Source organism: Megascapheus bottae, chromosome 23, assembly GCF_031878675.1.
Source record: "Megascapheus bottae isolate mThoBot1 chromosome 23, mThoBot2.hap1, whole genome shotgun sequence".
Lineage (NCBI taxonomy): Eukaryota > Metazoa > Chordata > Mammalia > Rodentia > Geomyidae > Megascapheus > Megascapheus bottae.
This window is the reverse complement of record NC_143531.1, coordinates 12,773,847-12,845,935: the sequence shown is the minus strand read 5'-3', so window position 1 is coordinate 12,845,935 and position 72,089 is coordinate 12,773,847.

The following is a 72,089-nucleotide window of genomic DNA, read 5'->3' as shown; positions in this document are numbered from 1 at the left end:
AATCCCTGACTTGATAAAATGCTTCTACTGAAGATTCTCCTAGCTCCATTTACCTCCTTTGCAATGACTTCTTCCCAAAATACATTGTTATCATTTTATTAAGAGAATTTAAAGTTCTGTGCGTAGAGATTACTGGGAACTTACTTCCACAGACAGGCAATATATGTTTATTCAATCTATGGGTGGTAGTTTAGGTTAATAATTATTATAACTAGCAATGTATCACCTCGTTTTCTTCTAATGCTGAAGTTAAAGTCAAATGAAGAATGGTTGAAAGTTGCTTATTGTCACAGGAAATGAGTTTTCTTCACATCTAGCTAAAATTAGCTATACATTTCCTTTATTTTTGTCATTATCCTAATATCTAACATTGTGTATTTGGAAACAATTCTAGTATTCTTGTGCATCTCTGTATTTTGTGGAGATTTAAAAAATGAATTCTATACATAACTTTTCCTCAAGAAACAAAATTTTGAAGAAACAAGTGATATAGAAAACTTAGGAGATTGGATGGGCGATGGTGGCTCATGCCTGTAATCCTAGCTTTTCAGGAGACTGAGATCTGAGGATCAGAGTTCTAAGCCAGCCCTAGCAGGGAAGTCTGCGAGACTTTTGTCTCCAATAAACTACCAAAAATAAAAGCCAGAAGTGGAGCTGTGGCTCAAGTGGCAGTGCTTGTCTTGAACAAGAAAGTTGAGGGACAGCTCTAGCCCCTGAGTTCAAGGCCCAGACAGGCACACACACACACACACACACACACACACACACACACACACACTATAGAACTGAAAGTGTACTAATACTTGAGTGCAAGAGCCTATTACTTTAGCTCCTTGATATTATGATAGCAATTTTAAAGCAAATTTACTGTATACTAGAAGTAAAATTGAATATAAGCTTTTCTTAAAATTTATTCCCCCTTTACAGCCCAGAACACCATCCATCTTCTCTTCTTTTTTACATTCTCTCAATCTTCAGATAAAAATTGATTGTCTTCATAGATTGTTGTTAGCCTACCACCTTCCATTAATAAGTGAATGATATATCCTTTCAGATGTGTTTGCCAATCTGAATTTTATGGCGATACTTGCTCTCTTCCCTTTTGTAATTCACTTTGTATGTTTTCAGGATAAATGCTGGAGGGGCTCCAATTTGGAAGTAGTAAATTATCGAGTGAAATCATAAGAGCAATTTATAAAAGAGATAGTTGGAAATTAAAATATGAAAACCGCTTAAGGTAATATATGTGAGGGAACTCTAGCTGCTGTCATGAGACCCTGCCGAACAGATGGAACCGGCTCTCTGGCTTCTGCGTGGGTACCTGCTGTTTAATTACACTCTAATTAATTAAAGCAAAGACTCCTGGGTGGTTTGCCTAGTAGCAAGCAGGAGGGCAGTCAGAAAGAGGCACTCCAAATTAAGAAGAATAAGCCCAGGAAAGTGGTTACGACTCACACATTGTAGACACAACAGCCTAGCATACACCCAAAAAAGTCAGAGCACGTAGGACATTCTATGTGAAACAAGTGAGTTGGAAAGAAGGAATTATCAGGCCAGTGTTGAGTAATTCTGAATCCTCTAAAGAAGCTGATGCTACCTCATGTTTTTGTGTTTCGCTATTGAAGATGAGAAGCATCATGTCTCGGAAAAACTCATAAATTAAAAACAATAGAAAAATAGCATACAATGAAATGTTCATTTACTTTAAAAACATTACCAGAATCTGTCCAGGTAACTAACTGTTCACTTTCTGTGTCTCAGAATTTTGTCGACTGCTTTTTTTTTTTCCTTGAACTATTTCTTTGTGTTGTGTTAATGGAATTCCAAAGCAAAAGTGCATCAGTCTAGAGGAGCTCAGATCGACAACTATGTGAATAAATAAATATGTTGGGGAAGCAGTGACAATAAATGAGTAGAGAGAAAAACAATTGGAGAAGTTTACTTTTCCCTTTCTTCCAGGAAGAAAAGTCCATTAGGAGATGTATTTTTAGGACATATGATAGCATTGTAATTTTAACCTAAACATAATATTAAAAATAAATTATACTATAGTCACATAAATTATAATGGAAATAGAAGTAATAACTAATTATCTATACATTCTAACTGGATGTTTACTCTCTGCCCCCCCCAACTCCCAAGCCCATGAGACTTTATATCCTAGTGAGATATATGTAGGTGTCTGAGATTGAGCAGACACCTAGATTTTTAAATAGATGACAGGTCTAAAACCCACTAAAACTGCCAATCATGGTTTCCAAAGCTATGATGTGCTGGACCAGACTTGTGGTGCTTCTTAGAACAAGGTTCCCAAGGGAAGAGCAATTCGAATTTCTTGCGGTCTTTGTGTGGTTTTATCCACATTAAGACACTTGTCATCTATTTGATGAATTAGGGGACAGGAGTGTGGTCTAGTGGTAGAGTGCTTGCCTGGCATGCATGATGCCCTGGGTTTGATTCCTTGGTACTACATACACAGCAAAAGCCAGAAGTGGTGCTATAGCTCAAGTGATAGAGTGCTAGCCTTGAGAAAGCTCAAGCCCAGGCCCTGAGTTCAAGCCCCAGGTCTGGCAAAAAAAAAAAAAAAGAATACAGTATCTCACTTTGTTATCTGATATATTGAATTTATTTGTATTTGGTTATTTGAAATATGATAGGGAAGGGGAGAAAACCAAGACGGGGGGGGTGGGCGGGGGGGAGGGTGATGGGTACCAAGACATGTGAAAGGGTATCAATGTATGTGAATTAATGCACCTTCTCTCTGGCAAATATCATGTAACCCTTTCATTAATTACAATAAAAATTATTAAAAAAGAAAGAAAAGGATTTATTTGAGCTGAAGTATTTAAAAGAAATTCTTTAAAAATATATATACCTTTTGCAATTTCAAATTTTTATAACTGATAAACTTGATTTCTGGGAAACTTGTATAATCATAATAATAATAAGAAATAATTTTACAAAGTCAAGGATTCTACATCTGAGATGAGTATAAGAGTGCTATGATTTTGTAGGGAGATGATTGTAGGGGAGAGAGAGACAGATGGAAGGTGGAAGAGCAGGAGGAGAGGAGAGGGGAGGGGAAGAGGGAGGAGAGGGAAGAGACCTAGAGAAAGGAAAGGGAAAGGAGAGAAGACACCTACAAAAATGAAACAAGGAAGAGGAAATTATCTTTAGATTTTTGTAAATTTTGTTCTTACTGTCTTTTTTCTTATGATCTATATTAACTAAGGTCAAAGTATCTTGAATACCTTTCATTATTGGCTCAGCATGGGAAGCTCCATTGTGGTTTGAAGTGTTATATGATTTTTAAGCATAAACTGAGAACTTCTTTCCTCTGGAGTCTAGCTTCAATGAATTTTTCATTTCCTTTTTCTTTAGACCTCTATCAAGATCTTTGCCATATGAACATTGCAGAGCTTCTACTGGTTAATTTTTTTTTTACTTCCCAATCCCATTCTCACAGTGCATCCTCAAAATATAGTCAAGTATTTTAGTTTTGATCAATTTTCTTCTGCTTTCTAATAGTGAGGAAAATGGAGTTTATTTTTTGGAAACCAGATAAATTTACATGGAAGTGGGTGGACCTTGGTGCAGATTAAACATTAAAAAAATACATCCTAATGATGGTGCAAACAATGTGTTTGCTATTCTTTCTTTCTTTCTTTCTTTCTTTCTTTCTTTCTTTCTTTCTTTCTTTCTTTCTTTCTTTTTTGTTGTTGCCAGTCCTGGGGCTTGAACTTGGGGCCTGGGCACTGTCCTTGGACACTTTTGCTCAAGGCTAGTGCTCTGCCACTCAAGCTACAGCACCACTTCTGTTTTTTTCTGAGTATGTGGTACTAGGGACTCGAACCTAGGGCTTTGTGCATGCTAGGTGAGCACTCTACCACTAGGCTATGCTCCTCTTTCCTCTGCCCCTTCTACTCTCAATGGATCATTTCCTTACCTTTGTACGTTCACTTACGAGAAACGTCTTACCATTCCTCCACTGTTGCTCACATGGATCCTCTTCTTCCTTTTCCTCTTTCTCTTCTTTCTCGCTTCCTCTTCTTCCTCTTTCTCTTCCTCCTTTTTCTTTTTCTTTTGCCAGTCTGGGGCTTGAGCTCAGGGCCTGAGCACTTTCTTGGACTTTCTCAAGGCTAGAGCTCTACCACTTGAGCCTCAGCATCAGTTCTGGCTTTTTTCTATGTATGTGGTATGGAGGAATTGAACCGGGTCTTCATGCATGCTAGGCAAGCCCTCTACCACTAGGCCAAACTCCCAGCCCTTTCTTTTCTTTTTAAACCAGGGCCTTGCACAGGCTAAGTAAGCACTGTCTTCAGGTGGCTCATGTTCACTTAATGGGCAAATAGCACATTTCTTCTTTAAGGTTTGTTCTATGCTGATATGATTGGGGGCATTAAAATTTATAATTCACAACTTATAGAATGCAACTTGGTGAATCTGGTCATTAAAACTAGAGATGAGAACAAATAGAATAACAATGGTGTGTTTTTTCCTTTCTGAATCCATGTTTTTGTTTGACTGTGTGGAAATACTACATTTAATAGGTTACATGTACTAAATTTTATTGAGTATAAATCCATAGATTGTAAGATGCACCAGTATGTTGATACTAATTTCTAATATGTACGTTATAATTATTAGAACTTGTAATTTTACCTTAATAAAAGTCTTGGAGGATAAAATTTTTTTTGTGAGGAATAGCCCTAGATGTACATTAAAAGCAATTACAAACAATTACCTTGCCTAAGGTATTCATTCTAGAAGAATGAGTTTTATTGCTTTTTAAACTGAATTGCTTTTGGTTTTGTTGCTGGGTTTTTTGTTGTTGTTGCTGCAGTTATTTGAAAACAGGGATTGAATTCGAAGTTGCCGCATACTTGACAGTCATTCTACCCCTATAAAATTTTCTGGCCCTATGTAAATGAGTCATTTTCTTTTTTTTAATATACTTTTTCTTGTAATTAATAGAAGGGTTACATCATATTCGCCAGATAGAAGGTGCATTACTTCACATACATTGATACCCTTTCTCATGTCTTGGTCCCCATTACCCTCCCCCCAACCCCACCCCTCATCTTGTTATCCCCCCCTCCCTATCCAATTTCAAATAACCAAATACAAATATATCCAATATATCAGATAACAAAGTGAGATACTGTAACAATATGAGATAACCAAGGGACAGCAAAGGAGATGAGAGATAACATAGTACCTTAAGAACAACAATCATTCATTATATGGCTTTTGTTTCTATATCCTGGAGGTCCTTTCATTTAGCGTCATACTGTATGGCCTTATGTATCAAGGTTTTGCTCTATTGCAAATCTCTGCTAGGAGAGCCCAAGGTTTCTACTGATTATGACAAATGAGGGAAACCACTGAGCCTATGTTCCTAAATGAGTCATTTTCTAAGGAGATGCTTGCTTTTTATGGTGGAGCCAGTCTGGGATGTGGTCCTCCTCCTGTGTTTGAGGTGATAAGCACAGACCACTGCATCCAGCCATTGTCCATTGATGGAGAAGGAGTCTTGGAAACTTTAATAGCAGGCTTGGCTTTCTAATCAGGATCCTCTTATCACTACCTCTTCCAAGTAAAAGGACTGGCTTGGGGCCCTGAGTCTCCATTTTTATTTTGTATCACAGGTTTTGGAGTCCCAGGTTGACTTCTCTCATCTCTGCAACAACATCTCTCCCTCGGGTTGTGCCTGTGCTGGTTGTTAGGAAGGCACACATACAGAGCAGTTAGCCCAGGGTCTGGATCCTAACGCTCAACAGTATCAGATCAGTTTTGATCTTGTTCCAAATTTCTTTCCAGCCAGTAATCAGATAAATGACTGAAGAGCGATGAAGATGCTTTCTGAAGTGAGCATTTATGTTTCTCCTGTTTCCCACCTGCTTCTCTGGATTATAAACCGGTTTGGGACAGGGACAAAAACAAAGGCCAGACCAAATCATTCCCCCTCCTACTTTTTCCCTCACTGATTAACTGGGAGCCACATTTTAGCATATTGAAGGTAATTCCTATTACGCAGCCATCGATAGATCATGAACAATGCCTGCAGCAGAAGGCAAAGTCTACATTCTAATGCAGACTAGAAGGGTTTAAGCAGCAGCAAACCATTTGGGGAGAATCTCTGCATGCCTTTCCAGAGCAGAGGATCTGAGGATAGCCATCTTGTCTTCTGATGCAGTCATGTGCCATGAAGGTGCAAAGGCCGTGTTTAACCCAGCTCCCTCTGACCAAGGGTAATGGGTAATGCATTAACTTTACACATTCAGGGTTCCCTGGACTACAGGAGGCTGGCATGGATGGCCTCTCAATAGATTTTTCCTATATTTAGGTTATTAGAATTTTTCAGCAAAATTGGTTCCATCTCTCCTTCCAATTTTCTCTTTAATACTCACATTTTTTTCTTTAGTGAGTCACTTTATTTTCTTGTCCTCTGAATGATTCAAACAATGAAAATGGGAAGATGGTACTTTAAAAAAAATTAGCACAAGGGCCAGGAGTATGGCCTAATGATAGAGTGCTAGCCTAGCATGAAGCCCTAGGTTCGAGTCCTTGGTACCATATATACAGAAAAAGGCAGAAGTGGTGCTGTGGCTCAAGTGTTAGAGCTCTGGTGTTAACCTTGAGAAAGCCCTGGGCAGTGCTCAGGCCCCGGACTGGCAAAAAATATTAGTATGAATTTTAGCAGGGTGACTCTGGATAATGTATGTGCATTTCAAAAGACCTATGAGCAAGAATTTTGAAATTTTTTCAGCACAAAAACATGATAAATGTTTGAGGAGATAAATATGCTCACCAAGATCTGAATATTATGCGATGTACACAAGGACTAAAATATCACACAGCTCCTTATAATTATTGGCAATTTTATATCTGTTTAAACAAATGAATGGATTAGACAAATTAATGCGCATTGAAAGAACTCATCTCTTTGCATCTTATTTTCAGCCACTCCATGTTTCTCATTTGTTGCCTTTAAAAACATAAATGGCTACATAAATAAAAAATCTTTTCCTCTGCTAAGACAGTTACATATTTTACCAGGAAAATTTTCTTGGAAAGATAAGAATATAACAAGACAAAAGATACATAATATTTATTTTAGTCCCATACCCTAATGTTCTAAAATTAGGGCACAATAATTTCTTTTAAGCCTTAGGCCACAAAAGTCATCTTTTCTGACAAGTATAGTACATCCACTTGTTACAGATGATATATCTAAAAATATGTATTTCTTATAATGCATGGTGGTGTACAGAAATAAGTAAGGTGCTTTGAAGGGTTATTGGTAGCAATCAGGTGAATCGATGTTAAAATATCAAAGTAGCAACTCAATATTTTCCAGAGTATTGGTGTAAAGTTCTTAGGAAATCTTAGATGGTGTTAGAGATGTAGAATTCTTTTTGCCCTTTATTATATCTATTGTGATATAAAATTCACCCCACTGAACTCTCTCACTTTTGAAGTGTTAACATCAGGCTTTTCCCATTGAGGATAAGAAAAATTTTTAAAAAAATTCACCCCTGCCTGCCTTTGGGGTTTGCAATCTAGTATAAACTTGCACAACACAAATATGATTTCAATTTATATTAATGTATGATTTTCTAATTTAAAATTATGACTTATTTTTAGGTTAGTGATAAGTTAATAGTAGTACTGTGCACTTAGATTTCTTTATAAAGGTAATAGGATTAGAAAAGAAATGGCAGAGAAGAAGGGGTGGGACGCAAAGATATGGAGAGGATGAATTTGATTGAAGTATATTTTGTGTATGTATTGAAATGACACAGAAGCCACTTTATACAACTAATACATGTTATTGAAAACTTCTTAACAGAGGGAAACAGAAGAATATGAAATAGTAATATTAAGAATAATAAATATTAAAACCAATCAGATATATTCTTAAGTCTATGAGTAAAATAAATCAGTGTTAGACAGGATTTAACTTGCAAAAATAAGGTAACCATAATTACTTCTACCTCCAAATAAATTCAAATTCATCTACCTTTAAGGGAAATATTCTGCTGAGTTGTAGAGATGTGTAGAATTGGTAGATAAAATTGGAATATTAAAAATTATGGAATTTATGTAGAGTATGCCAATGAAGTTGACAAATTTTTCATTCTTAGCTTTGTGTTTTTTACACTTTTGGTTCTAGTATATTCCTCAGTACTGTTTTTTGATTTGTGTTGATCTTTTTGGTTTTGTGTATCATTCCTCATTTTATATTTATATGATAAACTTTGCTCAGTAGTTTCTTTAAAACACTAATTATATTAAGAGGGTTTTGTTGTTTTTTATCTTGTTTATATTTTTATCTGTCATGGAGCTTGAACTCAGGGCTTAGGGACCATTCCTGAGCACTTTTGCTCAAAGCTAGTACTCTACCACCTTAAGCCACAGCACCACTTCTGGTTTTTGAGTGATTAATTGGCGAAAAGAGCCTCATGGGGATTTTTGTGCCTATGCTGGCTTCGAACCACAATTCTCAGATCTCAACCTCCCGAGTAGCTAGGATTACAGGCATGAGTTACTGGCACCCAGTTAGTATATCCAGAGATATCATGAAACAAAGTATTTTGGGTATATCAATATAGTTTGAAAGATTGTATATACTTTATTACTTGAGTTCATGAAATTATAATTTTATTTATTAACATATATGGTTCATTATTTTTCTGTTGCAAATTACTCCATTCATATTTTACCCTATTGATTTTAGCATCATAGATAAAAATTATCTCATTTGTATTTATAGTGTGTGTGTGTGTGTGTGTGTGTGTGTGTGTGTGTGGCTTAAACTCAGTGCTTGGATGATGTCCTCTAGCATGTTTGCTGGAGGCTAATGTTATATCACTTGAGCCACAGTTCTATTTCTTGCATTTGGTGGTTAGTTAGACAAAAGAATGTCACAAGGCTTTCTTGCATAGGATGGCTTTGAACCATGACCCTCTGATTTCAACCTCCTGAGTAGGTAGAATTGTAGATGTGAGCCATTGGTTCCCAGATTATGGTGCCATTTTAATCTAAGGATTTCACTGTATTTGCTAGCTACATTTAATTTAAAATTGTTTCTTAGAAATTGTCAGTTAGGTTTTAATAGCATTTCTGTAGAAATAATACATCTGCATATATAATTATACCTATATACATATTTTTCAGACTTTTAGAATGATAATTTGTTGCCCCAACAAAATACTGACACTAGTCAGAGTATTTCTTATTACAGTGAGCCCTACAAGTTTTGCATATTTGGTATGGTTCAAATCCTTTATAGTTGTTTTCTTTACAATGCTTAAATTATTCCATCTGATCTCAATGGAAACTGATTCTAGTTGATATTTTGACAGAACCACATTAATTCTTGAAGATTCCTTTTTTTTCTTGAGGAATAGAATATTCCAGGTTCACATTGTATATTTACTGCCACCAAAGACCTAGAACCAAATATTTCTCTGAATATTCTGGATCTTTATATAGGAATATTTTTTAGAGACTAAACTATAAACACTAGAACTCTCAATCATTACACATGCTTGAAAATAATTATGGAAGTACATGCTTTTCAAGAGAAAGTATTCATCATCTCAAAATGAAATTTTACTTTTCCCCCCCAAAGTAATAGAAAATAAGTAGCAACTAAGAAATTTAATATGGAACATTTCCTATTTTGATAAAAGTGGAGTCTAGTACCTGAGGGTCATGCATTTATTTTTAATTAATTGTGAATTGCTGCTTAGTTTTCTATGATTTAATTTAATTTTTGGCAAAAATAAATTAGGTCTCTGTCACACAAGCCGTTACATAGCTATTAAATAATTAGTCTGTGTGTTTTTTTAAAACTACGTAACTTTTATTTTGACTTTTCCCCCAGTAGAAAATGGTATGTAAAATTATAGGTTGAAACAGTTTTAAGTTCTGTTGATGATTGTGATGATGATTATGATGTATAATGGTTAATCTGGTCTGCCCTATTTTAAATAGTCATTGACAAGATTTTTTTCCACCTTAAAATTATGGGAAGAAATGTACATTTAGAAGAAACTGTGCTTTTTAAATTTCAATCATTTTCTAGGCAAGCAAGGAATTGACTTGGAGACTGGACAGCAGCAATGAGACATACTTCCCACTTAGCCACAAAATTTTAGCAGCAAAACCTGCCACTCTACAGTGTACTGTGTTGTTAATCTATGATGTTCTCGAGGTTTGCTATACTAAATACATCTTCAGCTAAGGCTACTTTTATTCTGCATTGTATTCATTGTGCACATCTGTGCTGGGTTTGAGCATCTTCACTCAATTTCTTTTGTGTCTAGCCACAGCCCTAAATGAAGTATTACTATGTGATATGATATGTACTATCATCTAGAAGCCAAGGTCAAAAGTCTGATATATTCCACACAAGACCAAAGTCTTTACTGTACTAAACCCTGCGAAAAATAGAAACTAGGTTCATTCTTGTGAGCATTTCAAAGAGTCCATGAAAGTCTACACTCCTGTCACTGTGACTGGCTGGCTTTAGAAGAGTCCTCAATGGGATATGTCTACTACAAATCAAGCCAATTCTGATAATGAAATTTACTGATCTTTAATTGCTGTCATTCCAGCAATTAAATCAGGAAAGAGTCCAAATATCCTTCAAAGTAACATGTCCTGAAGACAAAATATTTCTGTATTTTAAATATTCCATGAAAGTTACCCAAGCCAAAAATAACAAGACATATAAAAACTCAGGACAATATGATCACAATTTAAAACAAATAAATAAAACATGTGGTAGGAACAGAACCACAGGGTATTCAGATAATAAATGCAGATAAAGACTAAAATAAATACACTGTGTCTACATAGTGAGATACAAAATAACACTAAGAATTTTTACAGAGACTAGAGGCTATGGAAAATAACTGATGAAAAATTTAAAATTATACACATCTGAGTGTGTATGATTAGAAAAAGTAACACTGAGCTTGAAAAACTTAGTGGAGGGCCGGGAGTTTGGCTTAGTGGTAGAGTGCCTGCAGCCTAGCATGCACGAAGACCTTGGTTTGATTCCTTGGTAACACATATACATAGAAAAAGCCAGAAATGGTGCTGAGGCTCAAGTGGTAGCGCTCTAGCCTTGAGAAAGCCCAAGGACAGTGCTCAGGCCCTGAGTTCAAAGCCCAGGATTGGCAAAAAAATGTAGTGGAACATTTACATGAAGAAACTACAAGTGAAGAAAACTTACCTAAACCAAAAACCAAAGGCATAAGAAAATATCTAAAATGAAACATATAGGAACAAAAATACCTAAAATACAGACATGTAAATGTGAAGAAATTCATGTGTGGGCACATGTTAAAAATATTAGTAGTAATCAGAGTTGCCTGATGACAGCTGAGATAATGATTCATGTCCAAAATCTACAAAATGATCTAAAATCTGGTAGACTTCATGGACTTAAAACTCTTAGATGTCTACTATTAGCTTTAAAGTTAAAGTTCATATAAAAAAGTAGAAACCTGTTATTCACATGTTGTGGCTATATTTGCTATGATAGCTACATTAGAATTTCCAAAATTCATTTCTATATATAATGTGTGTCTGTGTGATTTTTTTTCCTGTGGGCAATCAGAGAAGTCCATATGAGTCTTTGCAGGAGGAAGAGAAACAGAATCTATGGTGTTAGGAAGATTGATTGGTCAAGGGTAACAGACGTTGCTAAAGATCAGCGTGTATTGCTTTGCTGACTCAGTGAAGACTTGAGGAGCAGGAGTTTTCTGAGAGAATCCAGACCCCACTTTACCTCCCCTTTCAGCTCACCTTAACTCTGAGCTGAGTGTGCCCAGATTGAGGGTCTGTCTATTCTGCCAGCTAGTGAATCAGAGCTCTCACATAGGCAAGGCTAGAAGGGGTTGAACAGATAGAATTCAGAATTCTTCTTATAGCTTCCCAGTTATCCCACCTCTCATGGGCTTCATCAGAATCGGAGGCAATAATAAACTTCACTAAGAACGATGGAGGAAAAAGGTCTCCTTCTTGTAAAAATTGTCCTTATTCCACATTACTCCTATATAAAAAAAACACAGATAGTGAAACACAATACTAGGCTACTACTGAGGCAATACAGCTTTAGAGATGGATTAGCTCAGCGTTTTCTGGGCCACCTGGAATTGGGGTGCTGGCACCATTCAGTTGCATTTCATGAATGAACCTGTTGTAAGTGCTGAAGGGATTCTGGGAATCCATGTCATAGAGTGGCAAAAAAAAATCAATTAAATGATACAAAGAACATCTAAATCAAGTAGCTACCAGGGACAGATTTTAGGCCACATACTACTGTGTCAGGACATTGTTTTGTGAAAATTAAGAGCCAGGGGAATTTTTGGTTTTGTTTTTAGCTATTTGCAAGCACACTGAAGAAACTGAGGCATAGAAACAAAGACTTGAATGCAGCAACTTTTCTTCTAAATTCTGGATAATGGAGCAGAGTTTTACCCATTTATTGAAAACAAAGCATCAGTAATTAGTATCTTCTTTTTATGTAAGGATAAGTTGTAGTCTATCCTTGAGTGACTGGCAGTGAGTGATCAGTAATTGTTTTTAGATGAGATTTCTAAACACTAAGTAATGATATCTTGTCTCAAGAATGGCTGTGTTAGAGCCTAAGGGTGAAGGAGTATCTTCACAGTCCCAGAACTGCTCATGTTTTGCTTAGGCATCGTGCAGCAAGATCTGGACTTGAAAACTGGGAATGTGCCGAATGACAGATTTCAAAATATTTGGAGACTCGGACACTCAGTTCTTCTGAGCCACCCATGCCAACTGAAGTATCTATCTGTTTTGCTCCTTACTAAGGTGACTCCCCTAGGATAATGGACATCTCAGGGACAGCCAAGAGATACTGCTTCAGCTAATAACAAATCATTTCCAATTCTTATTATTTCTAGATCTATACATTGATAGATGTAGGATTTTTCAAGCCCTGGGAAAACACAAAAGATAAAATGCAGAGGAAAATAATTATGGGGTTTCCATTTTGGATACAGAAATGTATCCTAATACTGAGTTACAAGTATTAGAGAAATACAATATTATACCCAACTAAATTAGCTGATGTGTTTACAATAAAGCATAGGAGGAGATTATTTTCTTGGGATCATAACTGAGCTATGGACTCAAGTCAGCATAAGCCAAAAGGAGTTGACATGGCCGAATTCCTCTGATGCACTGTAGAGGAAGGTATGCAAAAGAAAGGGGAGATATGAATTCTAAATGGAATTTACTAAACCATGAAAGTCTTTCTTACCCAATTCCTTACTCTCTGGTAAAAAAAAATTGATGCTCATTCTTACTATACCTCACACTTCATATGCATTTTTATATGCAGGCAATACAAGTATATGCACAGATATTTTACATTTGATTTTACCATGTTTACTTATAATATTTTGCAATAAAAATGATATGCTGAGTCCCGATGTAGCTTTTCTTTTATTTTTATCTATCTCTAGGAAATGGTAAACACAACCCAATCTTCATGTAGGCCTTCTTTCTTTATTCATATAACTATCTTCCAAGGGTTAAACGAGAAATTTGCTCTCTGATCTTTGTTCAGGGCAAAGCTAAATCCATACAGTTGATGTCATCTCCTTTACTTACTGTTTTGTTTTATTTCTTTTTCCTCCTAGGACTGAGCATGAGGTCTGTGTAGTTCTCATTCAGAGTCAGAATTCACTTCTACAGTTCAGAATGGGACTGGGATAAGTATAAAAAAAATCAAAGATTGTTAAAAGTCCAAGGCTAAAACTGGTAAACTCAGGAAATCCTAAGTGCAAACATCACCTTTCTATCACCTGCAAACTTTCCTTGGTTCCTTTTGTCAGAAATAGAGGATTGCAGGCCCACTTCTAGTCTTTCTAAATTAAGCAGCACATTTCTGAGACTACAGAAGTAACCCAGTGAGGCAAGAGGCTTTGGAATTACCATTATATTTTCACAAGTGAGTATGAGAGTTTCAGAGTTTAATGAAGACTGTTAAAAGAACATGTGGTAGGAAATCAGACTGGCTATCTTATGAGAACAAACATATTGCAAAGACAAAAGCAAAATTGCAAAGTTTTACGTTCTTAATTATTTTCTTCTTCCAGTGTAATTACAAAGTATAACTGACAATAATGTGCCTATTAATTAGACTGAGCTCCATATAATAATTATGTTTAACTCTAGAAATTAACTATACCTACCCCTACATGTCTTACCTTCAACTTTAAGTGATCCTCCAAAAGCCTACGTTCATACATATATGTTCTTTGTCCATTGCAATTAGGATTTTGATGCTACAAAAATCCCAAGAATCAAATTCCAGTATTAATCAATTGTTATACTGTTAATTCATAGAAATAGCTGTACCTCTCAAACAAAATGCAAAGTATGCATTTCAGTCTTTTAATAACATTCGGTGCTAATGTGAATTATTTCTGAGGCATGTCTACATAGATTGTTGGTAGTGAAACACACACGCACACACACACACACACACACACACACACACACACAGATTGTTTAGCTAGCTTAAAAAAATCTAAGAAATGAAATCCATCCTTGCCCTAAACAAAACAAAGAATTTTTCTGCAAGCCTATTCATCTATAATAGTGAAAATACTGGAAATGCTACGTGATCTCTGCTCTGAGGTTTGAAGAAGTTACACTTCCTCTTTTCAGACCTTATAGGTTTTTGTTTTCTGACAATAACCAAATATTAGAGAAGATAATGAGCTTTTTATGACAAGTAAATAGAAATAGAAATGCACCTGTTGCCTGTCTCATAATTACCATCTTCAATAACCAGAGTTTCAATAGCTCGCAAAGATCTCTGCTTCCTCATGTTTACAACGTTGTGTTTTTAATCTTTTTTTTTTTTCTTTTTTGCCTGTCTTGGGGCTTGAGCTCAGGGCCTGAGCACTGTCCTTGGACTTTCTCAAGGCTAGAGCTCTAACATTTGAGCCACAGTACCACTTCCAGCTTTTTCTATGTGTGTGGTACTGAGGAATTGAACCGGCGTCTTTGTGCATGCTAGGCAAGCATTCTACCACGAGGCCAAACTCCTGGCCTGTGTTTTAAATCTTTTCATCGTGCGGCATCGAGCTTGTCACCTTTTGTCCTCAATGTGGCACAATTTGATGACGCAACATACAAAAATAATTGGATAGCAAATCAAGTAGGAAGTCCTGAAAAATACTGCGATTTCTGTCTTGGGTTCTTTGTCTCTGAATCTAAACTCTGAGAGAAACCAGTTGCAGTGATGTAAGTGAAGGGCTACAGAGAGGTCCATCCTGTGGACCTCCAGCCAGTAGCTAGGGAGGGCCCAGTGCACCCTTGAATGAGCTTGAGAAGTTACAGGAGTGAACTTGGAAATACTAAGATGACTGCAATTTCAGCAAACCCATTTGCAGCCATGTGAGGGATTTGAAGCCCCAGACACTGGTGTGAACCATTCCGGAGTTCTCAATGCACAGAGTTGACGAGTGTCTTTTACTTAAAACTGTGAAGTTAGGGAGTAGTTTGTGACACAGTAATATGTAACTGACTGCATTCTTTCAGATCTCTTTTACATAGTAGTTCCCATTTTACCCTTACTTGGTAAAACAAAACAAAACACAAACAAACAAACAAACGAAAACCAGCCAAGCACCTGTGACTCCGGCTTGTAATCCTTAACCCTCAGGAGGCTGAGAAGCCTCGGAGGTTTGAAGCCAGCATAGGTAGAAAAGTCTGTGAGACTCAACTCCAAAGACTACTCAAACAAAACAAACAAAAAACCAGAAGTGGTGCTGTGGCTTAAGTGGTAGAGCACTAGACATGAGTCCAAAGAGGCCCAGGGACAATGCCTAGGCCTAGTGTTAAAAAAATTTAAAAAGTCCACTATAGATCCAAAAATATTCAGGGTAACTTTTATAATAAAATCAGAAATATTGCCTATCTACAGAATAGCTTGCTCACTTTCTAATCTGTTAAGAACATCTTGAAAATGATTGGTTTCTCAATTCTGGGTCCAATTTATTTCCCTCTAGACTCATCTAATCCAACAGAAAAAAATTCATTGACTTCAACTGTCAACTAATATATACTTGTCTGAAAAAGGATTTGGGACTCTCTTTATTATTAGCAACGGGAGGTTTTATAATCAGCATAATTTTCCATTAGAGTATAATTCTGCATGTGTTAGAATGCTCTCAATTGAACATGCTAAAGTATCCTTGAGTAGAATGACAGTGAATAAACATATTCCTTCATTTTTCCTTACATAGAAATTATTATTTATTTATAATTCTTAATCTCAGATTTTTCTTAGATACTTAAACTGAACATCTGCAGACTATAAATCTTGGTTACAGAATCCCTCCCACCCCAAATGTGTAGGCATATACACATAAAATGATAATATTCACTCTAGTGACAAATAATTTTCAAAGAAATGAATATATTTTATGAGTGGAGAAGCTAGTTTAGGGTGTTATTCTGTAACACAAGGCCCCATGGAAAGGAGGAAAAAGGGAAATCAAAATCTGGATATCACCTCATTGCTCTTAGTATATTTATTCTAAGTACTTTCCTGAATTATCTTAAGTTTTCAGGAAAGGATTTTTCTGTTTAGGAAATTAAATATTGTATAATATTGGAAAAAGCACACATCACTTAGAGAATAAAGATTGTATTAGAGAGTGCAAGCTCGTTAAACCACTATGGAAAGCAGTATGGCAGTTACTCAAAGGACTAAACATAGAACTCCCCTATGACCCAGCAATTCCACCACTTGGCATTTACCAATCACCCAGAAACAAGGACATACTAAATCCACTAGCACAACGATGTTCTTTGCAGCACTATTTACCATAGCAAAGATATGGAACCAACCCAGATGCCCCTCAGTTGATGAGTGGATCAACAAGATGTGGTATTTATACACAATGGAATTCTATGCTGCTGTCAGAAAGAATGGCATTGCCCCATTTGTTAGGAAATGGAAAGACTTAGAAAAAAATCATATTAAGTGAAGTAAGCTAGACTCAAAGAAACATAGGCTCAATAGTTTCCCTCATTTGTCATAATCAGTAGAAACCTTGGGCTCTCCTAGCAGAGATTTACAATAGAACAAAATCTAGATACATAAGGCCATATAGTATGTCGCTAAATGTAAGAACCTCCAGGATATAGAAACAAAAACTATATAATGAGTGATTATTGTCCTTAATGTATTATGTTATCTCTCATCTCTTTTGCTGACCCTTGGTTATCTCATATTGTTACAATATTTCACCATGTTATCTGATACATTTCATATATGCTTAATTGGTTATTTGAAATTGGATAGGGAATGGTGGAAATCAAGATGAACTGGGGGGAGGGGGAGAGGAAAATGGGGACCATGATATGAGAAAGGGTATTAATGTTTGTGAAGTAATGTACCATCTATCTGGTGGATATAACGTAACCCTTCTATTAATTACAATAAAAATATTTGAAAAAAAGAAAAAAGATTGTATTTAAATGCACTTTCAGTAATTCAGCCTTGTTGCTTAGACTTTAACCTATAACTCTTATTTAATGGCTGTATGTACGAACCAAGAATACTTGGCCATTTTAGTAGAAGAATATTGAAGAGAAAATATGAAATCTAATAATGGGTATTCATGTAATCTATCAAAAGTAGGCTCTTTTTTTCTTTATTCCATTTGGCAGAAAGATCTTCTCTGCACATGTGCCAAAAAGAAAATCACATAGAAAGCTAAGTATTATGGGTAGAATCATTCTTTTGTGTTCCTTAGTCCAAGCACCTCAGTGCAGATGGAACAATTGTGTCTATTCTCTCACTTAGCAGTTGGCCCAGCACTTGAATCTTAATTACATATACTGTATATTTTTCCTGGTACCAAGCTTTCTTTATATGTTTCTGCATATTCATAATAATAATCGTACTGAAATTTCTGCTAATTGTTGATTCTTCTTTGAGACTTGTATGCAGGGTCTCTTAAAAGAAGTCTTTTCTCTAAGGAGAAAAATTCAGTGATATAATGTAATGGATAGTGAAGAAATGCTTTTCTAATTGATGACTATCCTTTTTTGCTCACCCCAACTTTTAGGTGGGAAGAGTTACTTCTTCTGTATATCTCCTCTTGCTGATCCTGGCAGATCAGTAGACTTTCTGTCACTGTGTATACTTGGCAGGTAGACCTATATATCTGGACTCACGGGACATTTAACAAAGTTTCTGGAACTAGTCTCGTACCTAGGAAATGAATGGGGAAATTTGAAGATTCATACATCACCAAATAGTGGCTAAATCATCAATTTGATCTTAATATGCATTTGCTCTAATTGTTTGGGTGATTTTCTTGCTTCAAACAAGACTTACACAAGTCTTCAACTTTCTTATATATAGGCAAAAGGTCCATCATTTTTTTTGAACTAAATCCAAACCTGCCTCTCAGTAAACTGTAGTTTTTCCTGGAAGGAATGCAACCATCTTTCTCTAAATCAGTCCACAGCAAGGCATAAATGTAATGGCATTTCTCCCATTATTCTCTGTGACAAATTCTTTGTTCAATTTATTTGAAGAAAAATATCTACCTTTCTCATTTCTTACCTTTGTAATACTTATTTTTGAAATGTCCTGAAATATACTTGCCTATGTGTTTAATTAACTTATGTGTTTTTCTTCGTTTCATTTACTTAAATATTAGTATTTTATAGTAACAATGAATGGCTCTTTTTAAGGCATCATTGCAAAGTATATCATTATGAGAATTTCCATGATTCCATGGTTCATGAGCAGCTCATATCTAGCCAGATTCTTCCATGACCTTAAACGTTCCCACTTTTGGTTCCAGGAATTTTGTCATAAGTTTTTTTTTTAATTCCTCTGACCCTACAGCAGAAATTCTGATTTAACTCAAATTTCTATGTTTCCATGTCTTCTTTATAAATGAAAGGAAAAAGAAAACATTTATTTTTATATAAAACAGATACTATATGCTAGACACTTTGATAAGTGCTTCTTTATAATCTATTTATAATTGTATTAATATGAAGCAAGTAATACACAGTAAAATGTTTTGCTTGTTTTGAAAATCTGACTCCAAAGACTAATTCTGTTAGTTGAAAACCAAGGCATGAGAAGATACTAATGTTTTGGGGGTTTGGTTGCTTGTCCATTAACACATATGTGTTAGTAATTTTTTGCCAGTCCTGGGGCTTGAACTCAGGGCCTGGGTACTGTCATTTGGCACATTTTGATCAAGGCTGGCACTCTGCCACTTGAGCCACAGCTCCACTTTTAGCTTTTACTGAGGGCTTCATGCATACTAGGCGAGCACTCTACCACTAGGCTATGCTCCCGGCCTGTTAGTAATTTTTGTGTCAAATAATTTGTAGAAAGAAAGGGAGGAATGGAGTAATGTAGAGGCAGAAAGAGGGAACAAGAGAGGAAGAAAAGGAATACAAAAAGCATGAGAGCTGACAAAGTGTGTGAACACCACATTTTCATTCATGCCATCACCAGTATGCCTTATGTGTGGTAAAAGTTCCCACTGCATCAGGGAAAATAATCCCAAATTTTCTATATGTATACTATTACAGGGATTTTACAAAACATAGTTTACCTGTGGATGAGATCTCTGTATTCCCTGAATTATCTGAGTTCAAGTCTCAGAAACGAATCTCTCTCCTTTCCCATCCCTCCTGTCCTACTTCTGCCACCCCTCCTGTTTTGCAGCTGTACATCTCAGCGAGCGTCCACTCTATCACAGCCATTAGCCAGCTGGCCATCACTTCTTAATGAAGCAAAGTGGTCGTGATTACTCACATATCTCATCCTAGACCAGCAAGAGAGCCATTTCTTCTTATGAATGCTTCATTCCTACCAACTACATATATATATATATTTTTTTCAATCCCATAGTAGAGACATATTTCTTACTGACTAGGTCATTCTATGCCATTTCTTTTGACTTTTGATAAGTGGCAGGTTAACAGACTAACTGTGATCTTTCATACAAATCTAAATGAGAAAGTCTGAAGAATACATTGAGCTTCGTTTCCAACAGGAGATGGCCTAGAGGTTCAGTAGAAGGGGTAACGGGATGTTTTTTTGTTCGCGATTGTTATTACGGTGGATTACAGTGATCATGTTCTGCGAGGTGATGCTTTAGGTCAGCCAGCTGAGTCTGGCTTTTCATGCCCTTCATGACTGATCCACCATCTCATTTGAAATGACTTGGAGAATGTCTCTAACCCTCACCTTTCTCATGAGAAGAATGAACAATATTTTCCTAGGCTTAAAACCATATCACCACCTCCATTTCTAGCTTTTTTCCCCTGTATCTTAATTATGATGGTTTTTCATTCTTAATAGGGTCCACATTTATTATTTCATAAGAGTATTTGTTTTGATCTGTTTGCTTTTCCTTACTAAATTCTAGAATCCAGTGTAGTGGCTAGTATATAGGAAAACTTAGCAAAAGGATATAAAAGAATGAGTGAATTGCAATGATGTGGGTTTTAATACACAAGTATAAGCTTTTACCAGTAGCATGAATAAGCCTTCCTAAAAATTTGTAAGAATGGTAATATTTTTATTTCCATATTATTGATGAGGAAACCTAGACTTGAGGGGGTCACATAGCACTAACAAGAAGATTAAAGGTTAGCTTTTAATCCTGTTCTGAGTTCAGAATCCTTACACAGCTCAATTTTTAAATTTTATAAACTAATTTCAGTAGAGGGGAGTCAAAGTCAGCTTACAAGAAGCTGAGCCTGAGATAATTAATGCAAAAATACACATGAAAAGAAATAAACAAAACGTGAGAAGTAATGTACCTCATACCTGGGGAATGTAACTGTAACCCCTCTATATATTAGTGTAACAATAAAAAATAAAACAAAACAAGAAATAAATAAAAAGCAGGGTGGGGCAAGGCAATAAACTAAAGAAAAATGTATCTTTCAGCGATGTCTAGTATGAAGGCTCAGGTGTCCTACATAGTTCTCTGGAATACAGATGAGAGTGTCCTGTCTTGAAATAAATGTCTTGGGCCTAGGATATTGTGTGCTCATAATGATCAGGCATTGACTGGTTGGTGTTGTTTTCTCCAGAGAGTGCTTAAATTCCCAGACATCTTCTGGAAAGACAAAACATGTCAGCCAAGGACAGTTCTCTGGTGAAGTATTCAATTCTGCCCGTTAGTAGTGACATACACAGCATATGGGCGATAGATGCATTGGCTCAGTAAAGGGAATCCAGACGAAGCACTAGAAGTCAAAAGGGACTTGTCATGCTGGAATCAAACCTTGACTTTGTGCTAGCTTTCAGGCATTCATTTTCCTTTAGCACCTTGCCTCCACATTTTCAGAAACCTGTAAGACCAACCTATGTATCATATTTCCGTTCTAAGCAAAGGAGAGTCATGTATGTAAGGAGAAACTAAATACAAATATCAGCCTCTGTGTTATCATCTGGAAGAATGTTTTGTTTTTAGGTATAGTTTAAGATTGTCATAATCACCACTCACTAGCCTTAAGCCCAACCACTACTATTATCAGAACGTTCAATACCAGAATGTTCAATAGTTGTGGGGAGAAGTGAAACACATGACAAGTTACCTGGGTATTGTGGCATGTTTGCTATATTATCTCTAACACAACAGTAGGAAGAAAATTCCACACGTGTGGAGGTGAAGAATGTTTCTACAGAGTAGATGATTCTAGGTAAATCTTTGATGTGTGAAGTTTGCCTGTTATGTAATTGATGATTGTGACTGTTGAGTTTTCTGCTGTCTCCTATGAGAAAAAAACAAAAGTTAGGTCTTCCAGGTTATAAAAAAAAAGTCCAAAGTAAGGTGTGACAGTAGAGAAAAAGATAACATGAAAGTTATCAGAGTGAAGAGGTATCATCTCCTGGGGCTTTTATCAGAGGAAGTACTGGAATATTCTCACTCAGAAAGAAGGCAGGTTACTGACTGAAAGCAGATTTTGCTGAAGTCCTTATTCACAGTAAGGACCAATAATGACAAACATTATTTTTTTCCTTTCACTAATCATTATAAGAATATGTAAGTTAGCTATAAAACATGCAATACTCTACTGCTTAAGAGATGGATAGACTTTTTTTAAGCCAAATCAACACTGTTGTTAGAAAGATAAAGTCCCCTGTATCATAAGATTCATTATAACCTCCCCATCTTAAGAGTGAAAAACCATACAAATATATATGTATATATATACACATAAAGATGGATACTTCCATGAGTTGTATTTTGACAGATTATTTATGCATAAACTCCCCAATCATATTTTAGTGGAGACCCTACCGTGTACTTAGAGCAGCTAGATTCCTTGAAGAGTGTAAAGATAAATCAGAAAGAGCCTCTCCTCTGTAGGAAATGTCAGTCTGATTAAAGCAATAAGGCTTACAGCTCCAAAACAATAATTAAATATGTAGAGAAGTGCCAAAAGAAGAATGCATAATATGCATTAGGATTCTGAGGACAAAGAGATTATAATTTGTTGTACATCCTGTTGGAAAAATTGGCAACCTGTCTAAATTTTGAATAAAGGTTGAGGGTTTAGATGTGCGCAACAGAGCATGAAGACAGAAGAGGATGTGTGAATAGGCAATGGATGACAGTACTGGGGTTTCTGTCCTAGAATACAACAGACTCGGCGCTGAAATGATAGACATTTATTTTCTCACTTTTCTGGCACTAGAATTGAGAGAGTAATTGAGAGGTTTCTAATAAGAAGCCATAGCAGTCTTATTTTAACAGAACTACCTCTGCGAAGACTTATCTCCATGAAAAAATGTGCCTCTGGGATATGATACTTTATTCAAGTCTCTAGATATTCACGCTATGAGATCAAAAGACAACATTCTTGGGAGAGGATCATAAAGGCTCAATAGCTATGTGTGTATGACCATATAAAATAATATTTATTGAAACGATCTCCAAGAAATGGAAACAAGAGGGATTTTATTCCTTTGTTACTGTCTTGGTTTTCTGTACCTTTTGTCTTGTTTGTAAGTTTGTAAGGGCAAAGTGGAGGCACAGAAATAGTGGATCAAAGAGTGAACAAAAGGCATAATCCCTAAACACTATGTTTAACTACACAGCTTGTGGGTGGAACAGAGGGAAAAACTGAGAGAAAGTGAGGGAAAGGATGACACTGTTCAAAAAGAAATGCACTCATTATGTGGCTTGCGTAACTGTGATCCCTCTATACATCACCTTTACAATAACCATAAAAAAGGGGAAAAAGAGAGTTGTCTCCAAGTGTCATTATCAGCCTAGTAACATAAGAATTTGAAGGGGGGACATAATCAAAAACATAACAGCTAGTTAGGTAGACAGTTGTAGGATGTGTGCAAATCATGGTGTATTTTAGTTTGCTTAGAATTTCAAAAGCTTCCGTAATAATATAAACACCACACAGCCAATGTGTGCCAGAAACCATGATATTGTATCTGCCATCTGATTTCACTATCCCATCATTTCAATCTTTGCAACATCATTACTATATTTTAATTTTATTTTATTGTAAAGGTGATGTACAGAGGGGTTACAGTTATGTAAGGTAATGAACACATTTCCCGTTGACCATCATTACCCCTCTCTCGTTTTTATTGCACTTTCCTTTGCCCCCCGTTCATTTCCAACATATTGTCTTGTAAGGATGCTGTTGCAAACATATTGTCTTGTAAGGATGCTGTTGCATTGGTTCCTTTATCCTTTGTCTCGCCATTTTGTGGTTCCCTTTTCCTTTCCCACATCAGACAACTGTTTAGATATATTGTATTCTTTTCAATATTCTTGAGCTTTGTTATAGGAATGATTAGATTATTTTCATAATCTGGCTTTTAGGATATTTATGTGAGAGTAAAGCAGGCTTCCTTATTTTCCAAGTTAGAGATGAAGTCTCTCTGTGTCTGGCTCCATATATTTTGAGTTATTTCAGTCTCATTGGCAGCTCTGGGCATTCTTCTCCCCTGCTGGGAGACAGGCATCATTACCTGTGCAGTGTGGGTCTCTTCTGGTTCTCTCTGGTTTAAGATTGTCAAGTTTTCTTTCTGTAGGCAGCTTTCTTCTGTCCAGGCTTCCTCCCTGTGAGTTCCAGTTCTACTTGGAATCTCAGTTCCATTTGTTCAACTCTACAGTGCTGTGTTCTGTCCTCTACCTCTGCCTTCTGCTCTAAACCTTAGGAACTCTTCAAGACTTTCTCCTGGGCCACTTGTACGTCTTACTTTATTTAACTATTTCAGGCGTAAATATAAATTCCAGTTGGTTTCTCTTTTCTGGCATCTTATGATAAAATAAATATCAAGGTAGGCATTTCAACTTTAAAACATCTTTCTGTAGACAGTTTGAGGGAAGGTAGAAGTGTAAGGACAGTAGTAGAAGCATACAATGAATTACCATGGAAGACAAATCACCAAGATAAGCATGGAGTAAGTCTATGTGCCAAAACGTGGAACAATGAAGAAAGATAGACGATCATGGTTTCCCAGAAAGAGGAGCTCTAGAAGATAGCTACCTTGAAGCTTACCATGTTACTTTTGCTGGAGAGAGACTTCTGCAAGTGATTCCTCCAGAAATGTCCTTCCAGTGAGGAATTCTTGTCCTGCACTCCCTATCTGAGCAGAGATGGGCTTACTTCCTGTCCCGCCCTTCAAGTCCCTCTTCTCTGGAGTGTGGTTCGCTCTCAAGGCACAGGACCTCTGTGCTGCTTTATTTGCTAATTAATGATACTTTTATATCATCACCTTTCTGTGCACAGTGTGCTAAAAAAAAATACTCATGATCCCTTTAGGGCTACGGGAAGCCCACATCTTAAGGAGATGGACAAAATTAGCTGAGCATTTCCTTATTACCTTGGAAAAACAGACTTTGTTGAGTCCTGTCGAGCTACGCATAGAAATTCTTCTATAAAATTGGTGCTATTTTAAAAATATAATTTCAGTGTGGGTACAGAGTGAATTTATCTGATGCACTAATTTGAGAAAATGGTTTGCGTTCTGTTTCTTGTTGCTAGTTTTAATGATAAATGTTAAATACATTCAAGGGAAACTGCATATCTAGCCCTCTACTTGACATGAGCTAGCAAACCTCCAGTCAGAGGCATTATTTAAATCATAAATAACATTTGGAATTGAATTTTATCTTTCTCATGAATAGAGTTATACTGAGTGATAGCTATATTTTCACAATCACATAATTATGATTTTTGAATAACTTAGCTCATGTGAATTTTACATATCCAAAGAGGCATGAATTCTACAATGCAAATACATAAAATATGGGAAAAACCTTTCATTTTTATGTTTGGCTATCTACTCATCAGAACCTAAAGTCAGAATAATTGTATTATAATGTAGAATTATGAAAATATGAGTGATAGGTATTGATATAATTAATAGAATGGATAGCTATTTGATATATTTCACTTTGATTACTTTCATAGTACAACTTTGATAGATACTATTGCATGAAAGATTAAAATAAACATTTACTGACTTCATACAACTTTGGAATGATTCTTCAGTTTTCTTCCACCATTACATTGTCTGTTATGTCCAAGTAAGAAAATCTTCAAAAAGCCATTGGGGCACTCTTTAAATATATTATTTGTCTCAAATATTATGAAACATTTGGTTATATAATTATAGTATACAAATTATATATGAAACTGGAGTAAAAAACAACCCAATCCTGTTCACACAAATGTTACTCAATGTTACAAAAGTATTCTTTTTCTTATTGGGTTCATTTCAGGAAGCCAAGGTTAATTGTGATGCATGGGCAACATAAAAGATTCACTGTCTTATTCTTTCCTCATCAAGGTTTTTAAAATACTATATGCCACAGACAAACATAAGTGTTATCAAATAATCTGGTTTGTTGTCCCTAAATAGAAAATGAAGCAATTTTACACTACTTATGTGTTCTCTCCTCCTCATGCTGTCTCATCTGTCCTTAAAAAGATGGAATCTAATGGTCTACATGTAGGGTGGGTTTCTCTTTGTGCCATGTTCAATGTGGAGCTCCTTTAGACAACAGGAAATTATTTAGAGAGTGCATGCATTCTGTGATTGCAAAGGAGAATTCTGGAGGGGTTGAAAGGCAAAAAATAATGTTTTCAAATCCACACAAATGTCACGCAGAAGTTCAAAGCAAAGTAGGGAGAAGAAAAAATAAGCAGCTATGACTCTCAGATCCTGGCTGAAATATACTATATTGGCGGAAATGTGTATTGAGGAAACAGCCATTCAAATGAATGAAAGACACCAAGCAACAATTAGAAAGGTAGATATAATGTGTACTTCTAAAATGTCTGAGATGAAATAGGGTGCTAAAACACCAACACTTTTAAAAGCTAAATTATTCATCTGTACCACTGGAGTGACTATAAATTCATTGCTTTTTCTCCCATGGAATTGCATTTTCTTCAGTCAATGTTATTTTATGTTTCCAGATTTTAAAATACTCTCATCTATCTTGTGAACTTTTCCATTTGATACTACTTTTTTTCTGTACTACTTAGTGTTTTGTTTCTTTTTATACTTTATTGTTATTATAGAGGTAATGTAGAAAGGCATTACAATGATGTGAGTACATTTTCTTTCCTACAGTGTTTTCTGTGCCTTTACTCTCTCCCATTTCCTCCCTCCTGTCTCCACCCATGAGCTGTAGAGTTCACCTTCATCAGTGTTCACTAAACACCTTTTCCCCTCGAATTCTGTACCCTCCCTACAACCCTTCCGAAGATGTTGTCTTGAATACACCACATATAATATAAAGAAGGATCATCAAAACCTAAAAACTAAAATTTAAAAAAAGAAAGGAAAAAGAAGTCTCTAGTTTGCATATCTTGGAGTTTGCTCTAGTCTGAATATTATTTTATATAACTATGAAGAGACACTGAGGCATTGTGCCTTTGTATTCTCCTCTAGAAGTACATTCTTTTGGTCTCACTGTGAGTGAGTATCTAGAAGCCTGTAGGATTTATCATGATACTATCTCTTTAACTGTAAAAGTTTCCAAGATATGAATGCACAAAACCATCACAGAAAAACTGACTTCATAGAACTTTCAAACACTATGTATCTTTGTAGACATGGGAAGCTTGAAATACAGACACCTAAAGCTACTTACATTCATAAGTATACAGAAAACCAGGCCAGCCAAGAGCTTCAATAGTTCGTATAAAATTAGAAGCAATTAGGCTAGCTCTCTAAGGAGAGAAAAAAATTATTGAAGTAAGATAACTGCTGGGGACAGAAGGGAAGGGGACAAAATGAGAAAATACTCCTTCCCCAAAAAGTGATCCTGAAAATTAAAAAAAAATTCTCCATATTGATGATTGGGAAGAATGGAACTGCATAATGGTGATTCCAGGGACATTCAGAACTCTGGGCCTCCCATTGTTATCCAGAATAAGGGGAAAAGACAGAATCTTAAGCCTGAAACACATTTTTTATAAATATACATTATTAGCTCTGGCCATGAAGTAGTTTTCCTTAAGCTTTCAGAGTTTACCACATATCCTCAGCAATTTAGTGTGTATGCAGACGAAGCATCATAAATCAAGGGTAGAAGTGTGGAGCCCTGGAGAATTAGCTGGCTCACTTAGGTAAGATACGATCCATAGCACTTCCTTTCAGAAACTTCTTATGAGACCACATAGACACACCTATGTCTAGGCAGGGAGAGTTTTCCTGCTTTTTTCTTTTTCTTTTATTCATTTAGTTAAAGAAAAGAAAAATCTTGGCAAATCTTTGCTTTTTCTTTTTTGTGTTTTGGTCTGGCAAATACTGCTAAATTATTTCCTAGTTAGCTGTCTCAGAATCCCCCAGCACTGTAGGTTACAATTAATACGATCAGTTTCAGAGCACACATAAATTCGAATTTCGCTTGCAGAGGATGATGGCAGAGATCTATTTTCTGAAATCACCATGGTACTCAGAAATTCTCTGCTGGAATCCACCAGGGGGCAGCCCCCTGCAGGAAAGACTCAGTACAGTATGGGCCTCGACCTGCAGCCTGTTAGAATTGTTTCTGGATCCCCTGTTTGTCCCTTCAATTCAGCCTCAGCTAGCATCAGCCCTGCCTCAGATTCTTTAAATCACGCCACATTGCATACACCAGGGCAAGATCTGAAAGGAATAGCAACTAGGGATCTTAGGGAATTTTTGTGTCAGGAAACTTGAATCATATTCTTAAAAGTCACCCAATACAAAGCTTTAAATAATGTTTTTCAAAGGAAAAACACAGAACATAGAGCCTCGTAGTTTGGATAATATTTTTGAAATTGTCTTTATTTCTCAAGAGGAATTAAGATCATTTAGTATGTAAGAGCTGCATAGAGAATCCAGTTATCTAAACAAAAGTTAGGTGAAGAGTGCTTCTTACATAACTTTTATCATAGACAGAATAGTGATTGCATCTCCTGTTCCTAAATATTTCTCATTCAGTAATAGATTATTTGACAATTTTAATGGAATAATATTCTGAAGGAGAAAAAAAAGTATAAAGAGATTTTAGAATATACAGACAGGAAATCTTAAAGCCAAAGCAGAAGAAATGCAAAGTGAATCACATTAACCACACCCCAATATGTAGATTATGCTATGATAATGAATCTCATTACACTGTTCCATCCCAACTATGTTTTTACATCAAAAGAGAATAACTGCAACTAGAACTTGCTTTCCCATTAAGAAGCTTACGCATCCTGCAAAGGTTGTCAGAATATACTTGTGGTCAGTCAACCTGGGTCCATCAAACTCATTTTCTAAATGTATGAATAACATGCTAAAAATTTCCAGCCCGCTATTGAGAGGCATGTAAGAGAGGATAGGGTGAGATTCTTGAGAATTTCTTCAAATTAACGGTCTTAACTAGTACCACTGGCTGTGAACAATAAGTGACAAATTCTTTTGGCTAACATAAAATGATGTTCACAGTCGAACTTTTACATACTAAATATGATAAAGTATTTATATTATTAGCAATGTAGCTAGATGAAAAAATATTAGTGTTTTTCATCCCAGTATTATGTTGAGCCTCAACTGATCGTTATAGGAATATGAGAAATAAGCACACATATTTTAATTTTTAAATTAAATTTAAATTTTTTTTCAGAAAGGGATTTCAATTCAACATGTGACTTTGTAAGTACAGGGCATTTTTGATCAATGTCTCCTCTTTCAGAATTCTCTACCATTTTTCTCAATCTTATTTCCTCCAGTTTCCTAGTTCCATTTTCACATATGTACACTGAATATTATAACTATGTTTGCTAGCACTTCCTACTTCTAAATGCCTACCCTTCCTTCTCTGGATCTCACCCCACTGATACCACAAGTTCTGGTTCCTGCTATTTACCTTCTAAAATGGCAAATTAGTTGCTCAAAAGTTACCACTGGAATCTCTCACCTACCTATACCAACTTTTTGTTCTAGCAAGTTGTGTGTGTGTGTGTGTGTGTGTGTGTGTGTGTGTGTGTGTAAATGGGTGTGCCAATTCCAGGGCTTGAAGTTAGGGCTCAGGTGTTATCTCTGAGCTCACTGCAAGCATTCTACCACTTGAATCACAGCTCTATTTCCTGCTTTTTGGTGATTAATTGGAAATGAGTCTCATTGACTTTCCCGCCCAAGCTGGCCTCAAACCACAGTTCTCAGATTTCAGCCCCCTGAGTAGCTAAGATTACAAGCTGAGTCACTAGTGCCCAACAGAAATAAACTCTTTAGGCAACAGCATATTCAGTAATGAAGGTTACTGAGTAAATGAAAGCCATCTGAGCACTACGACATAGCTTTTCTGACTAAATCTTATAGATTATTCCACTAAACTAATCATCTCCGATTTTTATCCATCTCCTTAAAATCAAGTGTAATATTTACCACCAGCTTACATATTTTCACTTATTTGAAAGTTATATGCAGATACAATTCAAGATCCCTCAATGACTTTAGGAGTCTTATTCATCATCTTACGTTATGCTGAACTAAGATATTTTAATTATAAACTATTTATATCATTTATTGATGCCGAAAAAGAAAGTATTTCTTATTTTTTAAGTGTTATTTTCTTTGTTCCCCTTTTGTATCCCTTCACTTATCCTTCAGTTTTTTTTTAATCATCCTAAAGCAGAGTCGTACTTTAATATTCTTTGAGAATACTGCCCTCCCTCTCCCTCCACCCCAGGCTTGAAGATGTGTTCTTGTGGCCCATTTCTCAACTCCTTATCCTGTGAATTACCTGGCTATGAAAGTTCTTGTTGGGTCTTTGTGATTCTCTGAGGTCGATCAAGAGAGCTCTTGTCTTTGACCAGAAGTAGCAGACAGGGAAGTTCACCTAATGGTAACGCACAGTCTCACACAGCACGAGGACAACTGTGCATTAGGCCTGTATTGCCTCCTCACTTTCAAGCAAAAAAGTGCTTACATGAACAACTGTCCAGCATGCTGAATGAGGCCATTAGCGGCTAGCCTGTGTGGAGGAAAATGAATGTATTTCACTCCATTTGAGCTAAGAAAGGTTTGGAGCGTCGGTGATGTAAATTGGGCTCCATTATCACTTAGCAGTTCTTCTGGAGTTCCATATCCAGTGAATGGTCTTTTAGTGCAGACTGGAAAGAGAGAATTGCATAATAGGCTGTGGTCATTTACAAGAGATAATAAGAGCACTAATGATTATATGTACAGTTTAAGAAAGTCCCACTTTTTACCTTTGGAAACATTTCTTTAGCTAATATAGGTGTTTGAATGTATTTATGGGATATCTATGCTATAGTAAAAATTATTCTTCAGTTGCTATAATCTCAAATCAATCCTAATGTAATTATAGATCTAAGTATGATTTTTAAAAAATTTCTCAGTAACCCTTTCTGTCAATTCCTCACCTCCATTGCCTTTACTGAATAGTTAGAATGATGCAGGATACACTAAATAAATAAAAAATAAGTAAAATATTTATAATAGGGTTGCAAAGGTAGCATTCATGTTTTCTAATTATCCTTGTATTCAACAGAATTACAATAGTAAATAAAACCTTTCAAAACATTATTTTTTAAAATTTTCTGACATGTATATTCAAGTGCAAATAAGAACGTTTTCGTTTTGGAATATATTACACTAGAAATTTAAGGTTAGAAGCATGCTACAACATTAAAATTATTTTGCATATTCTCTTAGCATTAGAAATTAGTTTCTAAGATAGTTGTCAAGAAATTTAATAAAGAGGAATTTCTTAATTCAGCTTTCTTCTGAGCTTTTTATATATTTATTTCTTTCAAAATGGTTGCTACTTTAGTGTTTGGAGGCAGTGTCATTTATTGTTTGTAGCTAGCATTGGATTAAACTAAATTCTTTCTTTTATACCTTTCCCAATCATTGTCAAATACCAGGGAAAGTTTATCATTATGACACAGTCAGAATTAAAGGTGGTTGCCTTGCTTCAGATGGTATTTTTTCATAGAAATGTACTGTTATTGCCTTTCAAAACTTGCAGACTCATCATGAAAAGTGTCTTCTTGAATGTAATTTCCACATTTTATCTTTCTTTGTTCTTAGGTTCCTATTTCTTATAATCTCTCATTGATCTTTATATATCTTTGTGCTCCAATGCATAAATTCCTATTTTTATGACTAAAGACAATCTTCAGTATTTCTTTGCACATTTGTTACCCAAATTCAACCTTTTAATCTTTAGCATTTAGTATCAACTATTCTGTAATTTTCATATTGTTCCCCTCATACAACCATTTGTTCTCTCATGAAATTTTATCAAGACTTACTTCTACATCTTTTGAGATAGGCATCTAAAATTTAAAAATTGATGTTCATTGCTAACAGATGAAGACATCAAAAATTTCCTATACTTATAAAACTTATAATTCTATATTTTTCACAATCAACTAACTTCCTTATGAAGATATATCTGAGTTTTTTCTTATTTCAATTCATTGCAAACATGGATACATTTATCATGTGGGATTGAGTAAGTTGGGAAATCCTCTTCCTAAATACAACTAACATGGGCACAAAACTGTCAAAAATAGTATTCAATTGCAGTGGACATTAATAGAAGGCATGAAACAATTAGAGAAAAGTTGCTAAGTTTGAGGGAAGATTCATGGGAATGTTTCAATTATGGCTCCCAGTATCCCTCTGAGCATCAAGCTCTAGGTGGCTAAAGAAAATTAACAATGAGAATGAATAAAGAATGTATGAATCTAAATAGAGAAACCATGAAAGATGACTCAATTGTTCTGAATTTGGAGGATGCAATAACTGAATTGACAAGGGCATTGAAGAAGTTCAACAGCATATTCCAGAAGACAGAACAAAGAATCTATAAGTAAATAGAAGCCAGGGACACCACACATTAAATGGGAAAATAATCATCCTCACTCCCCAAAGGACAAAGATAAAAACAGATCCATGGAGGCAGTCTACCTGTTAAAGATTAACTATACAAAGGAATCTGAAAAGCAGAACATGCTAAATTTCCAAGCAGAAAATATGTAACTTTTGAAAGAAAACAAGGCAGAAGCTATACCTTGAATTTAGCCAAGTTTGCTTGGTTAAATCACACCAAGAGGTGATTTATATTATGAAAAACCTGAGAATTGAGCTTTTAAAAAACCTTATCATTTGACTTTCAAAAATATTATCAAGGATATTAAATGATAACCCACAGACTGAATAGGGTATTTTCAAATAATAGACCCAATAAAGTACATATATCCAGAAGAAATAAGTAAATGAACAAATAAATAAATAATAGAATGACCAATCAAATGTAGTACTTCCCCATAAAAGGAGAAATATGCTTCCTAGATGACTAGCATGACCGGAAAACTATGATCAATACATCAGCCATGAGGGGTATGAAAATTAAAGCCACAATAATATATCATTCTTCACTTCTTGGAAGAGCTAATATCAAAAGGGAAACCATACCTAATGTTAATGAATATGAAGAATTCTCACACCTATGATGTTGAGATCCTGAAACAATAAACCATTGAGGAAGACGTGAGAAGGTCCTTAAACTTGTATCAATTCCTTACGCTTATATCACTCAAGAATTTTTGTATGAAGTCTAAGAATGAGCATCATTCTAGAAATTGGATATATGCGCATATAAATACACACACAAACATTTATAGAAATATTCAATTAGATGCTCATTTCAAAGCAATTAGTATTAACATGAAATATTGATTTTGGAAATTAGCAATGATAACATCATAGACTCCTGTAGTAAACAGCAATTTAATGTCATGGTGTAATTTGAGAGTCCACTATCATTGTAGTACAGTAAATAAGTTTAACCACTGCAGTTTTCTTTTTGTTTTGCAAATATCTTAAGGAAACCACATATAAATTGAAAAGTCATTTCCATAAAGTACTTGTTGTTCAGATATCATTTTAATAGCATTATGTTTTTAATTTTTCTTAGAGAAATGAAATATACCATTATTTATTTCCAAAAAGGACAATCATTTCCTTTTCTGCAGCCCTATTTGAATAAATAGACAATATCTATGACATCTTTGGTGTTAAAAGTGATAACAAAGTTAAATATTATCAAAATAATGGTCACCTAAAAATGGCCATCTCTGTCTTAGATATTCAGCATATAGACTTTTGACCTCCAACAGCTGTGTCTTAATTAAATGTTCCTACCTTTAATTTTTCTTTTCCGCCAATCCTGGGCGTTGAATTCAGAGCCTCAGCACTGCCCTTGGACTTTCTCAAGGCTAGAGCTCTACCACTTGAGCCACAGCACCACTTCTGTTTTTCTTTCTATGCATATGGTACCAAGGAATGGAACCCAGCTTTTTGTGTATGCTAAGCAAGCACTTTACTACTAGGCCAAATTCCCCTCCCCCCACCTTTAACTTTCTATGAAAGATAGTATAATGCATGGGGATTCAGTTCTAAAACACACCTGTTGACACACTTATTACCTTTTATTTCCCTCTCATAGTTTGTTCAATGTCCATGATTGAAACCATACGTTAATTTTGCTGTGATTGGTCGGAAAATGAGAGAGAATTACTACATGTAATACAAAAACACTTTAGAGCCTAAACATATTTTAAAATATAACCAGGGAAGAAGCATCGAAGTGGTTGTTTGATTCTGTCTTTTGAAAGTGTTTTGCTTTTTAATTTTGCTTTTTGAATTGCTTGTTTTAGATATTGTAGATTCGGCCTCAGGCAGCTCTGAGCCTATTTTTCAGTTCTTATCTCCTCAGTAAACTTCGTTCCAATTATTCAGCTAGTCAACTTCTTTTGCTTTATTTCCTTTCTCATTTTCCTTCTTTTGTTTTGTTATTATCAGGGTCCAGACTTGCTAGACAGGTGTTCTACTACTTGAGCCAGGTCCAGATCTGTTTCTGTATTTTTTAATATACAATTCCACAAAGTTATGAAAATATGCATATTTTCAATTGTAGTTCTTGGTACTGTATTCAGTAAGGGCTTAATAAATTTATTTCCTTCCTGAGGTGGCATTTCAACAGTGTCGAAATAATAAAAATATGCAGTTTTTATTTTCTGGCTGCTCAGCTATTTTAGTTCTGCATATCACTGCGAATAAAAATATTCAATATATGCTGCTTCTTTTTAAATTTAGTTTTTTTGTTGTTGTTGGCTTTTTTCCTTTTATAGCAAAAATAAGTTTAGACATTCAGGATCGAAAATGGAATTTTTCTCTTTGTAGAATGTGAAGTACTGTATTCAAGAATTTTAGAAAAACATTTTAAAGGAACAAAGGATTCATACATAAAATGAAACCCAACAGGGAACTACTGGTAACAATTGCATATGAAACTTCCAGAAATGAAAGAAAAAGTCAAGTGACTGTATTTTTTTATTGTTGCTTCCTTTTGTTTAGTTATACATGTTTGAGGACATTTACGATGTGTTTCCTGAGCAGCTGTCAAATATATAATATATTTTCATTAATTTGCCTGGAATATATTCGATCTGCAGAACATACTCGTTTTGTAACTAGAAAATTACACCCTTTGCTTAAACTCCTCTCATCATCTCTTAGCACCAGTCAATGACCCTGGGCTGGCTTTTTGGAGGTTCAAGGTGCTTCTCCGCTCATATCAATAAGGTTCCACATATCAGTGAGATCATGCAGTGTTTATTCTTTCCATGTCTGGCTTATTTCACTTTGCATAATGTCCTCTTTTTAAACAAGAATACATTTCCTTCAGTGCTAAAGAAAATCCTTCTCAAGTAAAGGAAAAGTCATGCTACTTTTCTGATCAAATACTCTTCATAAATTTTATGTAAAACACTTATATTTAGATTATTTGTGAGATTTCCCTTTAAACACAGAAGTTTCTTTATTTCCCCCCCTTCTTACCATTGGAGTTTAACTGGTTAATTGTATGAATCCCTGCTGTTTTGAACTTCTGTGTTTGCTATTGTAAAATAAATATTTTCTGATTTTTTTGTTGAGATGAATTTTTATTACAATTATCTCACACACTCCCAGTTTGAAAAATGAAGAATATATTGATATTTAGTTAGAAACTGAATTTAACAATTACTTGTAACCTAATATTTAATGAGACAGATTATTTTTTAAGATTTCATCTTCCATTTAAAATCCCCTCATTCACTTTTAATCATGATTTCACTTATTAGAAAGACCAGCCTCACTTGGTAATCATGATGCTTCCTTAGAAAACATTGGGTGAGATATATATTTCTTTGCTGCAAGTCTAATGTAATTACTTAGCTTAAGGTGCATAAAACAAGGGTAAATACCATAGTCTGGAAAAGCCATTCCTTAGGAACTTGAAGCTGCAAACTGTCAACAAAGTGAGAGGTAGTTTAAAAATTTTTTTCTGAAAATCTATTTTCACGTGACATCCTTTCACTTCATTCTTATTATTCTATGATTCTAATTTAGAAGAAATGATTAAAGTTCACATCACGAAGAGGTAAAACTGTCTACAGTGTAAAAGCGGTCTCCTGAAGTTGAATTCACAGCCAGATCTGAAATTTCTTACAATGCAAAACCCTGGGTGAGTTGTAATTCTGAAAACCACTGTAAGTGACAGAAATACAGTAAGCCTAACATTGGTGTAGAATTCCAGGTAGTGAACCAGGTTGCAAGACTAGCATAAGAATAATATAACTGCATCACCATATTACAGGAATACTGTGAAAAAATAATGTAAAAAATGGAAAAGTTATTTACATAGTACCTGGCCAATAAAAGGAGATATATAAAGTATTTTAAAATATTTTCCTTCTTTCCCTAAAAGTAACTGAATTAGGTAATTCAATTTTGACAGTAGAAACTCAGAATATGGAGATTTTTAGAGGATAGTTCATATTGCTATTCAGCTTGAGAAGACTCATTAGGCAAACCAAAACAATAAAACAATTTTTATTCAGAAAGAGAGGAATAAAAAGCCTAAATTGCTGATTCCCAATACCCCTTCACAAGGTGGTTGAATTCAATGTTTTATGAAATATCAAAACTAAGTAACGTGAATTAGGCTAGTTTCTTGTTTGTCATCTGACAGGTCGTTAAGTTTTAGTAGCTCAGTTTCTCAATATTTCTTTTGCAAAGCTAGGGAGTGCACAGTGCATTGGAAGTGACATATGAAATGATGGCAAGCAAATGGTTTATAGTGCTAACAGGAGTTTTTTTTTTTTGCAATGTCTTATTAAAACCACTAGGAACACTCAAGGAAATACATCTATAAAAATATTGGTAATACTGAGCACTGGTGGCTCACATCTGTTATTCTAGATAGGCAGGAGGATGAGATCTTGAGGATTGTGGTTCAAAGCCAGATCAGGCAAGAAAACCCATGAGATTCTTATGTACGATTACGCATCTAATAAAGCTGGAAATGGAGCTGTGCTCAAATGGTAGAGCATTAGCCTTGCACACAAAAGCTCCAGGACAAGACCCAGACTCTGAGTTCAAACCCCAGGATTGTACACACACACACACACACACACACACACACACACACACACACACACACACTCCCTCAATCAGTAGAAATCAAGAGTAGTGAGTGTTTGTATGACAAGATAATTATTTGAAATAATGAGGTGATGAGTATTTTCTCTACATTGCTAGAACTGAGGATTAATGTAAGTAAAAATAGTTATAACTTTTTTGGCCTATCTGTGTGGTCTTACCAAAAAGGAATTTATTATGACTAAAATTTTGGTGGACTTGTCCCTTCTTAAAGTTTGTGTTGTGTGTGAGATAAAGTGGGAAACTCCACAAAAAGGGTAGATTTTGGACACATAAGATGAAGAGGAAGGAATGGAAACATAATAAACTTGATTATATAACATCATTTCTTGAGATCTCATTATGTGCCAAAACTAATTTTAAATAAATCTCCTGATTTAATTCAGTGGTTCTCCCAGTTTTGAAGTCAATATTTCTATATAATTTTACAAGTTCATTGAGTGCTGAAGTGGTAGAGTAGTAACCTTAAGCAAAGGAGTTCAAGGACAGAGCGCAGGCTGTGAGTTCAAAGGAGAAGCCTACAATAGGCCATATGATTCTGGGTTAGAGTCAGATACATCAGTATAAACTTGTATTTAGTTTAGTAAGCATAAAAACAGAACTATATTAAATAAATTAAGGATAAGTGCATATACTTTGGTTAATCTACTTGCCTATATTGCCTGACTCTGCTTAGAGAGTTAAGAGAAGCACTAGCTTGATGTAACTCATTAACAATAATGGAACTAAGCAAAGAATGTATAAGGAGTGTATATCCTATATAATATTTTTAATAAATGAAAATTATACCAACATAAAATGATCGAAGTACCTCTAGTTCCCTAGGAATTTACTAACTCAAGAAATAATGGATATTGCAGTAATTTCACCTACACTTATCATAGAATAAACAGCCAGTTTATATTTGTTGAATGAAAATGGATCAGAAAAACAAGAGAATTTAGAGACACTGATTTTCATGTAGTCAAATATACATATTAATAGTCTGAACCAATTTTAGAATTTATTTTATCAAATGCCCTGACTTAAAATTCTGACCAAAATGCCTGCCTTGTATCAAATAAGAACAGGGTCTACCTTGTCTTCTAATGATCATAACATTGTAGGAAAAAAATATAACTGGGGGTTTTACAAACTTTCACATCACCCACAAAAATTATTAGTGCAGAAATATATTCTGAAATCAACAATAATTATGCAGATTCAGATAAGGAAATGATTATCCAAATGATCACGGTTCTTTTAAAAACACGCTGAGTGGGTGGGGGTTAGGGGGAGGGAAATGGGGACCAAGACATGAGAGAGGGTATCAATGTATGTGAAGTAATGCACTTTCTATTTGGCAAATATAATGTAACCCTTCTATTAATTACAATAAAAAAATATGAAAAAAAGAAAATGGTTTGAACTTAAAAAAAAACAGAAAAACCACGCTGAGTAAGAGAATAAGAGTATAAGAAATTCTATTTCTCGCTCTACTTGCATAATCTTTACATATATCTATATATACATATATAGGTATATATATGTGTATATGCATAAGTGTATGTGTGTATATATAAATATATATCTTAAAACTGTACAAGCTCTGTGGTTTAATTACTTGGAGGTAAAATCTAATCATACCATTTAGATACCACGACTACACTTAGCTATAGAATCAAATCCATGAATATTGGTGAGTTAGTTTGGTACTTTTATATGAATTTTTTTTCAAATACCTCAAGGTGAAAATTACCCTAAAATTCTTCTCCCAGCACCCTGAAAATAATGTTTACAAAATCTGTGACAATAAAATATTCGTTGAAAACGGTGTGCTTTGCTCAAGACTACAGAAAACAGATTAAAAGGAATACAAGTGTAAATAGAATTGCTAGAAATATTACCACCCTAAAGTGACATTTCTCTTTTAAAATATATGTGCAAGGATCATAAATCTCTGCAAAATTTCACAGCAATTTCTGTCACTGTATTGAGCCTCCTATCCCCAAAAGAGTGGGGGAAGCAAATCAATAATTTTGGGGAATTGCAATCATAAGAAATGATTGAATAAAAAATCTAGGATAATTGAAATTATCTCGCTTGTGATTACAAGGTTTTTGCTAGAGCATATACCAATCATGATACTTACACAATCTAAAATAACCTTTGAAAAAAAGAAAAAGAAGCTACAAAAAGACAAGTCATTTCAAGAACCCTACCCAACAAAATAGGTTGTATAGTTTAGTCTCATGTAATGTTAGTGATACTTTCAATGCCATGCTATAAATTCCATGGCTTCCCTTCTCTCCAAAATGGCAAACATCAGGGCTTTCTCTATACCTTATATGTAAGGTTAAGAATTTCAGCATGCACTCTGGCTGTGTTGTGAAAATCGAAGAGAGGCAGGAGAGATGTAATCTCAGAATTGTGAAAGTTCAGGACTAGAGAAAATGAGAAGCCTAAGCCATTCCTTGAGAAGGGCTGGAAGAAAATAAAAACATTACAAATCATTTCATAATGGGTGAGGATTGAACTTGAAATGCAAGTATTCAACGGGAGGACAGAAATTCATATGAAGATCTCAGTTATGTACTTTATCTATATAGACTGTTACCTGGTAGGGACATTAAGGTGTTGGATGAGGCTTATGAAGATTCTTTAATGCCCGTGAGTTCTGCCTTATAAGACATAAAAGCAAGATATAAAAAGAACTGGAGAAAAGGTTGCTATTTGGAATCTCCAAATAGAACATGCCTTCCTCACTTAGCCATGGAGTTAAATGCAACCTCAGACCGCATAAAGATTCTGTCAAAAGGCTAGAGGACAGAGGAGGAAAACAAATCTCCTATTAGCAAACACCTAATAATAACTGCAAAAAGAATTTTCGAAATATCTCTTTAACATGGTAGTTACTGTTACATTCCTAAAAGGGCAAGAAAACAGTGCCAAGTCAAAATGTAAAATAAAAATACAGGTGAGTGTCTTAAAATCCAGTCTTACTATTTTTCATTCTAACAATTCTGCTACATGTTTTAAACTGTGAATTAAGAATTTTTGCCACATATTTTAAAATGTGCTCTGCTTCTTGAGAAAGAATTAGCTCCAAATATTTTTGTCCTTTGGAGAAAATATCCATTACACCAAGATGCATGTGTCTTGAACAAAGCTGCTAGATACTTTCTGCTCATTCATTGTAGCAGATTTTTATAGAAAAACAGTCTGGCACATCCTTCAGGATCTGGTCGACCTGAAGTGAGCTTTGATTCTTCCTGAATCATGTACTCAGTCTTCCTTGGGAACCATTTCTCGGATCTGTGATGTTACCTTCACTGTTCTCATAATCACTACTTAAGCATACACAAATAATTTAATTTGAAATAATTATGCTGCTTCACTATTGTTCGGTCACAATGGAATTACTTCAGTGACTTTGAATTGCATAACCTCAAGTTTAACTGAAATGATCCTTTCAAATGAAAATGAATTTCTTCTTTTCAAAAATAATTTTTTTACATCATCATCACTATTCTCTCTTGAGATTTACTTGCTTGGATTTCTGCTTACCATCAATACCTCTTTCCAATCTAAATATACGCATTATTTGCCTTTGTAATGATCTGGGTTTTATTGTGCTTTGTGCTTCTAAGTTTTAAGGCACATTGATGACAGGCAGTGATCTTACCAAGTAAAAATCATGCTTATTGATGGGTATGAATTTTTTTGGTTATAAATCCAACTTTCTGTAGTTAAGACATCTTTAGCATTTACTCTCATAAAAATATTCATTTAAAATGATATAATTGAGAAAGAAAGTGTTTGCATATCCGTGTAGCCTATGTTATAGGAATGGCTTACCTTTAATTCCTTTGCTACTATCTCTTCTCACTTTCAACTGTCAATCATCACAGAAAAAAACATTGTCCTCATCTCTAAGGACCATTGGTTCTAGCATCAGTAACACAGTGTCAGTTAATAACTGCACCTTCTTTTGCAGTTGCGATCCTTCTTGCATGACATCTGTGGAAAGATACAGAATACCAAGAAATTATCCCAGTTTTCCATTTGCAAACATCAGTTCTTAGTCTTTTTTAGGAAATGGGATTCACTCGTTTCTCTTGTACTCTCCATAATCAGAACATTTTATATCTGTATATAGTGCAAGAATACTGGACTGAAAATCAAGGTACAGATAGTCTATCATTGACTATCATTAACTCTATGGCTTTCAGAAAGTCCTTTACCCACTATTATTTTCAATAATTTTTTAAAAAAAGAATTTAGGCTATAATATTTCAAACTCAGTTTTGTTGCATATACATCTGTTCTTTATTTTCTCTTTTCTGAACCATAGGAAGATTCTCAATACCCTACTATCAATTCATGCAGGAACTTCTCAAAAGTATTTCCTCATTATATCTCAAGGTATGAATTCGGTCTATAAAAACCCTATATAAATTACTTTCATACCTTTTCAGTATCATATCTAAGTGCCAATCTAATTCAATATATCTCAAAGATGGAAAACAATTCAGCTAATAAAGAACCAAGAACTCCATTATTACTGGTAAAAAAACTTACAGTAACAAATGGTACATTTATGCATGTACATTTATTTTTTATTCATGTACATTTATGTAAGAAAGAATAGCACTGTGGTGCCAAACATTTCTAAGGTCTTAAGGCTTTTGACTTTGCACAACAAACAATCCTTACTTCCTTTGTTTAGTACTCCTCCCCCTCCTAAGTTACAGAAGTAACTCCACAAATTCATAACACTGAAATGGAAAGTTACATGAGTTTTTATAGTAGTTACCATTAACTGGGGCTTCTATTTCCTGTTTTTGCTAGATGATAGGGGGAAATATGGTTAAGATGAGAAGTTTTAGTTTAATGTCTTCCAAATTTGAAATAACATTATATAACAAAGAAAAGATTCCAAAGCTACTTTCAACATGAAGGAAGCAAAATTTCACCTTAATACAGGACAGACTTTCACCAGCTGGTTTCAGGGACGTGGTTGGCACGTTCGATGCTAAATTTATTAGATATTTTTTGCCAGTCCTGGGGTTTGAACTCAGAGTCTGAGAGCTGTCCTTGGGCTTTCTGGAGACTAGAGCTACCACTTGAGCCATAGCACCATTTCTAGCTTTTTTTCTATGTATGTGGTAACAAGGAATAGAATCTGGGTCTTGGTGCATGCTAGGCAAGCACTCTACCACTAGGCCAAACTCCTGGCCCCTATTAGTTATTTTAAAGTCTTAGAAACTAAAAGCTATTATTGAACCCCTTCTTACCTGCTTGAGAGACAAGTGAACTACAGACGTGTAAGAGGAGGGGGACAACATGATGGAGGATGATAACCAACTAAAATTCATCAGTCCAAAACTACTAAAGAGCTATAACTCCAGTACTAACTATGCTTATATCTAAATTCCTTGAATTCCCCATTTTGTTTCATTCTGAATATTTGCCAAGGAAATATTTCTTTTTGGACTATTTTTTCCTTTGTAATCAAATTTGACATTTCCCTCTATCACTCCTAACTTATTGCCACTTTAACACTTGGGAAATGAAAGACCACAGATTTTGATACAATTTTAACCCTCAAGAATGTTTATAATGTCAAACTATTAAGTTAAGCAATCTTAACTTATAGATTTTAGATAATAAAAGAGGCATTTGATTAATTATTAAGTGAAATAAGACAGACCCAAAGAAACAGATTCCATCATTTCCCTCATTTGTAATAATTAGTATATGTCTAGTCCAGGAAGAGGATTACAATAGCTCGATAACTACATACATATGACCAAAGAGACAAAGAACAAAGGGAAAACAAATGCAATAGCTATACTCACAAGACAGTATGTGGGAAATGAACTTTACATTTTGTCGGGGAGGGGGTTGGGAGGGAGAAAAAGTGTGGGCAAACTGAAGCAGGGAGTAACAAGCTTCAACAAGAAATGTACTCCTTGAGCCACAGTGCCACTTATAGTTTTCTGGTGATTAATTGGCGATAAGAGTCTCATGAACTTTTTAGTTCCAGGGCTAGCTTTGAACCACGATTCTCAGATCTCAACCTGAGTAGCTAAGATTAGAGGCCTGAGCCACTACATCTGGCAGGAATATTATTTCATACATGGTTAGTATGTATACCCAAATGAACTTAAGATAATATCCAGAATACCACCAACTTGATGCAAAGTTGACTACTAGAGAACAGAAGTATACTTGGCATTAGTTTTGCCATTCTGGAAATATAACATAGAACACATTTTTGTCAATTCTTAATCACCTTTGTCTATCTACAAATAATAGGTGATGGAAAAGGGTTATTTATGTAATTGTATAATATTCCAAAAGCGTTTTTCTACCATGATGAACCTACAAATTCTGATAAATATCATATCATCTTAATATTTGTGGATTCGGAGTTACAAGGATAGTAATTTTAAAAAGTTAAAACTATTAAGTGTACCTCAGCAATTTTTATGTTGTATACTTTGGGACCTGTTTGTGCCACTAATGCAAAAATGAATTAGTTTGGCATGTGGGAGGAGGAGGGGGGGAAAGCATCCAAGAAATGAAATGGATAAATTTAGATGTTTTGTGATTATAGCTAGTGAACATGTTTTAGACTGGCAGAATATGCTCTTTGATTGGAATACCGTCAAAATCCATTTAAATCATGCCAGGGAAATGTTAGATGCTGATGAGAGGGCTGGAATTTAAGCCGATAACTGTAGTAAAGATCTATTTACATTGACAAATTTGATGAAGGATTCTGACCTGGCAGTGGTGGGGGTGGAGGTCTGGGCATAAACCTTGGGCTAGAATTCATGAGGTGATAACTCCAACTCTCCCGAATAGTCCAACTCTACTCAAGGGGAGAAATTCCTTAAATAGTAATCTATGAGAAAGCTAACAATAGCAACATAAATTATTACTGTTGTGTGCAGTAACATTTTAGATGATGAATATCATTATCTTCAGAAAGACAATGGTAACCTAGGATCTTGATAGGAATAAGTGGGGTGTTTTTTTTTTCTTTCTATAATCTTAATAAAAAGAAAGAAGAAAGAGGAAGAAGGGAGTAAGGAGAGAGAAGGTTCTAGTCAGGAATGGGAGAAATGGATGAAGCAGACTCAGACATTGCACAATGACATGTTTGATCACTAATAGGTTATTGTTAACGTAAGGTTAGCATATTAACATAGGGTTAAAGTTGATCTGAAAACTCCATATATCCTAATGTGGCCTAGGTAACTTTGCAGGACAGTATACTCATTACATGCATATTTATATTATGCATATATATGCACATTTATTATATGGGATGCTGTTCTTTCTCCCCCAAAAATGAAAAAATAAAAGATAATGAAAAAGTGGCCAGTGGAGTTGAATGACAAGCAGATAAGCTGGCAGTTGGTCCAGTATAAATAGGATACCATATTACACAAAACTAGTATTGGGTTGTAACTCAGAGCCCTGAGTTCAAACTCTAATAACAATAAGAATGATCAGGAGAACAATGAAAGGATTTTTAAAAGGTAAAATTCTGTAACTTTGTGTGCATTTGGAAGGAAATACCATTATTTTTCCTCAGTGATAATCTCCATAAGTAGGTTTCCTTTTTCTTTTCTTTAAGGAATGTTCAAACAACAATCAAGGTTAAGGCCTTCACAGATTGGGATAAATGGCCCATAGATTTCTGCAGACAAATATTTGCATGAATATGGGTGACAAGGCAAAATGTTCATGTGTGATAGGGATAGAGCCAATAAAATAGTTTGTCTGAGACAATTAACAGGAAAACTGGTCAAATTAGATTAATATACAAAATTTTAAGAAACCAGAAATTCCCCCTTTCTTACACAGGGATCAGAGTTCTAATTGGTTTGTAATATAAAGGCAAAAAATCTACTCATTCAAAATTTCAGGAAGGCTGTGACCTAAAGATATTTGAATATTCTGTGGACCAAGGATTATGACTGGGAACCATGGGAGTCTGAAAATTTTTATCATTGACAATACTTATGGGTCAGTGTTGTCATACCTACCAATGAGCAAAATCAACAGAACACAATGGAATTTAGAAGAAGCTAAAATCCTCACAAAAATAGTAGAAATTTGACAGCAGTTTACAAGGTATTAACTAATTCCTGCAAGCAATTTAATTTAGTGCAAGAGACCCTGTTAATTTGGGATTTTACTTTAGTTTTGTCCAAGATTACATGTAAATTAGAAGGCCTACATGGACCTGAGATTCAATCAAGACCATACATTCTGCCAGACTCTATCTTAGCCTGAATGTCAGAAAGCTGATTTGTGGACAGTGTAAACTGACACTCCATCTACAGCAGTACAAGAGACAACTCTCAAATTGAGAAAGAAGTTTAGAAGCTGGATCTGGGCACTCACAACCCCTTATTTGTTTTCTTTGTTTGTTTTAAAAATTTTTTATTAAAGAATTTATTTATTTTTTTCTTTTTTATTGTAATTAATAAAAGGGTTACATGATATTTGCCAGATAGAAGGTGCATTAATTCACATATATTGATACCCTTTCATATGTCTTGGTCCCCATTACCCACCCCTCCACCTCCCCCTGTCTTGGTTTCCCCCCCTTCCCTATCCAATTTCAAATAACCAAATACAAATAAATCCAATATATCAAATAACAAAGTGAGATATTGTAACAATATGGGATAACCAAGGGACAGCAAAAGAGATGAGAGATAACATAGTACATTACGGACAACAATCATTCATTGTATGGCTTTTGTTTCAATATCCTGGAGGTCTTTTCAATTAGCTTCATACTATATGGCCTTATGTATCAAGGTTTTGCTCTATTGCAGATCTCTGCTAGTAGAGCCCAAGGTTTCTATTGATTATGACAAATGAGGGAAATCATTGAGCCTAATTTCCTTTGAGTCTGGCTTACTTCACTTAATATGATTTTTTCTAAGACTTTCCATTTCTTATCAAATGGGGCGATGTCGTTTTTCCTGACAGCAGCATAGAATTCCATTGTGTACAAATACCACAACTTGTTGATCCACTCATCAACTGAGGGGCATCTAGGTTGGTTCCATATTTTTGCTATGGTGAATAATGCTGCAATGAACATTGTTGTGCTAATGGATTTAGTATGCCCTAGTTTCTGGTTGGTTGGGTAAATGCCAAGTAGTGGAATTGCTGGGTCATAGGGGAGCTCTATGTTTAGCCTTTTGAGGCACTGCCATATTGCTTTCCATAGTGGTTGAATGAGTTTGCACTCCCACCAACAGCATAGTAGGGATCCCTCCTGGCCACATCTCCTCCAGCATCTGTTGTTATTTGTTTTCCTGATCCTGGCCATTCTAACTTGAGTGAGGTGGAATCTTAGAGTTGTTTTGATTTGCATTTCTTTTATGACCAGAGATGTTGAGCATTTCTTCATGTATCTATAGGCCATTTTTGTTTCTTCTTTAAGCCTTTGGCCCATTTTTTAATGGGATGACAACCCCTTATTTGTAAGATGAGTACATCATCTGGCAATTCATACCTTTATAGTATTGTAAATTTTACTGGCAAAGTAGAATGTATTCGGAAAGGGCAAAAACATAAAGGAGAGAAGCACTAAAGAATATTACTGGGACATGCCCAGGAAATTTAATAGGAAAAGATCTCAGAAAATTAAAGGAGAAAGTTTAAAAATAATATGAATACTAGGCATTATTTATACTTTCAACACTGACCTGTACTTGTGTATAGCTAGCTTTGAGTGGCTATTTCATAGTCTGGTGATAAGTTGAGAAACAAAATGGTTGACGTCTGTAGAAATGAAAAGAATTCAAAACCTTCCATATCTTTAACATGGGAAAGTTTAGAAGATATTTTGAATGAAGTTATGCCAGAGAAATGAGTACTTATTTTCTTTACAGTGAGATTTAGTAGGAGGATAAAAGCCTTCTGAGGGAAATAAAATAGTCCATCAAATTAGCCCTATGTAAGTCTTTGTGTCTAATTTTATTTTCAGGAACAAATTTGGAAAATTAGCATTGAGTTGGGAGCTGGACTTTGAGCAGAAAATAAAAATCCAGGAATGAAGGCACAATTCTGTCAAAATTTAATTTCTTCAACAAGTCAAAAATCTCAGGAAACTGGAACAATCAATTTATATCTAATATAAATCAAATTACTATAACTATTACTATTACTATGGCTTCTATGATAATGACCTAAGAACTTAGAACTGTTCTCTGGAGACACTAGTCTTCAGGAATGTAGGACTCAACCTCAGAGATGCAGCTAAGCATGATGCTGATAATAGAACAATTCAGAACAGACCTATAGATTCCAGTAACACAAGAATGACTCTCTGTTATGACCATAGACATTGAATTTCAATATCTCATATATTATGTTGGAGAGATGACTATAATTGTGCACAGGGTAGGTCATTTTGGCTAAAGCTAAACAAAGCCAACAATTCAGAGAACATGGAAGAGTAAGAGAAATTATTACCATATATCCTCTTCTGGACAGAAGACTGTCATCCTGGAGATACCATCTTGAGGAGATATTGTGTGCCTCCTTTAATCCCAGCTACTCAGGAGGCTGAGATCTATAGATGGTAGTTCCAAGCCAGCCCAGGCAGGAAAAATAGTCAGAAAGACTGTCACAAATTGCTGAAAGTGGAGCTGGGGCACTAGCCTTGAACATAAGCCTTAACCATAAGAGCTCAGGGACAGTGGTTGGGACTTAAGTTCAAATCCCAGTACTGTCACTTGGAAAAAGGTACTGTGTGCTAGTGTCTGAGGCTTAGAACTCCAGAAAGAACCACATATCTAAAGATAATGAACCCTTGGAGGAACTCAGCTATTGTTTGGTCAAACTAAGCTTAAAACTGTGTACTTAAGCCAAGGGACATCATATCTTCTAGGTACTCAAATTCCATAAATGTTATCACGCAAGAGATCGATATTCAGTCAGTAAATGGACAGAAAAGTGGTCCATTAGATCAGGATAAGACATTATCTAGTAATGCCAAGTTAGCCAGGTACTAGGATAGAACTGGAAAGAATTATCTATCAGTGTAAAATGATACAAATGTAACCGGCCAAAATATGTGAATGGTGTTAAGTAGTCTATTGAAAAAGAAGAATAGGATTAAAGAACACCTACATAGAAGTCAGACATTTTGTCATTCAAGGTGAAGATGTAAATATGAGAGCCTGTAAACCAGGTGATCAGTCCAAAAATATGCCACTCAAACATTACAATATGGGAAAGAAATAAATGGCTCTTAAAACCAATAGCCCTTATTCATTTCAATGATAATGATAAATATGGTCAGATTAAATTTTAATGAAAAGAATTACAATATAATAAAAAGGCTTTTTGGTCCACACAAGAAATCTGCCACTCTGTGATCATAGATGACAACATAAATAACAGAATAAAGGTATTATGCCACTTGCTGTCAGTATTATTAATAAACACCCTATGAATGAATTAGTAACCAGATGAAAATTCTCAATTCCTATCAACTCTCTATTTTTTTGCTGTTGAAAAGTCATATAGGTTGTAAACAATTTGAAAGCTTGTGCCACTTTAATATAACTGATAATTCTCAAAGATTCAGCGCCAGCTAGAGCAGCACCAACTGGAGCTGAAAAGGTTAAAATTCAGTGGTAACCGCAGACTGCTAGATTTTTCTGTTTTTTTTTTTTTGTTTTTTTTTTTTCCTTTTCTGGGCTGGATAGTCTCTATTTTGGGGATTGTTCTGCTAGCTCCCTGCCTATTTCAATGTTTATCTTCTTGCATCCAGCATATGCTGGCCCAAACAGAAATGAACAGTATTCTTTCTGAAAAGGGGGAGTTATGGGAGCCCCCAACAGCTGAGCTGTGAGACCTGAAAGGATTGGGAGAGAATAGAAGGCCTCTTCCCAGAACGCTCAGAAGGCTGAGAGTTTCCTGAAATGATCAATCCATCCCGGATTGATGGGAATTCTGATTTCTACTCTGAGTGTAGACTAATTCCACACCAAACTTTCTGGGAAATTGGAGATAGACAAAAATCTATGCTAACCGTAAGTTATTTATGGCTTATACCTGCTTCTTAAGATAAAGAAGTTATTTTTCACTTGAGTAATAATGTACCACATGATTGGTACTGTGACTTCAAGAAAATTGTGACTTTACTTTCTGCACATCGTCTCTTGTATTCTATACAATAAATACCATGAAAAATGGGCCCAGGGCATCGAAGTTGGGAGACGACTCCAGGCCCCTGGTTCCCCAAACCTCAAAACAAACAAACAACCTATAACTTTGCTGATGACTGAGGCACACAATAAAAGTTAAGAACAAGTAAATTTCATGCATTGGTTAAAATAACTTTGATGCAAGGGACAAAAATCTCTATGACGGTTTTCTACCTAGCATAGAAGAAGTGAACCAAAAGTCAAACAAATAAGGAATGGGAAGAAATGAGTGCAAACAGCTCACAGATGTCTGACTCAGGGCTTGAGAGAGTTGCTTGGTACTCTGTGTACTGATGAGGTTTAACAGCTGGCAGAGGTATTAATCATTAACTTACCCCAGATTAGAAAATGGTATAAAATGAGAAGAGGAATCTCAGCAGAAACTGATGTCAGGGGAAAAAAAAAGACTGATGATCAAAAACAATTGCTACATTTTAAAATATTCTTTTAGAATTAGAATAAGGACCATATTTATTAGAATACTCTGCCTGTGAAACTAGCAATGGAGATTGGGTAAGATTAATTAATTGCTAACACATGCTTCCATTTACAAAGGAAAATTATCTGTATATTGAAATGATAGAAAAAAATGATAGAAAAAAAATTGTCACCATGGAAGTGCAGCCCTGGTTGAAATAATTAGGATTCACTGAATATCAATGGAGAAGCACCTGCCTGCCACACACACACACACACACACACACACACACACACACACACACACACACACCTGTGCAAGCAGCCTCATGCACTGCAAGACATGAATTTCTGCCAAGCCCCACACAAGTTTTTGACAAGAAAGCCAAGGACATTGTTTTACCGGTACCCAGAATATTCATTCTGCTAGATCCAGTTTTTTACTAAATCAAGGTTTCATTTTGCAAAATCAAGTCTTTGATAAAGCACACTAGCTCCAAGAAACTTCTTCACATTTTGTTACTTGAATTGCTAGGCCTGCTGTCTTGGTGTGCTCTATGCCAATATTATTATACAAACTCATTTTGTTATCTGTATCATTCTACTACTACTCATTCTTCATGCTTAAATTTTCAGGATATAATATATCTTTTCTTTATACCTAAAGTTAACAGACTATGTTTGAAATATACATATACACATATATGTATGTATCAATGTGTATATATACACACAAACATATTGTATTGTTTGCTAATTATGTTGAAATAAAATCTCTTAGGCAGAGAATCTTTTCTTACTTGATTATTTTATTATGTGTAAGTAGTTGTACAAAAAGGGTTTCAGATCAACTTGTCAGTTTGTGAATATAACATATCTTGATTTGTGTAACCCTCTTCCATCATTTTCTCTGTATCTCTCCCATCCCACCGCTCCCCTGCCCTCAAATTTTTGATTCCCATTTTCACATATATACACAGAATATTATGACTGCATTCTCCCATCCTTTCTCTCTTCGTTTGTCTACTCATCCTCCTGATGCCACAAGTTCCAGCTTCCAATTATTTATTTTGGTAGACTAGAAGTTAGTTGTGCAAAAGAGTTAAAAACACTGGAATTATGCTGGGAGTGGGGCCTAGTGGTAGAGTGCCTGCCTCCCTGGGTTCGATTCCTTGGTATCACATAGACAGAAAGTGCTGAAAGTGATGTTGTGGCTCAAATGGCGAGAGTGTTAGCTTTGAGAAAGCTAAAAGACAGTACCCAGGCCCTGAGTTCAAGCCCCAGCACTGGCAAAGACAAAATCCACAAACAAACAAACAAAAATACCCACTAGAGCCCTCCCTTCTATACACAATACTTTTGTTAATATGTTTGTACATGTATGCATATGTGCTCCCATAATGTTACATATGTATTTATAAAGTAGATTTAACTTTCACAGGAGACAAAACACACGTTATTATTTTGTGTATACATGCATGCCTGTATGTATATGTATATATGTGTGCTATGTAGTGTGTATGTATTTATACAGTGTCTTGCTGTTTCTGCAGCCAGACTGTTCTACATCTTCCTCTGTTACCTACATTAACTTTTGCTTCATTTCCTAAGTGCTTGTAATAGGGACATACACCAACACTCTTAGCTTTTAATTTCTTTTTAAAACCATTCACAGCAATACCTCATGTATTTGTGCTAGAAGCTTTGTATATATTATGTATTTTTAATTTATCCAAAAATCCTGAAATGTATGTCCTATAGGGATTCCTTCTGTTACATTAAGAAAGCTGTGGTAGTTTGAATGTGAAATTGACTGGTTCAGAAATCACACTGTTATTATGTTCCTGAATTTCAATATAGGCTTTGTTTCTGAAAATTTTAATCCATGCTTTGTTTTCTAAATTCCTAATTTTATGTACTTCATGATCTTAAAGACAATTTAAATCCTAATTGAGAAAGAACACAGCTCTGTTGATCAAGATGGCTTTCCATTATAAGCACTTAGAATCTAGGATAGGATCATTTGGGGAAAAAAGCATAATTATAACCTTTGCATTTCCCAATTTATATCTGAAATATTTTAGCACCTTTAGAAGCATTTGCTCTTGTTTTCAAGGACTTTTTTCCACTTTTTTTTTTTAATGGCAGAGGGGTGGGGATTGGGCAACACATTGTACTTCCACATTTCAAATGCCCATGTGACTTCTTCTTAGTACATTAAGAAGAAAGAAAGGAAGGAACAGACTAAAAGATCCTCATTTTGCTTCCTGGCTGTTGTTCAGTGTATTATGTTTTAGCTAAAGCTCTTAACCAGCTGTACCCTCCTTGAGCCTGTAAGACACAGACTTACATACAACAACGCTGTCAACATATGTGTTTAAATAATAAACTATTCTATTCTGATGAACCCTGATTTTAATTGTCTTTGAGATCTGTGTAATTGTAAAATAAATAAAAAATAATTGTACTGTGTCTATGTGTTATTACATGTCATTTATTCAATTAGTTATCTTTAAATACTCATGTTTCACTCAAGTAGGAAAATTTTCAGGATTCAAATCTACTAATATTAAAACAGGGTAAAATCATAAATAAATATAGATTTGAATAAAATTAATTTGACTATTTAAGTTTGTATCCTAGAATCTTCTAGGTGTTAAATTGAATAATCTCTTATTTCCACATTTACCTGGATGTAAAATTTTCCGATAGCTAAGCCTAATCTGGTAGTTAGAACTTTGCATATAACCTCTTCTTTCTCATATTCTCTTTTTCTTTGTCTCTATCACATTCTTAGCGCCATAGTCTTCAGCACTGACTGTTTCTCCTACACCTGCTGAAATTCACTTTACTGAATTATTTTTGTAAACTCTAATGTGTATTCAGTAGTAAAGATTGACCTGATATTTTCACAGTAACTATGATTGACATTACCCAAACACAACAAAAATAAAGTCAATACTATATTCTTTTGAAGTCATTTCTTCTCTAGGTAATGCTTCTTTATTCCAAAAAATCTCTAGGTAAGCACTGCACAATGAACTATTATAGTTTTGTTTGCATAAACTGGAAAGAATAGCAAAATAAATGATCTTTGATGATATATTTTTGTGAATTTTAGTTGATAGTTATTCCATTGCAGTCAATTTTTAATTGATGTAATAATTGTCATATTTGCTTGTCAGGTTTTCTAAAAGAGGAATAAAATGCTCTTCATATTTTCAAAAAGGATAAAGAGCTTTTCTGAGGCATAGTATAGACAAATCCAATTCAAAGTTCAGATAAATTGGCCTTTTAGATGAGAGAAATATCATCCATGCTGTTTGCCTATATTAAGAGCATACTATCTATAAAGACTTCCCATTAAATTGAGGGAATCATCTTGGCCCTTTAAAATTTAAATTTTATTATGAGGGCACAAAAACATTGTGCTGTTCTGTTGAAACCTCACCGATTCGTGCCTGAAATTATCCTTATCTATAGGTATTTCAAAGAAGGCTTAAAGAAGGATGAAACCAGTACCTGTGGCCTAACATACTTCATTTAAAACATAGTCACCAGCCAGGTGAAGGTAGCCCATGATGCCTGCAATCCTAACTACTCAGGAGGCTGAGATCTGATTCAAAGCCAGTCTGGGCAGAATCATCTGTGAGATTCTTATCTCCACTTAGTCACCAAAGCCAGAAGTAGAGGAATGGTTTAAGTGGTAGAGCACCAGCCTTAAGTGAGATTAAAGGACAGTACCCAGGCCTGTTCAAATTTCATTACCAACACACACACACACACACACACACACACACACATACACACACACACACACACACCCCATATTCATTCAGATAGAGCTGTTCATCTGGCTTAGTAATGGAATATTAACTAGGGTTAAGGCTTGTCATTGTATATAGGAGAGGATGCTCATAAAGTATATTTTCATCTGCTGGGCACTAATGGGCTCATGCCTGTAATCCTAGCTACTCAGATCTGATCCTCAAATCTCAGATGGGTTCAAAGCCAACCCGGGTATGAAAGTCCCTGTGAGACTCTTATCTCTAATTACCCACCAGAAAACCAGAAGTGGTGCTATGGCTCAAGTGATATAGTGCTTGCCTTGAGCTGGAGCTCAGAGACAACTCCCAGGCCCAGAGTTCAAACCCCAACCAACAAAAGAAATATTTTTTTCATCTAAGATCAAGGGTCTCTGTGTGTGTCATATGTGTAATTTAGGTAGCTTGTCTGGTTAACCAAGATCAAGATACCTCCTTGTCTTCAAGAAGTTTACAGTAGATGTAACAAAACATATCCATTTTGATAGAAAGCATCATGGAAATGCATCTCTATGAAATCTTTAAACTCACACTAGAGCATAAGAACAGATTTCTTACATCCCATCATGATTTCTGTCAAGGGCCTCTGATCTTTCAAGGCAAATTTCAGCCACACATCAAACACCTTAATGGTGAAATCGCATAATGTGAAATGTTATGTCATTTTAATTAGTAATTTTATTAGCTCAAAAGTATTCTGTCTCCTATGTGTACTTAACATGAGAGAGCATTAATACTAATTAATGACATTTGGAGAAATAAAATAACCGAGAGGCGACAAACGTAACACACACCTATAGGATGCTCATTAATCACCAGGGCCACGAGAAGGAAAGAAGAGCTACGTTTGTTCACAGTGGGCAGTCATAAATAGCTTTCTCTGGCTGATTACCAATCAGACTACTAGAAAATGGAACTCTTATACACACCAGCATCTGCCGTGCTGAAATACTGCAAAGCCCAGATTGCCTATTACCGAATTCCAGAGACCATTTGCCAGTAATAGACTTCGTTTTGCCAATGGGTAATTTTGCAGTTTGCTGTGTCATCAGAATCTGAACATGTCACATCTCCTCCTCGCCGCAGCCAATCCAATGGCTGCGTGCTATTGAAGCAGCTGTCCGGAGCACACAAAACCCACAGAGGAGGCATAAAATGACAGCAGACCATGCAAATCAGCAGTGGACACAAACTATCCACTCACTGACACAGTGATGCACAGACCCACGTGGCTCCCGGCGCTGTCGATTGACAATGTAGTTGAGTATCAGAAGAAATATCGCCGGCCCAAATATCATAGACCCTCCATAGGATGAGAAAGGGTTTGTAAAGCATTGGTGATATTGTAGCTTATTTTCGAAAGCACTACGTCTATATCAAATAGAAAACACAAAATATCTAATGGTAATCACTGCGAAACCAAGGAGCAGAAAAAGATATGCATGCCATTTCTAAGATTTAAAATTCTCCATCTCTGTGGGAATTATATTAATTAGATTAATTAGATTATATTAATCACGCCATTGCTGCTATTTGGAATATTCCTATAATCAACACATAATTCTGAAGTCAAAGAAAATCATCTTTATTTCAAAATGGATGTATAAAATGTATTTTCATATTTCTGTTCTTTGAAATGTGTTTTAACTTTCTTAGTGAAATATTATGATATACTTAAATAGTAAAATACCTGGCTAGGTGCCTGTAATCCTGTTACTCAGGAGGCTGAGATTTGAAGACTGTGGTTCAGAGCCAGTCCCGACAGGAGAATCTATGACTCTTGTGTTCAATTAACCACCAAAAAAAAAAAGCTGTTAATGGAGCTGTGGAAAATACTAGCTCTGAATACAAAAGCTCAAAGACAGCACCTAGACCTGAGTTCACACACACGCACACACACACACAATAATATGAATTATAAGAAACTTAAGAAATTAGATTCTTTCAAAGAATACAAAATTAAAAAGACCATCTCAAATGACCATATGCCATCTTTCTGAAGATTTGATTTGTAGAATTTTCACTGCCCCTTGGGTCTTACCATCATTTCTTTAACAGCACTTACCATCATAAATGAAGTAAAGAGTTGTACTTTCAATGTCCATTATGGACTTGTCATGGGGACAAGAATTCTTCACTGCTTCCTCCAGTCTTCCTTCTTCCTTGTTTCACAAACATTCAGTCCTCTAGTGATTTTAATGTTCAGTCACATCATTCCTAGGCCACTCCCATAATTTCATCTTCCCCAACTCTGTTAAAATTGACTGCTGAGCTTCTCAAATGCCTCCCTGACTCTTCTAGCTAGTTGCCTCTACACCCTGTCCTTAGCATCAGGGGGAGCTTTATTTTGTAATAATATTTTGTAATAGCTTTGTTTTATAATAGTATTTTAGTGATCCCCTTTCTCTGTCTCTCTCATACATTATACATTTCCCCCACTTTGGACAGTATTTATTGAGATGTTTATGCTGTCATTAAAGACCTTTTCCATTCTCTTTCTCATAGATTTTATTTTTCTAATCTCTCTGTTGCCTTCTGTGGTTGGCAAACAGTAACACCTGCAATGAGTCAATTAGATACCAAATATATCCTGAATCTTTTTTTCAGGAACCTCTATCCTAATTTTCATAGTGGTTGTGCTGGATTAAATTTCATCCATAGTCCATGAGGGGTTTTTACTCTGTGTTCTCACCATTATTCTTGTTTGTTTTCTTGATGACAACCATTCTGCCTGGGATAAGGAGGAATCAGTGTGGTTTTACTTTGAGTTGTGGCTAAGGATGGTGCACAGTTTTCCACATATTAAGTAACCAATTGTCTGCCTTTCTTTCTTTCTTTCTTTCTTTCTTTCTTTCTTTCTTTCTTTCTTTCTTTCTTTCTTTCTCTCTCTCTCTCTCTCTCTCTCTCTCTCTCTCTCTCTCTCTCTCTCTCTCTCTCTCTCTCTCTCTCTCTCTCCTTGTCCTTCTCCTTCTCCTTCTTCTTCCTCTTCCTCTTCCTTCTCCTCCTTCTCGTCTTCCTCTTCTTCTTTGGTTGATTTCAGGGTTTGAGTTCAGGGGCTTAGAACTATCCCTGAACTTTTTGTGCCCAAGACTAGTATTGTAACACTTGAGTCATAGCTCCACTTCTGGTTTTTGAGTTGTTAGTTGCAGATAAGAGTCTTACAGGGACTGCCTGGCTGGCTTTCAACCATGATCCTCAGATGTCTGCCTCCTGAGTAGCTAGAATTATAAATATGAGTTGGTTATTTGTATTAATGGCCCATTTATTAATTAGTTCACTTGTTCTCTTGATGTCTAATTTCTTGAGCTTTCTTGTATTTTGAATGTCAATCCTTTATCCATTAAACAGCTGGAGAATCTTTTCTCTAGTTCTATGGGTGGTGTCTTGGTTCTGGTAATTGTTTCTTTTGGTGTGCAGAACTTTTTTAATTTGGTGTACCTCCATTGATCCACTTTTGCTCAGCGCTATTCAGAAAGTAATTCACCATGTCTACATCTTCCAATCTTTCTCCAATGAAATTCAGTTTTGTGTTGTAATGTGTTTAATCCAACTGAAGTGATATCAATCAACTGTCATTTCATCTTCCAAACCTCCTTTTGCCCTTTTTCTGTACCAGGTTGTGATTAGAGATTTCTCTTGCCACTTCAGGAAAACTTTGACGATACTTATACACACTTTCCTAGTAAGAGAGATTTCTCAGTATTCTCTCTCCTTGTATCTCAATTTGGTTTCATGCTGTGGTGATAATCTGGATTTCTCCTGCCTGACTTAGTGGAGGCTATAAAAATCTACTACTGGGGATGACTTTTTTGACTTCTTTACAGTTTCTTAAATTGTGTTGGACCCGTGGTAGTTGTAGTAACTGAGATTTGGATTCATTGAGGTTATGGTTAACCCAGCATCTGAACAGCCCAAATTCCTGAATAATCATAGCTCCTGGATGGTACTGGGGTAATAGAAAGGTACTGGTAACTAGTAATTAAAACAAGAAAACAATATGTTCCTCTGTAGAACTTTAGTAGTATTCTTTAATAGCATTCTTATCAAGATGCCTTCATTCTATTTTTATTGTATTCTCCACAACATATTTAGCATGCATTTCCAAACAATACCTAGGATTTATTATTCAACAATAAGAGTGAGATCAGAGAAAATACGTTGTATCATAGTGGAAAGCAAATAAAAGTGGGATTTCTTTGTTTCTGTTTTTTAAATAGAGGAACTGGGAAAGTCCCTGACAATGCACCCAAATTGTCCGTGAACAAAAATATTCAAAGAAATATCTTATTTTTATTTATGTTGGCTATGAAGTAAATATTGCATAGTTGAACTAGTGAATTTAATGTGTCAGGCACTATATCCTGGTGCCCCTAATCACTGAAGAGCTGTCAAAGGGAAAGTGTGCCATTCGAAGAGGCTACCCTTGCGGAATGGAAGGAAAAAAAACTAGGTTGGCAAAATGAATCCTGATGAATGTCTCATCCCCTTTCTAAAGCTATTGAGTTTCTTCTGATTTTCACCAAAGCAAACTGTTAAGAAGTAGCTGAAGGCAAAAGCTTCAAAAAGATGTAGAGAGGGAGGAGGAAAGAATTGTGTTTTTCTAAGCAGATGACATTACACAGATGTAATGCATGGCTAAAGGATAAAAGATACAATGGTTTTGCTGAAGATTTGACCCCTCCTCCCTCTGTGCCATAGCAAGCTATGTGGAATGTGCTGAGTTGAGCATTTTATACAGTGGGTAACTGATCTGACCTGCATGTTATGACCATATCAGTAAAAATGAGCAGCAGCAGCAGCAGCAGGCAAATGAGAATATCCAGAAAGAGTACATGTTAGGAGAGGTCCAGCTAAGAAGTAACAACAATTTTTACCCCATGACCTGTGCAGAATTTGATTAGAATTACATGGCAGAAAATAACTTATGGTAAAGGTCAGAAAGGCAGAACATGCACAAACAGACACAGACACACAGACACACACAGACACACACACACACACACACACACACACACACACACACACACACAGTTCTTAGGACTAGTTCTCTTTGTATTCTCAGTTCCCTCTGTCCCATTTCTAAGATATAAGGCTCTAGAGACTGAGACTTTTGGCTGTTTATTAATTGCTATATATGTTTGCTGCTGTTGTGTGACTCAAGAGCTTTATATTATAAATAATTAAAACCTCCACTCTCTATGGGCATAAAATGATAGAATAACACTAGTTCCTTTACAGTATCCCTGTGTGAATACAGAAATCAAACTCTCATCTCTCATACATATACTCACACACAGACAAACATTCCTGGTGCTTTTGCTCATTTATTTTGGATTATCTGAGTTACTTCTGATAAATTTTTGAAAATATCACTAATTTCTGTATTCTAAAAAATTCCCTTTGGAATTTGAAGAATATTAAAACAAAAAAATGTATTACATTTGATTATTTTTGGAAGTATAGCACAATATGTCATAATTACACATATGTTTTAATCTTTATGGAATATAAACTTTTTTGCCAGCCCTGGGCTTGTACTCAGGGCCTGATTACTGTCCTTGGACTTTTTCAAGGCTAGAGTTCTACCACTTGAGCCACAGCACCACTTTTGCCTTTTTTCTACGTATGTGGTACCAAGGAATCAAACCCGGGTCTTCATGCATGCTAGACAAGCACTCTACCACTAGGCCAAACTCCTGGCCCCAATACAAACTTTTTTTGTGCTAGTCCTGGGGCTTGAACTCAGGGCCAGAGTGTTGTCTGTCTCTGAGCTCTGTGGCTCAAGGCTAGTGGTCTACCACTGGAGCTACATCTCCACTTTCACCTTTTTGGTGGTAAATTGGAGATAAGAGTCTCCAGGCCTTTTCAGATGGGGCTTGCTTTAAACCATGGACTTCAGATCTTAGCCTCCTGAGTAGCTCGGCATGACTCGTCCATGCCAAGCTGAGAATTGAAAATCTTTATAAGAAGGCCTATGTGAAAACTTGGCCTAACATGCAGACATGTTGCAGATTCCCAGGCCTGATCAAGTGTCCTTGTGTCATTTTCTTCTTCCTGTGTCTGTGTTTCCTCTGTCTCAACTTGTTGAAAGGAGTGAATTTCTAATGGTGAAATTATAAGCAGTTTGACAGGCCAACGGAGAGAGATTCTGAAGGTGATGAGATTCCCAGCATCTCTCAAATTCAAATGACAACAAACAGTAGGGTTTAATTTCTTCAGTCTGGGTTTAGCAAGATTCTTGTCAGTCAAAGACATTCACAGAACACCTGGCCTGTATACAATATTTCTCTTCACCAACTAATTCCCTGCCTGACACTTGACAGTTTTTATAAAGAAATATGGGAAGCTGAGTGTTTGCCCTATAGGATGGAAATTTAGTTCATGGCCATTTCCTTACTCAAAATGAAATTGCATCATAACAAAACTACTCATTCCTGAGATTTTCATCGTAAAGGAACACTTGCATGAACACCAGTTTGTGAGGGTTTCTTAATTTTAATACAAGAAGATGTTAGTTTTAAGGCCTTTGATGTGTATTGAGTAGTCTTTTGGCTGATTTTCAATAGCATAGACTGTTACTCAAAACACTTTCAACTTACTCTAGTATAAATTGTGTAGAACAAAGGAGATGAGACTACAGTAATCACTCACTTATTGTGGGAGTTACATTCTAGAGACCTACCCCTTGAGCATAGCTCCACTTCCAGTTTTCTAGTGGTTAATTGGAGATAAGAGTCTCAGGGACTTTAGTGAACCTCGATCCTCAGATCTCAGCCTCTTGAGTAAGCGTGAACCACTACACAGTGTAAATATTTATTATTTTTAGGTAGCTCCTCAGCTCACGGATAATGCCCAGGCCTAGAGTTCAAGATTCACAACTGACAATAGTAATAATAAATAAATATTCATAGTTTTCTTCATTGTTAACATTTTGGTTTATTCATTCAACTTCCTTAATTATAAGAAAGTAGCTACTGTTTATTAAAGAATTATAATAGCTCAGATTTCATGAACTGTCATTTATATTTTTAAAGTATAAAGTTATCGACCAAGAGACCCAAGATTTGATTTAATGCATTTTTTTTTTGCTTCCTAACATGTTTTTAACATCTTGAGGGTAATCTCTTGACTTGGGGGATATTTCCTGTCCTAATATTTAGGTCTTTTTTTGTGAGATATAGTTCTCATAGAAAACAAACAACTAGAGTTTGCTTTTCAATTTATTTGTCATCTTATTTCTTTTGATTGAAACACAATAAATAACATGTAGTAATTTCTGCCTTTTTAAAAAATGTATGAGGGCCGAGAGTTTGGCCTAGTGGTTAAAGTGCTTGCCTAGCATGCACGAAGACCCGGGTTCGATTCCTTGGTACCACATACATACAAAAAAGCCAGAAGTGGTGCTGAGGCTCAAGTGGTAGAGCTCTAGCTTTGAGAAAGTCCAAGGACAGTGCTCAGGCCCTGAGCTCAAGCCCAGGACTGGCAAAAAAAAATGTATGATTCTTACCTACTGTATATTTCCTTATCAAGTCATGTTTTTATTTTTGGTATATAGAATATTTTTAGTATCTTCTGTAATATTAGTTTAATGAGCACACATTGCTATTCCTTTCAGTCATCATGGAAAGGGGTTTATTTCTCCTTCAATTGTGAATGGCAATTGTGGTAGACAGAATAATCTGTTAGCAATTACTTTCTTTCAGCACTTTAAATATATCACTCTGCACTCTTCCTTATATTAAGATTTTTAGTTTTATTCCTTGTTGTTGTTGTTCCTAACCTTGCTGTTATTCGAATGGCCTTGTCTTTTACAGGTTGCTTAATATCCCTAATTTGCAGCTTTCAGGTTTTTTTTTTATTTGTACTTAAAAGTTTGATCTATAGTATGCAATGTAGTGTTCATTTCCGGGCTTGTCTGATTGGTTTTCCTAGAAGTGTGTATCTTTTTCAAGAGTTGAACATTTTTTTTGCTTCTACTTTATTGATATGTTTCTTCTGCCTTTAGATAGCACTTCTACACCAACAGTTGATAGATTTAGTAATTCTTTCGAGTTTTTTTCAGTTTTTATGCATTGCATTCCTTCCATGCTCCCTTATTTTACTTTTTATTGTAACTACCTTGTCTTTAGGCCTTCATAGTGTATATTTTATTTGATCTACTCTGCTGAAGAGGCTTTCAACTGTATTTCTGTTTTATCCTACACAATTTATTTTTCAGTTTCTTTTGGCTCTGTTCCTGGGGCTTGAATTCAGGGTCTGGGTGCCATATCTATGTTTCTTTTGCTCAATGCTAGTGTTCTACCACTTGAACCACAGATCCATTTGCAGCTTTTTGGTAGCTTATTAGACATAAAAGTCTTACAGACTTTCTACCTTGGATGATTTCAAATTGCAATCCTCAGATTTCAGCCTTCTAAATAGCTAGGCTTATAGGCATGAGTCACTGGCACACAGTTTGTCTTGCATAATTTTTTAATCTCCTTGATCATAATATCATTATTGAATTCTCTTTCATGTCTCATGCTGTCTTCCTTATTTTATTTATATACTTATGAATTTTCCTTGAGCTCATTTAGCAGGTTATTTCCATTATCCTTTAATTCATTGTTAATAGAATTTTACTTGTATTCAAGGCAGAAGGCAATAGTCAAATGTACATTGTAGTAAACATTTACTCATGGATAAGACTGAGGACAATGTTGAATCACTTATAAATCTCTTATAAATTTGAATCTCATCAATCTTTTTCATAGCACTACTGTGAATATGGCAATATGTTTTTTTCTATTCTCAATTAGGAAATAAAACTTCATCATAAAAAGGTTATGCACCTTTGCCCATGTCACATGCCAGAATAATCCTATCACTGAAACATGAATTTAAGCTTATTTGCTTTCTAAATGTAATGTGTCAGAGAATGTTTAAGCCTAGTGTTTTTATGTCATACAAACTAGATGTAAAAAAGAAGCCCACTCATTTCAGAAAAAGCTCCATAAGTAGAAAAACATTATCAGTCATTTAATATGAAAAGAAACCTATCTTTATCGATTCTGATGATAATTTTTTATGTTTGTGTTTGTTGTGTGCCAGTATTGGAGCTTGAACCCAAGGCTTCACAGTCTTGCTTAACTTTTTCACTCAAGGCTAGCTCTCTACCATTTGAGCCCATCTTTCTATTTCTTTCTGGTTAACGGGAGACAAGAGTCTCTTGGAATTGTCTGCCTGAGTTGGCCTTGAAATACGAATTTCAGATCTGTCTCCTGAGTAGTCGCAGGTATGAGCCTTGGTACCTGACTTGAAGATGATTACTAAAAATAGCATTTATAAAATAGTGGGTTCTTTCCCCCTTTCTATGATCATTTTGTAGCGCTGATGCTGACATCTCACTTTTCCATACTCTCCACACAAGAAAATAAGTAGATAGCAATTACATGTTAAAAGCATATTTGTAACACTGTGAAAAGTGCTGCAGTGTTTCCATTTAGGATATATGAAAGTGACATTGCGATATTGTATGCTGATAATGTGTGTGTGTGTGTGTGTGTGTGTGTGTGTGTGTGTGTGTAAACAGTTATCATCATTACACAAAGGCTGAAGATACATTAGAATCACTCTGCACTCACCATTGTCTAAATCCATGGAGCTAAAGCCCCTAATTCTTCACTATTCTATCTGTAATTGGTGATGATACAAGTTGTACCCTCCCATGGAAAACTCATCGTGACACAGTGGACTGAGGTGGCAGAAGAAGCTTTACTGGGAAATAAAAGAAGCTCACACAAATAGAGAGGAGATAAAGTAAAGTGAACAAGCCATATAAAAATCAAATATAATAATAAGAATTAGCACTGAGTAAATGCCTAACACACAATATGTATATCACATTTATTTTTATCAATCAATTATAATTTATTCCCTCCACGCTGAATGATGGCGATTTTTATTTATACTGGTGGGAAAAGAAGATGACTATTTAGGCATTCAAAGTGCCAGTGGGGCCTCTAAAACTCTCAAAGAAATAATGGAAACGAAGAGAAGAAAGTGGATTTTATATAACACTCCAGATAATATTAAAGAACGAGGAAAGGCCATGGGCGGTTATCTGAGGGGTCATGCTAAAGCTACTCTGGCTCTCCTGAGACTTCTGTCAGACAAGTCAGAACAATGCAGGGGCTTATACCATTTCCATTTGATTACAGAACTGTGTTCTTCCTCATACAATGCTGCCTCCTCATTGAACTTGGGGTGGTGTTTTAAATCATATTATATTAGCATCAATTAGTTATGCAAAGAGTTTCATTGGGTTGTGTATGTGATATGCTTACAATGTGTCTTGATCAGACCCAAATGAGGTGATTTCTGAAGAGTAAATTGGACTTAGAAAGCCCTCTCCTTTAATATAGGAGGGTAAGTAGGAAATCATTTCTTCATTCTGTGAAGTGGGAGTTGCCCTCTCCTAAACAGAGGGTTATTACCAAGACCATGCCTGTCAATGGTGTCCTGGATCTGTTTTCCTGGTCACATGGAACTCAATTCTACAGGAGCAATGCATTCAGTGCAGCTACTTTGTGGTCTGCTGTGGTTCTAACCCCAAGCCTCCCATTGGCATTATCCAGTGGTATTTGTACAGCTGTGAGTCCCCAAAATACCTTGCTTCCGTTAGCAAAGAAACAGTAATACCATGATCTCGCTCGTGCTCCAATTCAGAGTTTCAATGAGCAGTCTGAATCAACCACAAAAATGAACAATATATCTTCATGCTCTCTGATGATTTATTCAGGGTAATCTTTACATAGGATTATGAAGTATATCACAAAATGCACAATTAATATGAATACAAATGCATAACTATTAGTGGAAATATAGGCCTTAGGAAACACATAAATATGTCCATGTAATATTTAGGATACATTTATATTAGAAAATAATATACTTCAAAGGTGATTGGGTATCTTGTCCACTGATTTTCTAAGTCTAGTTTTACTCATGTGCCAAAATCCAATCCTTGACCAAAAGGAGCTTATTCTGAGGGGAGTCAGAGATATGCTCTTTGATTGCCAAAAACAATATTCCCAGTGATATTAAAATGTACCTTCAGATCTCAAAAAGTATATGAGAATTAGAAGAATTGTGAATCATCCATATATCAATATGTTTATGTTTTACAACTGAAATTGTGCCATTATGGAAACAGGTCTGTCTAGTTCTTTAGGGCAAAAAACTTGCAAAGGTTGAGAAATAAAGCACCATCAAAAGAGCAAGCAACATAAAATAATAACGCAAGACCTACAATAAGAAAAATGATCATTAGTTTCTAGTTTGTACATTTGTTTTGGCTACTTCTACTATTCAAATAGAAAACATTTGATTCATAATGTCAGGAAAGGGTTTCTCTCCCAAACCCTGAATAGAATCAGGTATTTACTTCAGTCACTCAGCATGTTATACTTCTAGGTCCTCTTTTACCTTATTCACCTCTAGTGGAAAGATTTTTGCATCATCCTCTCCTTTTACATCCTTTTTTTATTTGCAAAGCCTGTAATCAATATTGTATGATATAGTATAGGTGATCAACAAGTATTGGACTGAGTCTTCTAGAATTCATGTCAAGGAAATGCCTCTGAGAGGTAGCTGAAGAATGAAAAGTGAAATGATAATGATATGCCTGCTTTGATTGTGTGTGTGTGTGTATGTGTGTGTGCATTTGATTGCTCACATATGAGCTTTACACAAGTATGTGATGACCATATAGGCCTGCAGCTGTGGAGATTGAGGTACAGGAACAAACCAGAGATATGATGGAACAGAATAGTTTGAATTATATCACATCATTTTGCTCTGAAACATTTTTTATAATTTTAATCACCCCTAATTTTTATCATTCTTTTTACCACTTTATCTTGTGCTAGTTACTTCACCTATTGAACAAAGGATTTCCTTTTCATCCTGACATTGAAAATTCCCTTTGTTCTTTCTACATTATTTTTCTCAAACACAAATGAGATATTATGTATGCATACACATACACAGCCCTGTGAAAGCAGAGGTATTAATTTATATTAATTAATCAGTGTTGGAGAGAACAGGTTTCTTGCACTCTTTCCTCTCACAATTTCTAATCTCAGCTTCCTTGTATTCCTTATTCCTTAGTTTGAACTACCCATACTTTCTACTTGTTTTTTAAATTTACCAACATTAGAGCAAAAATGTCTGTATTAGGGAGGGGCTTAACTACATGGCATAGGGTAATATCTTGTAATGTACTTGTCTATATACATAAAAATACATATATCATATACATTTGTACATTGAAATGTGTATACATATTCATGCATTTAAATATACATATATGTGTTGCGTTTATATAAATAAAAGAGGAGCTCAAGCATCTAGCATGGATAATAGTTTTAGGAGAATGTGTATACGCATAATGTTGCTGAAAATCAGTTTGAGAGTAAGGAGGTGTAGATACCTCCATGTTTTATACAATACCGGGTACGCAGTGGGTGCTTAATAAATGTTAGATAATAGTCATCTGCTCTTAACCATTTATCCTCTATCTGCAATTAAGCAGTAGGGTGCTAAGTTATCTATCAAGCAGTTTTTATTAGGTAATATTTTTCTAGGCAGCAGGTGGAGGATTTACAACATGTCATGCATCACAGATCTTCAGCAAGCTGACTTACTGTGCAGTTTAAAATAAATAAAATTCTGACCCACACTGGGCAGGGAGACTGTCAAATCTGAGAGCACCATTCAGCATGGCTGCCTCTCTTTCTGACTCTCCTCTACTCTGATCTCATCAGGTCCTTTGAAATGAATATGGCCTTCTGTATTTTGAGGAAATTGTGTTTATACCTGAAACCTTGTTAAAAATCATTCGTGCCAATTTTAAGTTTTGATATCAGTAACTCCATGGTGACTTTCCTTGCATGTGTGTTGGTTGCATTGTGCGTGCATGTGTGTGTGTGTGTGTGTGTGTGTGTGTGTGTGTGTGTGTGTGTGTGTGTTGGGACCAGCGTTGAACTCAAAGCCTCACCTGTGGTTGGTTAGTTTGCTTGACTGTTGCTCTACCACTTGAGTCATGCCTCCAGTCCAGCACTATTATTATTATTATTATTATTATTATTATTATTATTATTTTATTATTCTGAGATGAAGTTTCATGGACTTTCATGCTTGACCTGGCTTTGAATCACGTTTTCCCAAATCTCAACCACCTTAGTAGCTAGAAATATCAGCGTGACCACTGGTACCTGGTTTGTTGAGTGTACATTTGATATATGTTCAAAAGTTTTAGATTCAGGTTTCTATAATGATTGAATTGCTAAAAATAAAAAGTGGAGAAATATTATTTTGGTTGCAAGAGATGTGAAGAATCACATGGAATCAATGCAAATTAATAATAAAGCTTAGAGTGCAAACTTAACTATCATTTGATCTGACTCTACCTACAAACCTCATTCTTTCTTGTCCATCCTGCTTAGAAGTCACCTATTCCATATTTATTTACTAATTATATCTGAGTTATTCATTAAAGTAGTTCTTGTGTCTGCCTACCTCAGTGTTTTGATTACTAGTGGTATAGCTGTTGATCAATATTTAGTTACCATGTACTGAACTTATTAACAGCAGATGACTTAATTGCTCAACACTGCCTTCTGGAGTCCTTTGGATTTCTTGTTTGGTTGGTTGGGATGTGACACACATTTAGTTTTCTTCCTACCTCACCAACGACTTTTACTCAGTCCTTTACAAACTCTTCTTTGCAATCTTCTCATATCATATCATTCCTTGCATTTTAATTGTAACTGTGTTCACACGTCAGTCGATTTTTTTCTTTCACATTTCGTTGTAATTCTATCAATAGCTGCTAATCCCCAAACTCATAGGCTTCAAAACTTCTCATAGATATTAATTCTGTTATACTTTCACATACACCACACATACTTGCTTTTTTTGCATTCATTCTGTAGCAGCCTCAGGAACTCCAGGTAATGAGAATCAGTCACGTGTGTGGATGATTCCCGAGTGACCAGGCAGGAGAATGTGGAAGCATGGGCTCCAGTTGACCCCTTCAGGACATCTAGTGAAAAATATGCTGCCAGGTGCTCACATTTGGAATCGTAACTACTCAGCACGCTGAGATCTGAGGATAAAAGTTCATGGGCAGGTAAGTCCAGGAGACTCTTATCTCCAATTAACCACCAAAATGCCAGAAGTGGAGCTATGCTCAAACGATTGAGTGTTAGCCTTGAGCAACAAAGCTCAGGGACAGGGCCCAGGCCCTGAGTTCAAGTTCCAGGACCAACACATGTGCATGTACACACACGTGTTTTGTGCTTCCCTTCATGAACCAGAAAAATCAAGAGGAGATTTTCCTCATTACAAAATAAATGAATTATATACGAAAGCAGTACAACGAAAATCACTAAAATCTATTCAAAAGAGGGAGGAAGAAGCATTAAGAATAATACAGCTGGAATGAATTTGATCAAAGTACATTATACATATTACACATATCACAATTAAACTCCTGAGCATGATAAATGTATGTCAGGAAAATATTTAAGCAAAATATTAAAATATTCCTTGATTTTGAATTTCTAAGTCCTTTGTGAAAGAGTGAATTCTCATTCTTGTGAACCATTAGCTCTGCTGGACTGCCCAAATTATAGAATTACAGTACATGAGTACTTTATCACATTCCATCATAACTATTGCTTTATTAACACTTAACTAGCTCCATTGAAACATTATTTTTATCATGATATATATTCTTATATTTTTAGGCATTCACATAGAAACATTCTGAAAGGCCATTATTAAAACCATTTTTTCATTATTTACCAATGGTAATTTAGATATTGTTTTTTATTAGCCTCCTTAAATAATAAGGAAATTAAAATAACTGATTTTTTACCTTTATGGAAATAGCATTATGAAAATTAAATCTAAAAATCATGCACATAATTATTCATCTTTTTCAAAGTATATAGACTGAGTCATAGGATTATACCCTCATGATGCACAAGAAACATAATGATGATATAATAAAGGTATTCATTTCTAAATTTTATAGGATAGAATATATAATTTTAATGGGATTTACTTTTGAAAATCAGGATACAAAGCTCTATCAAAATAAACAGCTCACAGGCGAAGTAAGTAAAGATGGGAGCCACGTGAAATTTCTGTAATGAGAGCTGAAACGTGGCTTTTTCCATTTTTATTAGGAATCTGAATTTAGCTTGTGCTCACTTAGAGGAGTTCATTACCTTTACAGACAAATCTAATCTACATTTTTAGGTCATTCTCCACCTTTCCATTCATTTTCACTATGATCTAGTGCAATATTGGCTCAGGAGAATGCTATTTTCCTATTCCCATGCAATTAACATCTTTGATTGAGCACCTATGTATAGGCTTAAAGGCTTTCCAGCGGTAGTAGGTAGTAGGCCAGCCCCATTGCTTTACAGGACCATGAGCATCTGAGGAATAAAGCCTGGGTGAAATACGTATCTGTAATGTTTATGACTTTATGAAAGAAACAAAGTAGGGAATAAAAAAAAGAAAATTAGGATATAGGCATCTGATTAATTCACCCATTTTACAGAGATAAAAGATTATTTCTTTCAAGGAACTCATAATTACAGAGCTCTTAACGAATATTGTTTATGGTTTTATTGCTTGTACCTGAAAAATTTGGTGCAAAACTAGTAGAATATTATAAACTTCGAAATACTGAAACCTCAGTAATTTTCATACAGTGCCAGAAAAACCTCAATCCCAAGCTCTCTCCTTGTGCCTTTTGGCTTAACAGAACAAGAACTTGTAAATCTTTGTCACTTCACTGCATGTTTTCTACCTGATCCATTTCTACTTCATCTCCACTTCATTTTTTATCTTTCTAAGCAGAATAATATTTTAAATTTTATTGTAAAATGAAAATTTCTCCAAATCTTATTTTACAAAGAGGAAATCACCTATTGCAAATATGCTGATTAGTAAAATCTTAGTATCACAGAATACTCTTATTTACTTTATTTCAAAAAATCAAGTCTTACCTATGGGTAAGAACTTTGAAAGCTATTTAACAAAAGATGGTTCACACGAGTATAGAACCCTTCAAACAAAGGAATATATGGGAAAAAAAGTTAATGTGAAATCTGTTACTCTTTATGTTCTTGAGATATGAAATCTGAAATTACAAAAGTCGAGTACTATTTTTAGATAAGTTAAAATAAGAAAGTGTAAGTGACCAAGTTGTAAAACACACAAGTACACACCCACCAGACAAAGAAAAAAATGAAACTGGATATCTGTGACATAGCATAAGGTTGTCAGCAGTAAAAACACAGGCAAATACAAAGATTGCCCAAGCATATGAGGAGGAAAATTAAAGCAGACAGGGTATTTAAATGAGATGGCAAGCACGACTGGCCATTGTTGTAGTGATTGTGATTTTGTCCCCTTCAAAAACTAAAATATTGTTCCCTCAGGTATGAATGAAAGATTAGCTGGGTACAGTATTCTTGGTTGGTAGTTATTTGACTTAAGGGCATGACGTATATCCTTCCAATCTCTTCTTGCTTGCATGGTCTCTGTTGAGAAATCTGGGGTTATTCTGATTTGTTTGCCTTTGTAGGTGATTGTTCTCTTCTCCCTGGCTACTTTTAGGATCCTTTCTTTGGTTTCTATTGATCCAGTTTGGATTATAATGTGGCGGTGGGATGTCCTTTTTTTGGTCAGGTCTGTTTGGGGTTCTAAAAGCTTCTTGAATCTGGATGGGCCTGCCCTTCTGGATATTTGGGAAGTTCTCTGAGATGATTCCCTGAAGTATATTTCCAATACCATTAACCTCTTTCTCCAGACCCTCCTCAAAACCAATTACCCTTAAATTAGGCTTCCTAATTGTATCTTGGACCTCCTGAAGCATTCTCTCATATTTCCTAGATTTGGATTGACTCATTTTCTGTTCTTTCTCTATAACAACTAAATTATCTTCAACCCTGGAAATTCTCTCTTCTGCATTGTCTAACCTGCTATCAAAACTTTCTTTTTTATTCTTCATCTCCCTTGCTTCTAACTGCTCATTTTTGATGCCTTGCATCTCTTGTTTTAGATCATGTATGGATTTCTTTAGCTCCTTGATTTCCATTTGAGTGGTTAGCTCAGCAGCTTTAATCTCTTTGGACATTTGTTGGAGTTCGGTCACCTTTTTGTTTGTGGATTCTATGAATTCGTCCATTTTTCTTTGAAAAACCTTCATTATGGCCTCCTTTATGTCTTCCCCTTTTTCACATATCACCTTGTTTATGGTTTCCTCTTGTTTAGCTATGGCTTCCTCCCTTATCTGTTTCTTTATGTTTTCACACTTTTCATTAATGATGTTTATCAATTGCATTTGTATAGCACTTGGAAGACTCTCTAGATTTGCCACTGACTGCTCCATTGCCTGTTTATGTTGGGTGGGAGATGCTATTCCTTGATTTGACATTTTTCTTGAGTTTCTTGTTCTGCCCATTTGAAAATGGGAGCAAGATTAATACTAAACAAGATTATAATTTTTCAGATATAACCAACCTAGACCGCTAGCTGGCTGACAATAAATGTTCACAATTTTAGATTGGTATTATCACTCTCTCTTTCTTTTTGTGCACTTACATACAAATCTAATACAACCACAGATTACCGATTTATGACCAAAACAATAAGCCCCTCAATCCAATCTCTATTGTATTTAAGTCCCTCTGGACCTAGAGTATAATTGAACACCTAGAAATGGAAAAACTTAGAAAAAAATCATATTAAGTGAAGTAAGCCAGACTCAAAGGAACGTAGGCCCAAGAGTCTCCCTCATTTGTCAAATTCAGTAGAAACCTTGGGCTCTCCTAGCAGAGATTTACAATAGAACAAAATCTAGAGACATAAGGCCAAATAGTATGACACTAAATGTAAGGACCTCCAGGATTAAGAAACAAAAGCCATATAATGAGTGATTGTTGTCCTTAATGTACTATGTTATCTCTTATCTCATTTGCTATCCCTTGGTTATATCATATTGTTACAATATTTCACCTTGTTATCTGATATATTTTATATGTGCTTAATTGGTTATTTGAAATTAGATAGGAAAGGGGGGAAATCAAAAAGAACAGGGGGAGTGGGGAGGGAAATGGGGACCATGTCATGAGAGAGGATATCAATGTTTGTGAAGTAATGCACCTACTAGCTGGTGAATATAATGTAACCCTTCTATTAATTACAATAAAATAATAAATTAAAAAAGAAATAACATACCCATTACCTAATGAATGTAAATATAAGCTCTCTATATATTATACAATAAAAATAGTATTATACAATAAAAATAGTATTATCATTTAAAAAAAACTAAAATATCTGTTTGCCTGTGAAAGGATATGACCAAGTGTGAAATGCTTCATGGCTGATGCCCTTCTACCACGTGAGAAACAGTGTTCCCATTTTCCTTCTTAGATAATGATCTGCTCAGAGCACCAA